Source organism: Nansenia antarctica (assembly GCF_963989245.1).
Source record: "Nansenia antarctica genome assembly, chromosome: 1".
NCBI classification, from domain to species: Eukaryota; Metazoa; Chordata; class Actinopteri; order Argentiniformes; family Microstomatidae; genus Nansenia; species Nansenia antarctica.
In genome coordinates this window covers 24,552,753-24,619,156 of record NC_137674.1, presented here as the reverse complement: position 1 = coordinate 24,619,156, position 66,404 = coordinate 24,552,753, and the positions used below count along the sequence as shown (strand labels likewise).

The 66,404-nt window shown below is 41.9% G+C and overlaps 4 protein-coding genes across 4 annotated transcripts; 2 read left to right on the top strand and 2 right to left on the bottom strand.

Moving 5' to 3' along the window:
• Window positions 1–3,112: 3,112 nt before the first annotated feature.
• On the top strand, window positions 3,113–9,288 carry marc1 (mitochondrial amidoxime reducing component 1). The gene is made up of 7 exons (XM_080539354.1): window positions 3,113–3,455; window positions 3,624–3,800; window positions 4,023–4,188; window positions 5,118–5,258; window positions 5,492–5,553; window positions 7,610–7,681; window positions 7,997–9,288. Exons 1-7 carry the CDS (start codon window positions 3,202–3,204, stop codon window positions 8,121–8,123), a joined length of 999 nt encoding a protein of 332 aa, XP_080395480.1. The 5' UTR covers window positions 3,113–3,201; the 3' UTR covers window positions 8,124–9,288.
• Window positions 9,289–18,097: 8,809 nt separating this feature from the next.
• Window positions 18,098–33,292, bottom strand: hhipl2 (HHIP-like 2; the record flags this gene model as incomplete). The annotated part of the gene is made up of 9 exons (XM_080542539.1): window positions 18,098–18,609; window positions 19,473–19,555; window positions 24,254–24,335; window positions 24,431–24,576; window positions 24,727–24,853; window positions 25,520–25,851; window positions 26,166–26,309; window positions 26,676–27,328; window positions 32,942–33,292. The coding sequence occupies 9 exons, from the start codon at window positions 33,290–33,292 to the stop codon at window positions 18,098–18,100; spliced, it is 2,430 nt and encodes an 809-aa protein (XP_080398665.1).
• A 1,268-nt stretch (window positions 33,293–34,560) lies between these two features.
• On the top strand, window positions 34,561–39,965 carry wdr32 (WD repeat domain 32; the record flags this gene model as incomplete). The annotated part of the gene is made up of 7 exons (XM_080542432.1): window positions 34,561–35,030; window positions 35,541–35,654; window positions 36,030–36,227; window positions 36,452–36,654; window positions 36,775–36,855; window positions 37,559–37,704; window positions 39,594–39,965. The coding sequence occupies 7 exons, from the start codon at window positions 34,561–34,563 to the stop codon at window positions 39,963–39,965; spliced, it is 1,584 nt and encodes a 527-aa protein (XP_080398558.1).
• A 3,146-nt stretch (window positions 39,966–43,111) lies between these two features.
• On the bottom strand, window positions 43,112–56,645 carry LOC308161014 (putative carboxypeptidase X1). Its single transcript, XM_080534947.1, has 12 exons — window positions 56,561–56,645; window positions 56,264–56,403; window positions 55,779–55,863; window positions 54,819–54,969; window positions 54,132–54,220; window positions 53,891–54,014; window positions 49,955–50,151; window positions 48,820–48,999; window positions 46,149–46,443; window positions 45,421–45,560; window positions 44,413–44,515; window positions 43,112–43,958 (listed from the first exon to the last, which is right to left on the bottom strand). The coding sequence occupies exons 3-12, from the start codon at window positions 55,797–55,799 to the stop codon at window positions 43,630–43,632; spliced, it is 1,629 nt and encodes a 542-aa protein (XP_080391073.1). The 5' UTR covers window positions 55,800–55,863; window positions 56,264–56,403; window positions 56,561–56,645; the 3' UTR covers window positions 43,112–43,629.
• Between the last annotated feature and the right edge of the window lie 9,759 nt (window positions 56,646–66,404).

The window sequence follows — 66,404 nt, the reverse complement described above, 5'->3', positions numbered from 1 at the left end:
TGTGTGTGTTTGTTTTACCCATTTTCTCTGTACATTAACTATTTATGGTGCCATAGGCTCATGATAATGCCAAGCACTAAATTATTACAACATTCAGACATTGTTTCTGTATTATCACTGTTTTAAATCTCAACGACTGCTTGAATAACGCTTTCATGGGCATTATGAGGATTCGTTTATGAGGGCAACTTGTAAAACTCACAGACACAGTGGTACCTGACATGCTATTCGCTGTCCATGCATGTAAATCCCTCCTATAACAGCCCTTATAAGCCCCACAGAACATTAACTCCTTTTAAAATATCTTCTTGTATCCATTCCATGTTCCTCAGGCATATATACCATCATGTGCAGCTGAGGTTTTGCCTAGTTATCAGATTTGCTTGCCATTGCAACATCAAGCCAAGCAGAATTGGCTTTGTGCCTATGAATCTCCTTTCAGCCAGTAGACCTGCACAGAACAGCAACAGAAGGAGGATCCATTTGACAAATCCCTGTATTGCCTCCCTATGGTGTTAGCATCTGCTGTTTTCTGCTTTGTCCATAGACCTCAGTATTTATGTCAGAGACAAGACAGAAATAGTTTGACTTGGAAGGTCAAATCTGTCATTGCTTCACTGGAATTCGTGTCACTGTCTCAGGAATATCAAACATTAACATGACTATATATTGATCAATGTAATATATCTATAGCCTATCTATACCTATATATCTATATCTATATATTTCATATGAACGAAAATGGCACAGATAGGCCATTTAGACGCCACCCGAATAGATTTTCACACCGAGTCGGATTTTTGCTGACACAAGTAGATCCCGACTATAAGACTACTGGCTATCCTTTTCGCGACTTCAAAATAAAAGCGCAAGGTAATGGATGACTGTAAAGTGATGGGATCACAAATATTTAATTGTATTTTTCATGAATTAGGGATATATTATGTAATGGAAAGTATCTACAATGATGTAGTAGTGTTGTTGGTCATTTACTGTGACCCAACAGTCCAAAGTGCCTCGAGGTGGATGCAAAATTCTACAGTGCTGTGAAAAAGCATTTGCCCCCTTCCCAATTTCGTCTGTTTTTGCATGTTTGTCACACTTAAATGTTTCAGATCATCAAACCAATTTTTATATTACACGAAGATAACCTGAGTAAATAGGAAATGCAGTTTTATAGGATCATTCCATTTATTGAAGTCAAATAGTTATTTAAAACATATATCTGATATAGATTTCTAGATTGAACAGGTCTGGCAGTGATCGGGCCTAGGTGTGGCTTGTGAAATTGAACTCAGCTTTCAAACAAATGTGTTTAATCGGTTGGTTGTTAAGGAGGGGCAATTACTTTTTCACATAGGGCCAGGTAGGGTTGGATAGCATTTTTCCCTTGATACATGAAATCATCATTTAAAAACTGCAAACTACTTTTCTATTTACTCAGGTTATCTTTGTGTAATATTAAAAATGGTTTGATGATCTGAAACATTTAAGTGTGACAAACATGCAAAAATTGACAAAATTGGGAAGGGGCCAAATACTTTCTTACAGCACTGTACATGTTCTACTGTTTCCTTTACCTGACAATACGTGACGTTAGAATTATAAGGTTGTTTTTGTCAAAATTTAGTTTTTTACATAATCTGATTCATTAGGTGTTTATTAATGCCTGTGTAGTGTTATTTTTAGTTAGTAATTCATAAAATACAAAGGTTCCATCTCACAAAACATAATGGAATGTAAAAACTTTGATGCTCAATATCTCTGAACTACCCTAAACGGAGATAGAACCTGACAATAGTCACATAGTCCAGTTGGATGCTTTCCTATAATGTGGAGAGTTTCGTTCAAGTTACTGTGCCTTATTCTTAGTATTGTCATCACCAACACCTCCTCTTTTCTATTTCTTCCCCTGTTTCTCTCACTACCCACTCTGTTTTGTACTGAGTGTTGTCTTCCTCTAGTCTCCTGATCCCTCTGCTGATGACACTCTGTATTGGCTTCCTTCTATACAATACTCTTTCCCTCTGATTTGGATATTTTAATTATGGCTATGTTTGCTTGCTTTAACAGCTTGTTTGGCTAGTTTGTCCACTCTCTCATTACCCATAATGCCTATATGAGCAGGGACCCAAATGAATGTGACCACAGTTCCTTGTTTTATTACTCGTGAATGTATTTCCATTATTTTAAAATATCAGGTCATGCGCTTACTAGATGTACCTAGCTTTAGGGAGGCGGCTGTGGTTCAGGAGGTAGAGCCGCCGGCATCTAATGATCGCAAGGTCGGCAGATCAGCGGCTCAAACCCCAGCTGGCCACATGTCGAGGTGTCCTTGGGCATGACACTGAATCCCAAATTGCTCCCAATGAGCGGGCTGGAGCCTTGCATGGTAGCTTGCCGCCATTGGTGTGTGAATGGATGAATGAGAGGTGCTTTGGAATAAGGCGCTATATAAGTCAGTCCATTTAGGCTGTACAGACCAGATGCTGAGCCACTACAGATCAAAGGTCTGTTGGGTTTGCCTTGTTCAATCCACCCTAAAGCCATCCAGATGGTGTACAACTCAAGCATATACTTAAGCAGTTTGGAGTCTTTTTAGACAATTCAACTCTGTGGCTTGGAGCTACCACTGCAGAACCAGTATAAATCTGTTATTGGCTCTTTTGATCCGTCCGTAAACACCTGTATATACTTTCTGTATACCTATAAAACTCTAAAACTAAATCCACACTTTCCTTCCATGCCTTTTTTTTCTTCTTCACAACTCTTTTTATTGGTGTTTTTCCACAATATAAACAGTATTTTCTGAAATTGTTTCAATATGTTTTTTGTAAACGAACATACAAAGAATAATAATAATAATAATAATAATAATAATAATAATAATAATAATAATAATGCATTTTATTTGTATTGCACTAAAATGAATTAATATTATTATTATTCTTTGTATGTTCAAATAACAATAGGTATATTTATAATATAAATAAAGGCTCAAACTTTCAGATCCCCCCCACCCATGACGCGAGGCAAAAATACCCGGATGCGTCGCTCTGATGAACACACTCCAGCTAAGTGGGCGGAGTTCCAATATTGCCTTTCCCAAAACACGAGAGTAGTCGAGAGTAGTTCAGCACACTCATAAACTGTTAAATGTCACATAAATGAGAGGTTCCTACAAGCTGTCGAGAAGTTAAAATGGACATAAAAGAACTATTAAAAAATGTGCTCACTCAGAACAGTAAAACGACACTGTTGATCGGAGGTGCGAGTGTCACGTTTCTCGCTCTTGGACTTGGGTACAAGTACGTCCTGAGGCGGCCGGCCAGAGTGACTCCAGTAGGAGTTGTCTCGGAACTTCTTGTTCATCCCCTGAAATCTGGAAAAGCGGTGTCTGTTGCGCTTGCAGAATGTCAACAGATGGGTTTAAAATACGGAGAACTTGAAGATAGGTCAGTAATATAAATATATATTCATAAATATGTATTCATTCAGCTGCAACATTTGCAGGAAAAGCGCTATAGAAATAAACAAGTTATTAGGCTATTATTATACCTATTTTACCTGCACGTAAAAAAACACCTCAGCACTTTATTAACAACAGTTTGAATGTGATCCAGGCACTGGCTGGTGACCACTGAGGATGGCGGGATGGTCACGGGCAGGCAAGAACCTCGCTTGGTTCTGGTGTCGTTGACCAGTAAGGGAGGTCCAGGACACGTGTGTCTCAACGGTCCAGACATGGACGAGCTGACGTTTCCCGTGCAGCAGCTGACCAACCCCATCATCGACTGCAGGTATGTTCATTAAGTTTGTCACCATCCTGTTAAGGTTGAATAATTGCTTACCAATTGAACTGTTGTGTCACCTGTTGCCATTCACAATATTGTCTGACCAGATTGTTTTGTTGTATTACTTGTGATGCATCATGCATGTAACCCTTTTTGATTCTATGTCATGTAGAATCTTTTGTGGTAGTGTTGCTTTGAGGTTTGTTCGTTCTTTGTCGTTTGTCCCAGGGTGTTTGGTAAAGACATTCAAGGCAGAGACTGTGGGGACGAGGCTTCGAGCTGGCTCACTCGATACCTGGCAGCTGATAAAACCTTTCGCCTGGTGCACTTTGAGCCCCATATGATGCCCAGGAGACCAGTGGACCAAGAACCTCTCTTTTCACAGATTGATAAGGTAAAATGTTGTTTAATTATGTAACGGGTTGTGTTAATAAGTCATCTTACTCCTGGATTGTTTTACAAAAAACAGCTATAGTGTCACCATCTTTTGAAACACTAGCTACTAGAATTTCGCATATTTAAGTGTTACAAGTTTAGTGACACAGTTATATGCACTCACTGGAATGGCATTTCAATTTGATGTTGCTGTTTGAAAATATACCCAGGGCTGCAAACTTGTCACCTTTCTGCTAAATTCGTCTGTTTTTACCTCAAAATAGGTGATCCATGTGAATCGTGTAGATCTTTTTTTTTTTTTGGGGGGGGGGGGGTCCTAAGCCTTAAGTCTCATCCAAGTCATATGATGACTAAACTAAACTCCGCTGCTGTTGAAATAACTTTTAGCTTCAGGCAGCTAGGTACAATTCCAGACAGCGTGGAGAGAACACAGTCACAGTAAACTGTTTTCGAAGTAATGCTGCAGGTGTTAAGGTCAGGGCTGCCGCTACTTACACACGCATCGTTGTTAGACCACCGTTAGTGCTAGCGATATCCATTTAGCACCATTAGTACTAGTGCTATCGCCCCCCCCCCCCGTAGAAAAATCTTCTCCTGTAAGGTTGGCCACGCATTGATAATGTTCTTCGTTTTCAGTCACCTTTTTGGACCATCACCAGTTCGTGACATTAGAATTATAAGGTTCTATCTCCATTTTTGTCAGAATTTAGTTTTTTACATAATCTGATCCATTAGGTGTTTATTAATGCCTGTGTGGTGTTATTTGTTATATGTTGAAATTTTTGAGTTAATAAAATACAAAGGTACCATCTCACAAATCATAATGGAATGTAAAAACGTTGGCGCTCAATATCTCTGAACTACCATAAACGGAGATAGAACCTTATCATTCTAAGCTCACCAGTTTGCACCCCTGTATACGTCTAGGTTGCGTACCCTGACGTTGGCCCTGTCATGTTGCTGTCTGAGGCCTCTGTGGCGGATCTGAGCAGCAGACTGGAGAATGATGTCACAGCGGCACGATTTCGACCCAATATCGTTGTTACTGGCTGTGAAGCCTTTGATGAGGTACGGTAGTGTCTTTAACACACAGGAAACATTTGACACTTCAACACAATTACATTGATGATCTACGTCAGATAGACTGTAAGCTTACAATTTAAGAAACAGGATGTACTTCCTTCTATTTGAGACTAAATGTATACTATTCTGATTTGTGAGTGATTTGCTCTTGTAGACTCAATGATAATTCTCATTTTGACCACTGTTAAAACACAATACTTTTTCCTGCTCTTGGTAAGGATTCTTGGGATGACATCCAGATTGGCAGTGTGAGGATGCAGCGTGTGATGAGCTGTGGAAGGTAATGCAGCAGGATCATTGTGACGTTACTTGCATGCTCTTGCATATAAGACAGCATGGTACGTGGGGCGGCTGGGGCGCAGGAGTCGCCGCCTAATGATCACAAGGTTGGCAGATCGGCGGTTCGAGCCCCGGATGGCCACATGTCGAAGTGTCCTTGGGCAAGACACTGAACCCCAAAATTGCTCCCAGTGATGCCATTGGTGTGTGAATGTGTGTGTGAATGGGTGAATGAGAGGCCGTTGTAAAGCGCTTTGGAGCAGCTTTGGAGCAGCAAAAAAGGCTCTATATAAGTGCAGTCCATTTACCATTTACCATTGTATTTGTGGTAGTTATGGTTACAGGGACGTGTGTTCATGCACTGTACTGTAATACTCTCCTGTGTCTGCTCAGTAGGGGTTGAGCAGTAACTGAGTAAGCTAGGTGGACTGACTTATATAGCGCCTTATTCCAAAGCGCTTTACATCGGCCTCTTATTCCCCCAGTCACACACACATTCACTCACCAAAGGCGAGGTAGGCAAGCTATCATGCAAGGCGCCGGCCCACTCATTAGGAGCAATTTGGGCTTCAGTGTCTTGCCCAAGGACACTTCGACATGTGGCCAGCCGGGGATCGAATCGCCAAACCTCAGACCTTGCGATTGTTAGACGCTGGCTCTACCTCCTGACCCACAGCTAGGTGAGGGTCGGCCTGGGTCAGCTTTAGGGGGTCAGCTTTAGGACTGACTTGGCTGTCCTCACCGCTCGCTCGGCCATGCCGTCGGCCTGTGAATAATGCGGACTTGACGTGACACGTTGTGTGAATTGTGGTCCGTTGTCCGTCAAAACAGTCGTATGAAGCGTCTCTCAGCGAAATACTCTTCAGCTTTGATATGACAGTCACATGGGTATGTGGAGTATTTCCAACCACTTGAGGCGCCGTAGCCTAGAGGCCGGCTAGCAATCTGAAGGTTGCTGGTTCGATCCCGATGTGTGCTGGTGACTTGAGGGTTGCTGGCAACATATCTAAGGTGCCTACCACTGCCGTTGTGCCCTTGTGCAAGGCAGGTAATCCCCTAAATGCTCCAGGGGTGCTGACTATGGCTGACCCTGTGCCTAGAGCAAAAAATATATATTTTGTTGTACTACTGTGCAATGACAAAAAGGTTGAATCTAATCTAGTAGTCAACGGCGATACGGTAGTTTTCTTACCTTTGTGTTCGCAGAGGTCGGCTGCGACCCTTGATGTCCCTGATGGACTTTGTTCTTTAGGTCAGCACTCTGGCTGGCTAGAACAATGATTTGGTTTCTGCGTCTTATATGTCCATTTTAGTTCACTGAGTGATCCTCAGTCTGGGAAGAATGGCTTTGCTATGGCTGTCATCCTCTTGACATACTCCGGCCATCCGTGTTTTATGTAGTTCAGTATAAATGGACTGTACTTATATAGTCGCCTTATTCCAAAGCGCTTTACAACGGCCTGTCATTCACCCATTCACACACACATTCACACACCAATGGCGGTTGACATAATTTGTTGTTATATTACCTGAGTGGATTGTGAGCACAGAGGCTATAAGGATAGCTAACTGACCATTTCCCTTGTACTGTAGGTTTCTCCTTCTCAACAGCACATAAGAACCCTAATTACAAGTCAGGGATATTTTTATGGTGGTCATTCCATACATTTAAGCAATATCACACGAGAGGGAGTATATAACAGCACGACCTCGAGTGTGATATTGCTTTTATACAACAGTTCTACAGCGCCATTTATTAGTTAACAGTAATAAGCGACAACAGATTATGATTTGTTTGTTTATTTAATCATAAAAATAAACAAAAAATAGTTCCGCAACTGAACTTCAAATGGACTGCTGCCTAGTAACCTGAACACAAACAATGTAGTCTAATTAACGGTCATTTAGTAGAACATCTGTGCAGGGGAGTGATACATATAGTTAAAGGTCCCAGTGCTGTTATACTGTATATCAGCACTCATGGAATGCCTCTTGTCCAATCAAATCCAATCAAATGACTTGGTCGGAACTAACTGTTGTATAATTGTCATTTTCAGGTGCATTTTCACCACTGTTGACCCTGAAACGGGAGTGATCAGTAGGAAAGAGCCACTGGACACACTCAAAAGGTAATTGACCTGACTATGATACCAGTACATCCCTCTGTCAAGGTGTTGGCCTGTGACTGCTGGTGTAAAACTAATTGTTGCACTGGTACTTACCCACTATTAATGATACCGTCAATCTAATGGTAGTGCCTATATTATCTCAATACTACTGCATTGTTTGATAAGTCACAATTGTTAAGTCAGGAATTCCTGAATTGTCAATTGTGACTTATCAAATAATGCGGTCATACAGACATTATGTTATGATTTGTCATGACACAACATGGATTTGATGTACAAACAAGTCTGCTATTATCCCTTCCCTTCGTTTTGCAGCTATCGCCAGTGTCAACCAGCCGAGAAGCATATTTATAAAACCTCCCCACTATTTGGACAGCTGTTCGTTGTCAAACAGACCGGCATCCTTCAGGTTGGAGATGTGGTGTACAAGGTCAGCCACTGAGATGGACAGAGAAGCACTGGAGTGACCTGGAGAATCTTCTGTCACAAAACCACAGAACAAGCACCTTGTGGTGAAGGGTTTATGGCTATTTTGGTTCATGTTGCATTGTAATTTGCCTGCAAAACATCTTACAATCTAACATGTTGATAAAGAAAATGTATTCTGAATGGAGTCGGGCCATTTTGATCCATAGACTTTCTATGATCCATAGAACTATTGTTGACAAAAAATAAACAGCAATGTTGTAGCTGTAGTTATAATAAATTCAAATCAATCATTAATTATTTTTTTATTTTTGCCATTTAGCAGACGCTTTTAATCCAAAGTGACTTACAATTACGAATTACAGGGACATTCCCCCTGGAGTAACTGAGGGCTAAGTGCCTTACTCAAGGGCACACTAGTGGTGTGGTTTCATATCTATTGTACCTGAGATGTTTTATAATTAAGTTGTTTGGATGACAATATTATCTGTGTTCATCTCAATAATTAAAATATGGTATGATGCTTAGAACTAAAAGTGTTTCATCAATGAACATTTTTTTGTGGTTGAAAATGAAATAAAGGGTTAATGGAACCAATGTCTGAATAATTTTCACCAGTACAAAATAGACTTAAACACAATATGGAAACATTTTGATCTGAAAAGAATATCTTAAAAGCTCAGAAATGGTTGGTAAATTATCCTTTCAGAGCAGAAACTTGCCAGATTTAATCACAGTGTTCATTATTACTGTTCTTGCACTACATAATCCTACTTTGGCAACAGTAAAATATGAAGAATTGTGGTTATGTTTGGGGTATGGCAATCTATGTAATCCTAGATTAGCAACTACATTGAGCAGCCATTTCAATTCAATATTCTGAAGCTTGGTTTGTTTAGTCTAAATCATTATTTTTCCAAACTAACCAATCCATACATGGCCATTTGTTGATGTGCACTTTCATTACTAGGCACACCACTAAGTTCACCATTGTTGACCCTAACACAGGGACGATAAACAGGGAATCACTAGAAACAATGGAAATGTTATCATACTGTATATCCTATTCCGAATAGGATGTGTAACGCTTTACCCAGTGTGAATTCTGAGTGACCTCAGTGCCTTGATTTAGTAATTGACTGATTTGAGATCAATCTTAGTTTGACCACTATCAACAGTGTGAACCAGGTGAGAAGCAGATCTATAAAACAAGACTGGCTCTCTTCATGTTGGATATACAGTATGTGGTCTACAGTATGTTGTAAGATGCTGTAAGCCACTGATATGGATAAAAAAACACACAGATAGAACCACCATGAAACAACAAACTTGAAGGGGCCTTTATGCATTTTCTTGCCTGGTGCATTTCTAACAGCTCTAAGAGAGATCGTTTTTAATTTTCAAGTACGATAGATGAAGTGTATAGGTACTGTTAGATTAGGTGAGTTAATGGTAAGATAAGTAGCTTGTGGGTAGAATTACTGCACTGTCAGATACTGGTCTGTCAAGATACTGGTGCAGGCTTTCCTCTACCCAGCAAGTAGTAACATATTATGGTAAATTGTGGTTTACCCTAAAACACAGTGTGTAGTTTACACAAAGCCGTCTCTGAATCACTTTTTTGCATAGCACTGCACTGCTACAGTATGTGTTTTCGTGAACTAACCTTTTCATGTTAAGTACAGGGCTTGCATAATACAGGGCTGTATAAACCGTTTTGGGGTTCTTACATCATGTGTTTATACTCTTTTATGTTATATTTGATGTGTGCAACTAAATAAAAATAACCAAACATCATGTTACAAACATTACAGAAATTTGAAGATGGCTGATGACGATATTCCTGAAAACTGTGTAGATTTGTAGCCTACCGTATAATAGTAGATTGGATCACTTACTATAACAATACAGTTAATTGTCACCATTCACCTTGCAGCAAAACTGGTATGATGTTGATATGTTTAGAATTTACTGATGGATTAACTCAACCTAGTAAAAAAAAATCCCATGAAAAGTGTTTAAAGTTAAGTTAAGTTACACACAGTAACTTGGGTTTTGCTGGCAGTATAGCTAATCGTTTTTAGACTGCATAAAAGTGGTGGAATGATGTTAAATTTCTCACAGAGTTGTGATAGGTCTGCGCCACTGTTGGAGTTATGCCAAATGTTTAACCCATCTCTCACTATTCACACCATATCGATGAGCCCACAGCTATCTACGGAGCCCCCCTGGGGTCACATGGTAGAAAAAAAATATTTGATGTGTGAATCCGTTCCCTCGGTTTTGAAATCCGTTCCCTCGGTTTAGTAATTCGTTAGGGTTAGGGTTATGGTTAGGGTTAGGGTTAGGCCCTACGAGCCAGAACGATCGCAAGGATTAGGGTTAGGGTTAGGGTTAGAATCCTTGCGAACGTTCCGGCTCGTAGGGCCTAACCCTAACCCTAACCCTAACCATAACCATAACCCTAACCCTAACCCTAACGAATTACAAAACCGAGGTAACGGATTCACACATCAAATATTTTTTTTCTACCATGTGACCCCAGGGGGGCTCCGTAACTATCACAACACAGGGAGAGGAGAAAAAACTATTATAGCACAGAGAAAAAATCACTTCTAATCCACATAATGTGAGTGGTTTCCCAGACAAAAGCATAAATAATAAAATGTGGCTCTACATTAGAGATCACTCTGATCTCTGAAGGGAGTGATGTAAGCAAAGTACCATCAGTAAGTTGTTAAAAGTTGTGACACCATCTACGTCAATACATACTGAAAACCTCTGATGTGAATGACTTGGATTCTTACAGTAAAGTAAATCAACTCATCATTGCATGAGAGCTTTAATTGTAGCATGTATTCCCTTAAAAGCTCTCCCAAGATCAAGTTTGATGTGTGCTAAGGTTCTGCCTGAATACACACACGCTTAGCCGATAACTATACTGAAAGAATTATCAGTCTCGGATTATTAGTTATTTTTCTGATGAGATTAATATTGTTTTTAGTTGAAACCTTGACAGATTTATGCAAACCTTGTCTCATGCACAGCAGTCAGCATCAGGGGCTGTTATCAGAGTACCGGTAGGTTCTACAGCAATCCTGGCAGCGTACCCAAAGTTAAACTTATATTAAGAAGGAATGAACACACAGTGGGGCATCATTATCGTTTTTGGAACACACTCTCCATCTCTCTGAAAACCAAAGGGGACAGAGCATTTGAGGTGACGGCCCCAAGACTCTGGAACGCCCTCCCCCCTGACCTGAGAGCCACTCCCTCAGAACCAATCTTTAAGCGGCAATTAAAGACTAATCTTTTTAGGCAGGCCGGCAGTCATTTTTAGCCTTCCTATTGTTCCTGTTTATGTTTTGTTTATGTTGTTCCCTTTGTGTTTTTAATCACTGATGTTTTGAAATGTGCACTTTTTCACCTGTTTAGATTTTACCACATTAATTGCCAATTAAGTACATTTACATTTACATTTTTGCCATTTAGCAGATGCCTCTATCCAAAGCAACTTACAACAAATACATTGTGAATAATCTATCCATCAGTCATCAGTTCCATTGTTTTCACTCAAATAGAGATTGTAAATTAAATGTTTGCAAAACTCCACAAATCGCATCATTTAGCACACTTTGTTCACCTGGAAAACACTGGCTTTCAAAATGCCACAACCTAATTACCTCAAATAACTCAAGTGGCACTACTCTGTTGGAGAGAAAAATTTAGCAGCATGGAGAAATGAGAGGAAGAGGAAGAGTGAGAGTAAGAGTGAGCGTGAGAGCAAGAGCAGTAGGAGGAGGAGGAGGAAGAAGAGAAAGATGAGCCAATAATATTTTATGTCTAATGAAATCCATATCCATATGTCTAATGAAATCCATGCAACTTTGGTTGACCGTGTACTCAACCATGGCCTAACAATGACCGAGTCCAGCTGAATTAAGTTTAAAAAGAAATACTCCACAATGGCTCTTTAATTCAATACCGTTACAGAATAAGGTCTTTGTGACTGAATCCAAAGGATAGATTAGTCAAATAAGGAATCTGTAGAAGATCATAATGCTAATATGGATGACAAGGCTTTATTAAAGCCTCATAATTAACATCCTCATTTTCATCTCACCATGAAGAGAATGAGCAATGAGAACAATGTCAATCTCTGGAACCGCACATACTTATTAGTCACTATTAGTAAGTACTTATCATAGAGAAGGCGGAATGCATCATGCATAGTCTGGCTTTAATATAGCTTTCACTTTAATGGAAGTCAAACTAAGCAGGCCTCAAGTCTCATTAAACGAGGAGGAGATTTGGGATTTATTTGGCATTCATGAACTTCAGTTAGCCCTGAAAGAAACAAAGAAAAAAAAATAAGGGGGAAAAAAAAGGGGGAAGGACCCCACGTTCTGTGCCAATCATCGCCTTGTGTCCTTAATCAACCCCTGACATTTTATTCATAAACAATTTGCGTTCACAAACCCATGGAATGAAATGAAGCAGCATCCACACACTCAAAACCGTTCAAAAATCAATGTTTTATTGCGAGCTTTCGGTCTCTCATAGACCTAAGGTTCACAACCCCCTGGAATGAAAAGAAACAGCATCCACACACACTCAAAACCGTTACAAAATCAACGTTTTATTGCAAGCTTTCGGTCTTTCATAGACCTATGGTTCACAACCCCATGGAATGAAAAGAAACAGCATCCACACACTCAAAACCATTCAAAAATCTATGTTTTATTGCAAGCTTTCTGTCTTTCATAGACCTAAGGTTCACAACCCCATGGAATGAAAAGAAACAGCATCCACACACTCAAAACAGTTCAAAAATCTATGTTTTATTGGGGAGCGTACCTATGTTCCCCGGGTCCTATGTTCCCCGGGTCCTATGTTCCCCGGTTCCCCGCTTCTGAAAAAGGGTCCTATGTTCCCCGCTTCCGAAAAAGGGTCCTATGTTCCCCGGGTCCTATGTTCCCCGCTCCCGAAAAAGGGTCCTATGTTCCCCGGGTCCTATGTTCCCCGCTCCCGAAAAAGGGTCCTATGTTCCCCGCTCCCGAAAAAGGGTCCTATGTTCCCCGGTCTTATGTTCTCCGGCTAATTAACTACTAAATCGAAGTAAATTTAAAGTTGTTTCCGTCCATGATTGGAAGATTGTATAGCCCATATCCAAATGAGAGAAATACCAGTGAAAGGCTATCTCCCAGCTAACACAGTTACGCAGTGCTTAATTTGTAAATCTGGAGGTGCCGGTGTAAGTACCGGAGTTTCCGACCCTGGAGGTTTTTCCGACCCTACCAGTTCCGGTCATAGGTTCTGCCCTTTCCGGCCATAGGTAGCGCTATGATTCGCTATGATTCACGATGCCAACGATGACAACGAAGACCCGTTAGTAGATCTGAAACTGTGTGATGTATGTGTGTTTCGCGCGCATCAGGCGTGCGCGCGTGTGTGCCCGCGCGTGTGACCAATGTGTCACAGTGTGTGTGTTCAAGTGGTATCTTTGTAATCATGACACGGTAGACATTTCTAAGAATGTATTTCACTATTTCTGAGTATTTCACTACTCAGTTATACATTTTCCATAGTTTGCTTCAAATATCTGTTATGTGATAATAAAGTAATAATAATAATAATAATAACATATATTTCAATCCTTTGTATACCGTATATACACATCTCTGCATTCTCTGTGCCATTATGCTTGTTAATCATTTTAATTCGTTAGAGTAAACTAATAGGTATGAAATGAAAAAAAGATTCATTACCTTTAGCTATGGTTAATGTAATAGGGTCAACCATTACATATCTTCTCCTATTATCTTTTATCACTTTCTCTTCAGAGAATGGTAGAGATGTATTAATTACTATGGCCACACCCCTCTTCTTACCATATGACGCATGAAATACTTGGTTTACCAAATCCTTTCTCAATGTTTTGTAGTCTTCCTCAATCAGATGTGTTTTTTGTAGTAAAGCAACACGATTTAATGAAATGCAATGGATTTATTGTAAATCAATACAGCATGAAACCATATTTACATAAAAATGGATTGACCATACACAAACAAAAACTTATTCATTCACAAATTAGCTGGAATCAAGTAAAAACATTGTGTAGGTTAACCGAAATATAGCATGTGTACATATATATATATATCTTATTTGGGAAAACCTCAAACAAGCAGAACCATCTAGACAGTGCACACACACTGGAGGGCGCGCGCAGGTGCGTGCGCAACATCCATGTATCTTAAGGTAGCTACAGAGATTAGATTTATAAACAGCCAAAATTACTGATGGGTAAAAATGGCGGTCATCATGTGATCGTAAGTCATCGTCGTCAGCGAATCATAGCGCTACCTATGGCCGGAAAGGGCAGAACCTATGACCGGATCTGGTAGGGTCGGAAAAACCTCCAGGGTCGGAAACTCTGGTACTTACACCGGAGCAAAAAGTGCTCCAGTGACAGAGGCAACCAAAGCCTCTGAGAGGCTTAGCTGTTTGTCAGCCTCTGGGTCGCGTTATGGTGTCGCGTTATGGTGGTAAATAACCCATTAGACCTAGGTTGCATCAACGCGTTGCCCATGCCCACAGGTTTACTGTTTGAAGTAAATTGAACCATATGCACAAACATAGTTTAATTAGTTGGTTGCAATAAAAGCCTATATTTTGGATTGATATCTCTACTGTATTTATTTGATTTCGTTTGACAAAAATATAGAACAAATATTTAATAATATGTATATATACACTGTCACTGGTGTTCTTTTAGGAATATAAGATTTTCAATTCCATCTCGAAAATGATCTATCTAGGGAGTTACACTCATCAACACGGAGCATTATGACGTCACGTTACCTCGCTGGAGCGGGGAACATAGGACCCTTTTTCGGGAGCGGGGAACATAGGACCCGGGGAACATAGGACCCTTTTCCTGGAGCGGGGAACATAGGACCCGGGGAACATAGGACCCTTTTTCGGAAGCGGGGAACATAGGACCCTTTTTCGGAAGCGGGGAACATAGAACGCTTGGGGAACATAGGACCCGGGGAACATAGGGATGACCCCTTTTATTGCGAGCTTTCGGTCTTTCATAGACCTAAGGTTCACAACCCTATCCAAAACCCATCCACATCCTCCTGCGACTGAAAACCAACACAGTACAAGTCCCCGCATGTCTGCTGCAATGTCAACACAGCAAATTAGCAGTTTGAGACCACCATCAAAGAAGGTGTCTTGCCTTACAAAAGAGTCATCTGTAATGATAAGCTGTGTGCTACATTTGACGAGTAGTTGGGCAAGAAGAGGAGAAAAACAGATGGATCCTGTGCTTAAGCTTTGTTCTGTCATCACCCTCTGGAAAGACCAGTTCTGTTCTGTACTGTTCCGTCAGGACACTCATCGTGAGCTTAGAATTATAAGGTTCTATCTCCATTTAGGGTAGTTCAGAGATATTGAGCGTCGAAGTTTTTACATTCCATTATGTTTTGTGAGATGGAACCTTTGTATTTTATTAATTACTAACTTAAAAATGTCTACATTAAAATATATATATAACACCACACAGGCATTAATAAACAACTAATGGTTCAGATTATGTAAAAAACTAAATTTTGACAAAAATGGAGATAGAACCTTATAATTCTAACGTCACGTCATGTCAGTTTAACATTGCATGGAAATTGTTCTACATTTAAGCTTGACATCAATGGGAGGCTCCGCTCTGTAGAACTCCCTGTCTGGAGTTAAATGACCACAACATACAATTATATAACAGCATGTTTGGATACTGGATTCTGATTGGCTAGCAACAGTGGTAAATATCTCAACAACCCACAGTTCAGACTGCATTTCCAGTATCAATGCGCCTCCCAATCAATCTGATTAAGAACACCTGTGCTGACCTACAATGCAATGGTTGATCTGGTCTATGGGACTATATTCTGTGGCGGAAGGATATATGTATTCTGAAACGATTAATGATTGTAAATACATTAATTTAATGTTACAACTGTGTATTTATTTTTTATATTATGTGGTGGCTGTTGTAGAAAAGCAATTGACCATTCGAGGGCGGTGGTTGTGGACTCATTTACCACTGTACAGGGTTTTCCTACTCGGCTTCGCCTCGTGCCACAACCCTGTACCAGTGGTAAATGAGTCCACAACCCTGTACCAGTGGTAAATGAGTCCACAACCCCCTTCCTCTCATGGTCAATTGCTTCCGTATACACCAGGGCAGTGAGCCCATAACTTATCTTAGGCTACTTATAGGGCGACCGAGCAGGTGGAGGAGGCGTGTGTGGGATGACTAAACAAATGTATTCTCATAGCCAGTACAAATTAACGATGAATTGAAAATCAAGGACCCCAATTGAAATAAGCCAGTGGCTTTCTTGGGTTTTTATCCTTTTAGTTGACCTTGTATGTAATATGTACTTTCAGGTACCTACTTCTGCAAACATTCTAATAAAGTTTTCAATCAATCAATCAAAACCATGTCACAACTGTTGAATGCTATGTAGGAGTGTAAACATGGCTGCTGTTACCTGACAGAACCAGCTGTCCTGTTACCTGATAGACAGTTGCACTGGTTGTCTGAGGGGGTGTTCTCACTAGAACATTTGCTTCACTTGAAACAGAGTTTAGGATAAAGTTCGCCTTGCTCTGCGTCGTTTGGAGCTGTGAGAACGCACATTCGAAGTAACTCCCGGAGCAAAGAACCCTCGGATGCTCCGCTTGAAAAGGGTGGTTTCGCTTCGGTTAGAAACGACGCATCCATCACTTTGCTTCGCTTCGCTTTTGGTGAGAACGCTGCTCGAGGCAGTCCATAGGAAAACAACAGCGCACGCGTGTTGATCTGGATAAGAGCGGGACGAACAGGCAATTTTCTCTTTTTCTGACCAATCAACTACCACGTCTGTTGCTTCGATTGCGTATGTTACTTCGTTTACATGAAGGGCTGTGAGAACACAAATCAGAGAAATAATTTATGCAACAATGTTGCGAACTCATCCACTTGCTCCGGGTCTCGATTCAGACTTTTATGTGAGAACATGACCTTAGATTTAGCAGATGCCTTTATCCAAAGCGACTTACAACAAATACAATTTGTTTCAGTGAATCATCTATCCATCAGTCATAGCAAGAAGCATTCATTTACGCTCGGGCCATTGTCATTTGTCATTGTCATCATACTTATTTAAGAGCGGAATTCATCATGCAATGAGTCTGGCTTTAATATAGCTTTGTGTCTATCCACACATGACGGCCATTGGCAGTCATAAAGCTGTAGTAAATACAGTTTTAGTTGTGGTGTGGTAGGTTGGGCTCAGAGGTCAACCATCTTCATGTGGATCCTTTTATCAGACGTTGTACTGTAACTATCTAACTGGAATTGTGTCTCTGGGACTGTTGGCTGTATCTTCTCAGAAAGAGGTCAAGGAACGTACAGTATGGTTGAATGGAGCACGCATAGCCCTGGAACTTGTTAAGTCAATCAAGAGTGGTTGTCCACGTGTCCTTAGTCCCAAAATGTCACATAAACCCTTTGCAGAGACCAATTAAATTGATAATGCAATTGGAAGCCAAAATATATTTTATTATGCCATAAGAACTTTCATTATGCCAGCCTTGGTTAAAGTGGCTTTTAAATATGGTCAGTGGTTGGGGAAATGACAGAGGGCTTCAAACAAAAACACAGCTTTTTAAAGTCCACAATGTTTATTTTTGAACACTTATGTGTTGTAAAATTAGAGCAATTTAACAACACCAATGTTGGTTACAAAGTTTCCTGTTCCTACGTTTCTAGTTTGTTTGTTGACCAAAAAGAAGAGGAATTACAATTTCATGCATACCATCAAAGATGTAACTGTTTCACTTATTCTGTGGTCATGAGTACATATTACGCCAAAAACCAAAACGTTCCATAAAAACTGGAAGATGAACATACACAGTAACCGAAAACTCATGCTAAGCAATTCAATTTCAATGGATTTTACCATCTTTTGATTTTTTGCTTTTGATATTTGCTGCTTTATTCTTTTGCACAGTTTTCTTCAGACTGATATCAGAGAGTTTCTTGACTTCTTTAGCAGGTTGTTTCTTGGTTCCTTTAGCAAGTTTCTTGACTCCTTTGGCGGTTACTTTTATCTTAGGGGATTTCTTTACCTCTTTATGTTTAGGTTGTTTCTTTACCGCTTTCTTAAAGAGGATCTTCCTCACCTTCTTCTTCTTCTTCTTCGCCAGTGTCCTGGCTGTCTGATTCTTGAGAGCTTTATTCAGTAAAGTATTTAATTTAAACTTTTTGGCTTTGGTCTTTGTCTTCATCACAGTCTTGTCGTTAGCTCTCCATTTGGGCAACTGGGTTGGGTTCATAGTCCTGACTCTGGGTGAGGTTGAGGTAGGTTTGGGATAGCTTGTGGCTGGTGGTTTGGTGGTTAATATTAGTTTTCTAGGTGGAGGTCTTGTAGGCTTTTCATCCATGTCCAGCACAGTCACTGAAATTGCAAACAACATTTAGAAAACAGCCATTTTAGTGATTCCCCTGTCTTGCCTGAATACAGCTCAAAACCCACAAGTTAAACGCCATGTTAAGTTTATGTGTTAGTTGCGATGATGCGATCAAATGTTTGGCTTTGAAAACTTGGTTTGCAGATCTGAAATGTTTTCCTCTTTTGTTTGTTTCTATTTATATTATGACAGATTTTGACAAACAAAAGAGAAAAACATTTCATATTGACTTTTATAGTTGTATATACAAGTTCAGTCCAATTAGATTTGTGCACTTTGGAATTATACATTTGCAGATGTATCAGTAGGCTACACTAACTTGGTGCAGTGACAGTCTCAAAAATGCAACTATCTCTCCACAACTATGGTAAACCTTTGGCCCTGCATGTACATGTAAATGGTAAATGGACTGACTTATATAGCACCTTATTCCAAAGTGCTTTACAACGGCCTCTCATTCACCTATTCACACACACTTTCACACACCAATGGCGGAAAGCTACCATGCAAGGCGCCGGCCCGCTCACTGGGAGCAATTTGGGGTTCAGTGTCTTGCCCAAGGACAGCCGGGGCTCGAACCGCCGATCTGCCAACCTTGCGATCATTAGACGGCGGCTCTACCTCCTGCGCCACAGCCGCCCCTCATTTTGTCACTAGCCCCTCATTTTTGTATACCCACATTATAAGCACTCGGACGGTAAAGCGAAAAATAACAGTTGAGAGAGACAGGATTTCCAAAGGTTTGCTTGGCGCTGTGCGTCTCAAATCGTAACAGTTCCTATTTGAACTGAAGTGTTAGACTTGGTGACTTGGTTTAAACTTTTTTTTTAAAGTTTAATTTGTGACTTACTTTCCCGGGGTATAAAAGGATGTTTTTTTCCTTTCACTTTCACAGGGAGAGGTTTTTGTTTGCATTTCTCAGGTGGTGCCCTCCTGTATGAAGTGCAAAGGACAATAAAAAGGTTAGAAAAACAACAATTACATTTACACAAGTCATCTCTGAAACCCATAGAATTTACAGAATAGGAAATGTGTGTGTGAGAGTGGGCTCACGACGAAGCCAAGAACACTCAGGGCCAGTTTCACAGGCAAGTACCGGTAAGTAAGTAAGTAAAGCTTTATTTATGTAGCGCCTTTCGTACATGAAATGCAACTCAAAGCACTTTAGGAGCTAAAGGAATGAACACACTTGACTGATGTTCCAGACTTAAGCCTAGTCCTGGACTAAATCACACTTTCAATGTAAAATATCATATATAAATATATTTTTTGGGTCTAGACAAGGTTTAAGCCTATTTCTAGACAAAGCATTTTCAATGGATATTTTACATTGAAAGTGTGATTTAGTCCAGGACTAGGCTTAAGTCTTGTCTGTGAAACTGGCCCTCATTGAACCACTGGAACATCAGTCAAGTGTGTTCATTCCTCCGTCAATTGTTTCCACATTGCTATCTCTGTCTGAACAAACTCCTGGACCTCCACCAATCCAGCTTTAAGGCTGGGAACTCCACTGAGACTGCTCTCCTTGCTGTCACGGAGGCCCTCCACTCTGCTCAAGCAGCTTCCTCCCTATCCTCTGTTCTCATGGTGGAGGCAGGGGAGCCTGGCCAGGAGCTTAAAACCCACCAAGTTAAAAGCCTGGTGGAACGAGCTTCCCACGGCTGTCAGAACTGCAGAATCACTCCCCATCTTCCGTCGGAGACTGAAGACCCATCTTTTCAGGTTACACCTTAATTGCTCCACCTGAGGCATCTACTACCCTCCTGCACTGTATCTCCAGAGACACCTGCTCCCCCCCTTCCCCATTGTTTCTCCTGGGATTTCTTTAACCCCTTGCACTTGTTATGTCTATCCAGTCTCTACTATTAAAACAAATAATAATAATAATAATAAATATAACCGCAAGCAGTAATGGGGCGTGTTCCTACAGATATGCCCCCATAACCATAAATGGGGTGAGACTGACAGACACAGGTTAGACGTACAGACAGGTTGTAGATTGACAGATAGGGGGTAGACCTACAGACAGGGGGGTAGACCACTCACCGAATATGGGACAAGTTGAACTCATGATATACTAAGCTATGATATTATGAAGTACCCTAGGACCACGGGCCTGTAAGGTACCAGTCACCTAATTATGGCCTGATATACATAGGCTACTATGCTATGATGATAATATACACTACGGTAAGCTTAAATACGAAAATGCATTGTGGATTAACCTTCCCCAGTTAATGACCATGTTGTATAGTTTTTGTCAAGCATTTCACTATTTAGAATGTGCTTACACTATATTATGCAAGCCTAGCATAGTATGCCACCCCCATCTGACTGAATAAGGTAAAGCGGTCATGAGAAGATGAGTTTTAAAGCGCTATATTAGCATTAGCCTTAGCTTTTAGCCCCCCCCCCCAAAAAAAAAATCAAACATTGAACATTTCAAACATCTGTAATGTCCTTGTTTTTTGAGATATCTTCAAATGCTTCAACATAGTAACACATTGTAGTGCCCTCTATCAGCCTGTCGACTGCCATAAATATTGACGTAGCAGGGCAAATTCTCCAAGCATTTGAAAATTCTGTGCCAATTTCTTTTCTTTTCATATCATTTTCTACGATATCTTTAAATGGATCTCTTATCCTTTAACACTCTATAGAGAGACGTGCACCACGCATTTTCATATACAATTTTGGACCAATCTGACTTTCCATTTGATTATGATGGATTTGATGGTGCTCCTGGGGATCATCAAAGATTTTGATATTTTTTTATAACCCAACCCTGACTTGTACTTCTCAACAACTTTGTCTCAGACTTGTTTGGAGAGTTCCTTGGTCTTCATGGCAGTGTTTGGTTGGTGGTGCCTCTTGCTTAGGTGTTGCAGCCTCTGGGGCCTTTCAGAAAAGGTGTGTATATACTGACAGATCATGTGACACTTAGATTGCATACAAGTGGACTTCATTTCACTAATTATGTGACTTCTGAAGGTAATTGGTTGCACCAGAAGTTTTTAGGGGCTTCATAACAAAGGGGGTGAATACATATGCACACGCCAATTTTCAGTTCTTTATTTTTTATATATATATTTCTAATTTCATTTAAAAACTAACACTATTTTGTGCAGATTCATCAAATAAAATTCTGATTTCTTTTTTTTTTAATTACAGGTTGTAATGTAATAAAATAGGTAAAAAGCCAAAGGGGTGAATACTTTTGCAAGGCACTGTATGTATTCTGAAACGATTACTGATTGTAAATACATGAATCTAATGTTACAACTGTGTATTTATTTTTTATATTATGTGGTGGCTGTTGTAGAAAAGCAATTTACCATTGGAGGGCGGGGGTTGTGGACTCATTTACCACTGTACAGGGTTTTCCTACTCGGCTTCGCCTCGTGCCACAACCCTGTACCAGTGGTAAATGAGTCCACAACCCCCTTCCTCTCATGGCCAATTGCTTCCTTTTAACCTCATCTTATCCACCTAATTTTTCTGGTTTTCTGCTCGAAATGACATGCCCACAGTGAATATAGAATATCTCCACAATCACAAGGGCCTTCATAATGATATTGTTATCAAATGAAAGCTAACACCTGTGGTGTGGCTGTAGAAGTGTCAGAATCAAAATCTATGTTACTGTGTCAGAGCAAATAGAGCTAGAACATTATAAAACATCTCAAATTCAGTCTCCGCCTAAAAAAACAACAGCTTTTACAGTGAATATCACCTTGGAAACCTGATGAATAAGCCCAAATCATCTAGGAATCAGTACTCCAGGGTCTTATTAGTACTTGTGCCAAAGTCGATGCTAGTAATGTGAGCAAATGCAACTTTGTACCTGTTTTAGTACAGGTATGTTTAGGCGGACACCTATATGTTTAGGCCATTTGGAGATATGTTGGCACCCTCTTTGACCTTTGACCTTTCTCATGTATCAGATTATTTTTTTATTTTATTTTGGGGGGGGGGATTTTTTGGGGTTAGACGACCAATGGTATGGAAATTCGGCGTTGAAACCGGACATGACACATTCTCCAGTTGTAGAAAACTGGATGTGACTTAGGCCGTGTTTACCGTCTTGGGAAAAAAATGGTGGCATCGTATAGCATGCAAAGTTGTGAAAAAAATGTGATATCGATGAAGAGAATTGATCGAGGTAAACTCTTTATATCACTTCGGATGCCCATGGGGGTCCGTTGGCTCCTATGAGGTTAAAAACTAATAAAACACCTGATCTGTCTCTCCACCCTCTCAGAACTATGCATCTCTGGCTCTGCACTCCTACTCCCTGGCAGACCGCTCTTCCCAGGTGATGTGGAGAGGATCCTTGTCCTCTCCGCGAGCCCTCACCTCTCCCCCCGGGCTACAGCGTCCTAGGATCTGTAATTTCCTCCCATGGTTTCTCCTACCCCTGCTATGCAGATGACACTCAACTCGTTCTCTCTTCCCCCCACCTCTGACTCACAGGTGGCAACAACACGTGTCTCTGCGCGTCTCGCAGGCATTTCTGGTAGGAGGTCAGCCCACGCCCACAAGCATCATTGGGGATGCTTGTGAATGAGAAATGTGAGACCAAGGTAAATGCAGATGTAGTGCTATGGCGCCAACAATATGGAAATTAGGCTGTTATGATCCTACAATGACTATACAGACAATTCAGATGTACTGTGTATGATGGTGTGAGGAAGGCACCTCGACCTAGGCTATGATAGTAATGTCAAATGCAAATAAATATACATTTACAGAGGTTACTATAAACACACATTCATTCATGATAGTTCTAACAATCAAATATTTTACTAGTTTAAAATGATTAATTTTAACACGTTTTACTAAATGTAAAATATTTGATCATCACCATACTGCTGTTGAATAATCTGGGCAGTGTAGGCATAATCTGGCATCGACCAGGGTGGTTATAAAAAACACATGGCTCAAGGGTCTCAAACCAGGATTCCAAGATACGAAGAGAAAGGAATGGAAAATATCTGATGCTCCATAATGATTATATCAGTCCTGTAGTCTATTAACTGCCTGCGTCAACTAACCTGAAGTTATTTTGACACGAGTACAGATATAGAGTTACATAAGAGAGTCAAGAAGGCCAATAATTCCTTTCTCTAATCTATAAAAGAGAGACTTGGTGGACTTCAGGGCTATCATGGATCAGTGAGGAGTGAGGTAGATATCCATGAAATAATAAATATATATCCATGCTTAGCATCTGGTAAAACTGTAGATAACCCCAGTAACAACATTGTATTAACAATTTATCATCATCAACATGTATTTATGACAATTAGTCAACAACTAGTTGCTCACAAACACAGCCTCAGCCTACCATGTTAATATTTTTACATTTACATTTTTGGCATTTAGCAGACGCCTTATTCCAAAGCGATTTACAGTCAATACATTTGAATACTAAGCAACCAGTCGTAGCAGGAAGAGTAATCCAGCTCAGGCCCGGGGCCATTGATAGAAGGAAAAACCTTCTTCTATCACCTTCTTCTAAACCTAGTTTTTTTTTTTGGGACACTGCAGAAACAGAGAAACAGTACAAGAGGGGGCAATAGAAGTTTTTAGGGACACAGTAGAGGGGAAATGCATGCATGCATACTATACCTGGATGGATCCATAAATTTGTAAACCGTTCCAAAGGGAGACATTGCACTAGGGTATGAGGTAGCAAGAAAATACAATTCCCCTAAAGACACAGGAAAAAACAGAGGGGTTACACGAGTCGGGTGCTAGTATTGGTGCACAATACTTAAGAATGTATATTACATTCTCAGACAATACCTGCTTCATCTTCAGCAAAGGAAATTATGAACTTGTGGTGGTGGTTAACCAGTCCAGGAAAAGAGCATGTTTTTGTTTCACCCATACAAACACTCCTCTCTTTCCATTTCCCGGTTGTCTTATCTTCTTGCAAGGCCATAATACGTCTGGTTGATAAACAAGAAAGAATTAAATTATCATGGATATATCATTTGGGTGTTTTTTTCCAACATCCATTGTAAACAGACTGTACCGGTGCTGTTATGTTATGTTCAGACTTTTCCCGCTTTCACCAGCTGCTGTCACATTTGGCTTACCCACTCATGAAGTCCCCAAAGATGTAGAGTCCGTTCAAATTGGGAGACTCGCATCCTCTGTATACATAACCCCCAGTCACTGACTTCCCAACATGGTGACCATAAGCAAAAATAGGAAGGATGTCATCTATTTAGAGGAGGAAAGAAATAACAATGTATTGGCTAAGGATGTTACATCAGGCTTCTATATCAACCTCTTAATATAAAAAAGCTGCAAAACTGCCAAATAATAACTGCTACATTTGGTTGTTATTGTCTGATACTATAGTTCTGCCAGATCATGCTAATTGTAATTTGTTCTATTTTTATGTAACTAGATATTTAAGTGTTTTATATTAGGCTATGCCAAATGTAGAATTGTATAATGTATGATATATTTTAATGTTTGATATTTGTAATTTAAAGTATGTTTTATATGTTAAATGTTACTTGTAATGTATGTTTTAAATGTAAACTCCAATTAGATATATAAGTGTTTTATATTATGCCAAATGTAAAATTGTATGATGTATGATATATTTTAATGTTTGATATTTGTAATTTAAGTATGTTTTACATGTTAAATTTTATTTGTAATGTATGTTTTAAATGTGGACCCCACTAAAAGTAGCTCATGCCTATGGGCAAATCATGATACAGGTGATGGTACTCCTGCTGGGCATTGCTGCCTGACGCACCTCCAACAGTGCCTTTAGAACAGGTGTGCTGTGACACCTCACTGAACACCTATGTGGGCCTAACTGGGTCATCAACCACCAATAAATAAACAAAAATAAAAAATAAACATGCTCACCCAGTAAAGAGTAATAGCATAACTTGAGATCATAGCATTCAAATCCCTCTTTGGCTCTCCATCCATAGTTTCCCCCGCTCACAATAATGTCTATCTCCTCAAACCGGTTCTGGCCGACGTCTCCACAGAATATCCTCCCCCTGCCGTAGCGGCTCAGTGGATCTCCGCGATCCACCGAGCAACGCCACATGTTCCTGACACCGTACGCGTACACCTCCGGCCGCGCATCTGGGTCCCCGACGAACGGGTTGTCTGGGGGGATTCTGTAGTGCGTTCCGTTTGTGTCGCTTCCATCGACGTCAATACGCAGGGCCTTCCCCAAAAGAGCACTCCTACATTTCAAAGAGATTGTCATTGCATGCAATTACATCTGATTGAACATTGATGAATTCATTAGCAACAAAAACCCCTTCTACTACATTTACATGTTTACATTTTTGGCATTTAGCAGACGCCTTATTCCAAAGCGACTTACACTCAATACATTTGACTAAGCAAGTGAATCATCAATCCACCACCAGTCATAGCAGGAAGAATAATCCAGCTCAGGCCCGGGGCCATTGGCAGTCTCTGTGATAGAAGGAAAAATCGACTTCTATCTATAAATCATCTTCTAAACCTACTACACATACAGTAACAGCCTTACCTATTTTGGGAATTCCCATACTTTCCAAAAGGATCACCTGCTTTGCCACCGTCCCCAGTGAAAATGTATAAATATTCATCAAGGCCAAACAGGATCTGACCGCCATTGTGATTGGCTGCTGGCTCTTCAATCTCAAGAATCACCCTGAGGGAAATGAGAGTGTTTGTTATATAAAGTCTCTTGCCTTTCTCATATCCCTGTCTTACTGTCAGACACACGTCACACCACATTTCAAGTGGTCTAAAATATAGAATGGCCGTCGACGGCATAATCAATCCCCAAACCCATGAGCTGCCTTTGAGTCTGATCTACTGATCCAATACGTTTTTTCTACTGTGTTGTTTATAGTACAAGTGAGAAGAAGAGAAAGAAGAAATGCACAGAACATGCTCATGCATGTTACCGGTAAGTGCAACAACAGCTAAGGAGTAATTATATGCTTCTATCTATTGTGTTGTAAAACTACTGTCAGTCAGACCACACCAGTGGTAAGAAACAAATCACTCCTACCTCTCAGAGTAAGGATCAGCAACGTTCATATCAGAGGCAGAGACCTTCATCTCACTGATTCTGACTTTCTCCAGTTTGCTGTTGACCAGGATGGAGTAGTAGATGAAGAAGCGGCCGTTGTCCCTGTACCGCGGGTGGAAGGCCATGCCCAGGAAGCCTCTCTCGTCCCCCAGCCAAGGGGTGGTCATCACCTCCCCACTCAGGTCCAGGAAGGGAACGTCCAGACGGCTACCGTCCCGCAGATACACCCACACGAAGCCCAGCTGCTCGGCTATGAACATGCGATGTGTGTCGTCACTACTGTGTAGCATGAGGACAGGGTTCCGGAGACCGTTAGCCACCTCGGTCAGGCAAAGCTGGAGACAACCCTTGGTGTCTTCAACCACTTTGCCCAGGTTGTTGTTGAGGTCAGTGCTCTTCAGGACTTTGGGGTAACAGTAATCCTGATCGGCGAGATTCACCAAGGTGCAGAAACGGCTCCTGTCGTTCTCAAGGGCCTCTAGCAGGACCTTGCTGTCTGTCAAGTATTTGACCACATGGTGGCATTTTTCGAGGAATTCTGTGCAGAAGCCGAAGCACAGGCCGGGCAGCTGTCTGACAGGGGTGTACGGGTCCTCTGCGTCGTAGAGGTGAGCCGCGTATGGAGAGCACTCCTAGATATCAGACGTAGGGAAATCGTTAGAATTATACGGTTCTATCTCCATTTTTGGTCAGAATTCTGATCCATTAGGTGTTTATTAATGCCTGTGTGGTGTTATTTTTAAAATGTTTATTTATTTTTGTTAGAAATTAATAAAATACAAAGGTTCCATCTCACAGAACATAATGGAATGAAAAAACTTTGACGCTCAATATCTCTGAACTACCCTAATCGGATGATTCTAAGCTCACGAAATGGTATAGTGAATAGTTTCAAGCAGTTACTAGAGTATGAACTATATACAGTTACTTCGGAAAGTATTCAGACCCCTTCACTTTCACAACAAATTTGCCATCAATCCACATGCAATACACACACAAAAAAAGTGAAAAACACGTTTTGGGGAAATTTCTGTAAATGTATTCAAATTTAAATACAGAAATAGCTCATGTCCTGTACATACAGTAAGTATTCAGACCCTTTGCTAGCGTATGACACTCTTAAAATGAGCTAAAATGCAGAAATGTCATCAACAAATCACTCAACAAGTTGAATTGAGTCTTGAATATCAATGCAAAGGGTAATAGCCTAGTTAATGTAATTTTGTATTATTATATGCAGGACCGGATTACATGGATAGATTACATTAGAAAGACTGTATTTACAAGGGGTGTGGATTTGTACATTGAGGAAGATGATGGGGGATGAAGGTTAAGGGGGAATCGACCCCCACTTTCTCCTAGAGACAGAAAGGTGAAAAAGGAACACAAAGGCCACAAACTGGTTTAGTCTGGTCCTAGAGTACTGGGTCTGGGGAAACACAAAGGTCCAAAACTGCTCTAGATGGCTTAGTCCATCTAGGTGCAGGTCAGGAGAAAAGAGAGCAATCAGGTCTTTGTAATCATTTAAATGTGTCTGTTGTCTAGCCAATGTCAAGCTTCAAGTAGAGAAACTGGTTTCATTGTCTACTAGGCTGAGGTCGTCAATGTTGGTTCTGTCCTTGTGAATTCCGTCAGGTGAAAGAATATTCTTATTAATGTATAAAATGTCTTAGGCAATATTATTCCATCACACTTTTGATGAAGTATGTCCTAATGATGCTATCAACATCCAGAGAGGTCAAACAATGGCTGCTGTCTTTCCTGGACATACTCTACATGGAACAATCTATAGCCAGAATACACGGAGCTAAGGAAAGGACAATTCAAACATGGACCTCTGCAATATCAGAGATAAAAGAGTTGGTGGAATTACTGTGTGCGTAAACTGTGTTGTAAGGGATGTAACCTGTAAATGTTGTACTGTTATGATTTTATGATATACCAAATATAGTGTAATGAAGAACTATGGGGGGGGGGGGGGGGGAGTTATCGCCATGGGGGGGGGTTACTTGTGTGTTTATAGTGGGGGGGGGGGGGGTAAGATAAAGAAAAAAAAGTCAGGACACACTTATTTTGTTTGGTGTTATAATTGTATAATTGTATAATTGTATAATTGAGTTTTTCATGTGTACTGTTTTGCAATAAGTAATTGATAAAAAAAATCCAGGGTGGTCGTAAAATCCATGTTCATCTGCCAACAGGGCAAAGGCGTTAAGTTTTTTATCTCTTACTGTTGATCTCAGGTATTTTCACACGTTTCAACAAAGAAAACTACCTTTCATCCAAACATCCCTCAGGCCTAGCTCTCTGAGCCTCGTGTCCATGTCCATGATGACTGATTGTTCATTTTTCACCATTGAGATGATCTCGTGAGCTTAGAATGATAAGGTTCTATCTCCGTTTAGGGTAGTTCAGAGATATTGAGCGTCAAAGTTTTTACATTCCATTATGTTCTGTGAGATGGAACCTTTGTATTTTATTAATTACTAACTAAAAAATGTCAACATTTTAAAAGTAACACCACACAGGCATTAATAAACACCTAATGGATCAGATTATGTAAGAAACTAAATGTTGACAACAATTTAGATAGAACCTTCTATTCTAACGTCACAAACTAGCAAAACTGTGCTGTTAAGTCCTCCTCCAGATCATGTGGGTAGGCCTATATTTCCTTCAGATTGTCTGTCGCTGCCTGAGTTTCTCCAATGTCCATTGATTTGGCTTTTGTAAGGAAACCAAATCCTCCACATTTTTGTATGTACCGACCATTGCGTCGTTGCAATTCTTATTCTTAATATTTTATTATTTTAAAATGTATGTTTAACATTATTTAGGCAGTTGATGTTCTTTACCCCTTTCTGTCTGGGCCCCATAGGCCTTAGGCAGTGTTGCCAGATGGGAGGTTTTCCAGCCCAATTGGGCTAGTTTAGGTTGCATTGTGCTGGTAAAATTGGGCTTGGGCTGGTGGACAGAATTTTAAAATATGTATTATGATATATCATATGCTATAATATTTGGGCAGTTGTGTTTTTTTGGTATCAATTTGGGCGGATTTTGAGCACTGATTGGGCTGGTAAACATCAGACCAATCTGGCAACACTGGCCTTAGGTATGTGCCTAGTATGCCTATGCCTAGATCCGGGCCTGATTATGCAATGCAGTTTCTGCTCCATCTCTCCTGTAATGAATAGTGGTACCTGCATCAAGTTATGTGTATGTTTGTCACTGGCAAGGACTGGGGAGTTTGTCAGGATCAAGAGACAATGATGATATTTCCTGAGTTGGTAGTGACATCCTAAAGTACACAGTGTGTAATTCACAGTGTGATTCCTATGTGAATCAGATACCCAATAAAAACAAAGATATTAATCCCAAAATTACCTGAACTCTTATCCTTTCATTAAGATCGACTCAATTCAACTTATTGAGTGATTTGTTGATGACATTTTAGCTAATTTTAAGAGTGTCATAGCAAAGGGTCTGAATACTTACAGTTACCTTTTACCAAAAAGCTCTATTTTGGTCTCATCTGTCCACAGGATGTTCTCCCAGAAGGATTTGGGCTTCCCCAGGTAAGTTTTGGCAAACTCCAGTCTGTCTTTTTGTATGTCTCTGTGTCAGCAGTGGGGTCCTCCTGGGTCTCCTACCATAGCGTCCCACTTCATTCAGATGGCGAAGGATAGTGCGAGCTGACACTGTTGTAGCCTGTGTCTGCAGTTCATCTTGATTTTGTTTGGAAGTTGATCATTTTTTATCCAACATTCGAAGAATCCTTTTGTTGCAATCTTTCATCAATGTTTCTTTTCAGTGACAGTGCCATGGGTTGTAAACCTCTTGATGCACAGTTGACACAGGAACATTAAGATCTCTGGAGATGGACTTGTAGCCTTGAGATTCTTCATGCTTTTCTACAATTTTGGTTATCAAATCCTCAGACAATTCTCTTCTTCTCTGTGGAACAGCCTTCCTAGCCAGTTAAGGGCAGTACAGAGCCTGTGGAACAACAGCCTTCCTAGCCAGCTAAGGGCAGTACAGAGCCTGTGGAACAACAGCCTTCCTAGCCAGCTAAGGGCAGTACAGAGCCTGTGGAACAGCCTTCCTAGCCAGTTAAGGGCAGTACAGAGCCTGTGGAACAACAGCCTTCCTAGCCAGCTAAGGGCAGTACAGAGCCTGTGGAACAGCCTTCCTAGCCAGTTAAGGGCAGTACAGAGCCTGTGGAACAACAGCCTTCCTAGCCAGCTAAGGGCAGTACAGAGCCTGTGGAACAGCCTTCCTAGCCAGCTAAGGGCAGTACAGAGCCTGTGGAACAGCCTTCCTAGCCAGTTAAGGGCAGTACAGAGCCTGTGGAACAACAGCCTTCCTAGCCAGCTAAGGGCAGTACAGAGCCTGTGGAACAGCCTTCCTAGCCAGTTAAGGGCAGTACAGAGCCTGGACTCTTTTAAGACAGGCCTAAAAACCTTTTTATTCAAAAAGGCCTTTGACTGCTGAACCTGTGTTCATTCTTGTGATTTTTTTTACTATGTTTTTTACTTAATATGTTTTTAGGTTGTTTTGTTTTTAACTTATTATGTTTTTACGGTTGTTGTTGTTGTTGTTGTTGTTGTTGTTGTTGTTGTTGTTGTTTTTGTCTCTCTGTAGCACTCTGAGATTCTTTTGAATGAATCTCCATGCTCAGTGTGGTACACACAGACACACCTAACCCTAACCCTAACACATGCTCAGTGTGGTACACACAGACACACCTAACCCTAACACATGCTCAGTGTGCTGAAGTGAAGTGAAACTTCACACACAGTGAAGTGAAGTGAAGTGAAACTTTATTTATATAGCGCCATTCGTACACGGATGCAACTCAAAGCGCTTTACAATGATTTACACAGACACACATCACACACGTCACCTTTTCTCCATTTTAAATGGCTGCATTGGGTTTATTACCATTTTGAAGTGCAGGGGTGCCAATATGTTTGTACATGACAATATGTACATGAGGTATTTGTATTTCAATTTTAATAAATGTACTGAAATATATTTATTTATTTATTTTTAATGTGTTTTCGCTTTGTCATTCTGGGGTATTGCGTGTGGATTGATAATAATAATAATAACTTTTATTTGTATAGCGCTTTTCCTGCAAACTTTGCAGCTCAAAGTGCTCCAATCTTTATATAATCATAATTTAATTTTTTTTTCATTTAAAGGCAATATTTAAAAGATGGGTTTTTAGTCTTGACTTGAACATATGTGCTGAGGTTGCATCCCTAATGTAAACTGGCAGTGTATTCCACAATCTGGGTGCATAAAATGAGAATGCAGCCTCACCAAATCTCTTCTTTTGTACATGGTGTGGTACACAGAGAAAACCAGCGTCAGAAGACCTGAGAGCTCTATTGGGCTGATATGCTAGCAAAAGACCTGAGAGCTCTATTGGGCTGATATGCTAGCACAAGGTCTTTCAGATATTCTGGTGCTGTGCCAGAGAGAGCTTTATAAACAAGCAGAAGGATCTTGAAATCTATTCTGAACTTAACATGATAGCATCTTAATTTGATGGCAAATTCTTTTCATTTAATCAATTTTAAATTCAGTCTATAACACAACAAAATGAGGAAAAAGTGAAGGTGTCTGAATACATCCCGAAGGCACTGTACATCCTCACCTGGGCTCTGCTAAACTAGGACCCTAGACATTATTCATATATCAAAGATAACAGGATGGAACATCCAGCAATATCTCTATTATGACCTCATCACTTACCTATCAAATCCATTCATGAGATGAGAATCCTAAAAAAGGTGTATTGAGACTGAAGTATATACACCCCTCTTTTGATCAACAAGTCATCTGATTTTAGAATAAATAATTATACACAGGACTGTCCCCTCAAAACAAAAAAGATTGATAAAAAACAGCCTGTATTGATGAATAGGCATATCAGATATACACCCTGTCCATTTTCCTAAACCATTCAGAAAATGGTTCTGAATACCAGGATAGACTGCTCAAAATAGGCTATGTATCAAAGCCTCAGCTATTTTTGAATTCTATGCCAGGATAACATTCATACTGTTCACCTGCCACAGAACGTACACAAAACCATAGCATAAATGTGCAGTGTGAAACAAAAAACGGACCTCAAAAAAGGATACAAACTGACAACATTAAACATTCATAAATTCTGGATGAGGAGGAACCATGCTATTCCATCATGCTATTAGAAATTAACATTTCATACACATTACCTGACATAAAATATCTTTCACATAGTCACCACAGAGCTCGTACCCCTGGACATCCAAGAAGTCAATGATGTCCCAATACCTCTCGGCAATGATATTATCCGTGTTCTGGTCGCAACAACCGAATTGCTCATAATGAGTGCAGAACTCCAAGTGATGCGGAGGTTTAAACGGAGGCTCAAAGTCCAGACACTGTGGATGAGACGAGGTGTTTTGAATTGAGATGAGCAACAATACAACTGACACTGCTAGGAGCTCAGAGAGGGGCAAAAGGCGCGACCCTGCTGCCCCGCGTCTGTGGAGGACCGTGCAACAGGCTTCTCCTTGGCAGAGAGCATCCCGCTGCCTTGTCATTTTTGCCGTCTCCTTCTGAAAGAGCTCAACTGTTTGCTCATGCTCTCATCTCTCATTTAACTGTGTGTGCGTGTGTGTGTGTGTGTGTGTGTGTGTGTGTGTGTGTGTGTGTGTGTGTGTGTCTGTGTGTGTGTGTGTGTGTGTTTGCGTGCGTGCGTGCGTGAGTGCCGTGTGTGTTTGTTTGTGTGTGTGTGTGTGTGTGTGTGTGCGTGCGTGCGTGCGTGCGTGTGTGTGTGTGTGTGTGTGTGAGTGTGTGTGTGTGTGTGCGTGCGTGCGTGTGACCGTGTGCGTAATCAGAACATTTATCGGAATCTATTGGCTCTTAAGCAAGCATCAATTAAGCAGGCATCAACTGTGTGAATTCACAAAATGATGTATAGATCTACACTTGCAAGGCAAACAAACACAAATGCCTGAACGGTCATGCACACGCACGCACACACACACACACACACACACACACACACACACACACACACACACACACACACACACACACACACACACACACACACCAAAAAAACTACGGTATATGCCAAAGGAATGCAAACATTAAACCCGCAATTATGGCTCAGTCTACCTCTGTACCTCTGTTGGGGACCCTCAGGCGGTGTAAATATCCCTCAAATACAGTCATCTGGCTTCACTGTAGCGGCATGTCTGTTTAGGAATATTTGCATACTATCAGTCAAAGGAAATGTATGTCATCTTGTTCAAAGGTGCCAAAGAATACTGCACTTTTTGTCCCTTTAAGATTATGGGCTACTAATCTGAGTAGGGGGGGTTACATATGGGAAGTAGCCTACCCTTTGATGACAGTTTAACGTCTAATGTAAATAATGATATAGTTGTTGTTTTTTCCCCTGATAATCATTTATTTGAAAACGTGTGTTTTATTAGGATGGTCGGTCACGTAGGCGGCCCTAATGATCTTCTGAAGAGGCGGTGAAGTGACAAAATCTGCAACCACCAACAGAATCCACTAGGGGGCAGTGTCCACGTTACGTCGGTCTCGACCTCCCGGAGAAGAAGGCAGCAAAGGAAAGGAAGCGGAATTCCGTCACGTCATTTATTTTGCTCTAGTTGTCTGTTCATGAGGAGCTGCTCGTCGAAGAAGTATCCATTGCGTGCGTCTGTATTTCAAAATCCCTATTTCCAACTTCTCAAAAGGGCTAGTGATTTGTTCCACCGTTGAATCGAGACACTTGCCACGCAGCGAGAGAACGGGTCATTTGTACCCCGGTGACAAACAACCCCCAGGCCCGACGATGAGCTCGGAGCGCCAGAGGAGTGACAGCGAAGACTCTCCAGACAGGCCCGGCAGCAGAGCGTCTGACAAGGTCCCCGAGATAGAGGACTCGGATGATGAAGATGAGACCCCTCGGACGTTTCCCCACCTCTCTTCTCCTCCTCCTCCTTCTCCTCCTCCTCCCTCCAGCCACGACCATGTTCCTACCCGAAGGAGCTCCACATCGGAGAGTCCCGACCCCCGGTGTCGGTCCCCGGGGGGGTCGAGGAACGCCAGTAGTGTTGCTGGCACGGTAGAAGGCAGCTGCTCGAGCCTGTTCTCCTGGATCCAGAACAGGACTATCAGAAGAGGTCTTTTCGTCGATCCGTCCAGGGATAACTTTAGGACAATGACCAACTTGTATTGCTCAATGAGTCCCGCAGCGGACTCAGTCAACTTGAGCACTCAGACCCACGGAGCGGTGTTCAATTTGGAATACTCTCCTGATGGGTAAGATTGTCTAGGGGAGGAAGATCATTGACAACATGTGCAGCAACAAACTGTTACTCTTTTTTTCATCACAGCACAGTGCATGTTTCAATGTGTAGCCACTAGCCACAATACCATCCAAATGAATGTGCATTGCACATGAAGTGCTGGACAGTTTCTTGTCAATAGTCTGTGTCAGTGGTTTTCCACCCTCTCCTCGGGGACCACCAGCCGTTCCACATATTTGATCTGTTCCACCACCAGCACACCTGATTCAACTAATCAAGTACAAACCATAATTGCTTTGCACTTGATTAGTTTAATCAGGTGTGCTGGTGGTTGGAACAGATCAAATATGTGGAACGGCTGGTGGTCCCCGAGGAGAGGGTTGAGAACCACTGGTCTAAATAGATAGCCAAACGTAAACAATGTGAGTTAATTCAAGGAAGATCTGAAAAATCCGGCAATATGTTTTCTAGGCCAGGGTGTAGAAGAGATGTGTTTGTTGTTGACCGTCTGTCCACTCCTCAGGTCTGTACTGACAGTGGCCTGTGAGCAGACAGAGGTCCTCCTGTTCGACCCCATCTCTTCACGGCACATCACAACACTGGTGGAGGCTCATGAAGACTGCGTCAACAACATCAGGCAAGCCAGTTGCTCTCTTCCTACTCAGTGTCACCTACCTAAATGCTGTGAAAGTCACCCAGTCAGTGGGGCGGCTGTGGCGCAGGAGGTAGAGCCGCCGTCTAATGATCGCAAGGTTGGCAGATCGGCGGTTCGAGCCCCGGCTGGCTACATGTCGAAGTGTCTGAACCCCAAGACACTGAACCCCAAATTGCTCCCAGTGAGCGGGCCGGCGCCTTGCATGGTAGCTTGCCGCCATTGGTGTGTGAATGTGTGTGTGAATGGGTGAATGAGAGGCTGTTGTAAAGTGCTTTGGATAAAGGTGCTATATAAGTCAGTCTGTTTACCATCCATTTATGTTTTTCATGATCATGTGATCACATTTGCACTTTGTAGGTTCCTGGACAATCGCCTGTTTGCCACCTGTTCTGATGACACCACAATTGCATTGTGGGACCTGCGGAAGCTGAACTCTAAAGTGTGCACCTTGCACGGTCACGCCAGCTGGGTAAAGAATATTGAGTATGACACCAACACGCGTCTCCTGGTCACCTCCGGCTTCGATGGCAATGTCATCACCTGGGACACCAACAGGTGTGTGTGTGTGTGTGTGTGTGTTTGGTGTATATAGTTTGCAAGGAAGCCTGTTTTGTGACTTCAATCGAGCGATATTAGCGATATTATTCTCCTTCAAGATGACTGTTGCTGTCTTCATATTAACACAGACCACAATGGTCTGATGATTCTCTCCTGTGAACTCAATGCTCTCAATGTGCCATTTATGTCAAAAAACACCTTGAATCTTCATCGCTCTGCAGGTTCACAGAGGACGGCTGCCCACACAAAAAGTTCTTCCACACTCGCTACCTGATGAGGATGCGACTGACACCCGACTGCTCCAAGATGCTCATCTCCACGTCCTCAGGCTACCTGCTCATCCTCCACGACCTGGACCTCACCCAGTCCCTGGAGGTGGGCAGCTACCGCATGCTCCGAGCCAGACGCACGCCTCTCAGCTCAGGTGAGCCAAAGTCCCTTGCTGTATGTATTACTACTTATATTACTTATTATAAGTCCAAGTTACCGTATCGTTTTTTACTGTTTGTTGAAAGTTGATTTGAAACCTTGGCTGCCTCTCTAGACGGCTCTGCATCCGCATCCAGATCCACAGGGACTCCTCGTCAGGGGAACGACTCCAGCAAGGTGCACCCACACAGGGAAGGTCAGTGAGTCTCTAGATTTATATGAGAATCTTTTGCAATTACTATTTTCAGTCTGGACATGCATACCACCTCCCCTACCCCTAACCATCTCCCCTAACCCTGCCACCCCTCCCCGTTCGTTAACTCTGTGTTCTATGTGTCCATGTTATCTGTTGCTTATTGTTTCTGTGTTTTCCGTTTCTCCCATATTGTCAGCGTCTTTGAGCCTTGGAAAAGCGCTATATAAATATAATGAATTATTATTATTATTATTGCAAAACAACCATGCAGAGACAAACTATTGTGTTGACTCGTAATCACACTGTTGTGAGTGGTCTTAGGAAGTTTAGACTGTTCTGTGCCAAGTGTTGACTTCAACATAACACAGGGTTCCCGTGCTGGTCTTAAAAAGCCTTAAAGTCTAAAATCCAGCTATCCGATTTACAAGGCCTAAAAAGGTCCCAAATTTAAATTTTTGGGTTATTCGGTCTAAAAATTAGGTGCTAGGTCATATAAAATTAGATCCTGCAAGGAAATCAGTATGGCAGTGAAATCCCTAATTTCATCACCTCGAGGATGACCGAAAGCTATCATATGGTGTCGCGAATAGGGCTAAAATTCTATCCAAAGAGGTCTAAAATAAGGTCTAAAAAGGTCTTAAATTTGACTTGTTGAAACTTGTAGGAACCCTGATAACAGACTCTTGCTGTGTTCTTCTCCCAGGTCTGTCGCCCAGGAACAGCCTGGAGGTCCTGACTCCAGAGATCCCAGGAGAGAGGGACCGAGGGAACTGCATCACCTCCCTGCAGCTGCACCCCAAAGGCTGGGCCACCCTCATCCGCTGCTCCAGCAACATGGACGACCAGGAGGTGAGTCACGTTTGACAGACATCTACTGCCCCCCAGCACTGCGTCTCCTGAAGAAACCCGCTTTTCCCCTCTACTGTGTCCCCTAAAAACTTCTACTGCCCCCCTTGTGTAAGTTTAGAAGAAGGTTTTTCCTTCTTTCAATGGCCCCGGGCCTGAGCTGGATTACTCTTCCTGCTACGACTGGTGGATTGATGATTCACTTGCTTAGTATTCAAATGTATTGATTGTAAGTCGCTTTGGAATAAGGCGTCTGCTAAATGCCAAAAATGTAAATGTAAAATGTAAATGACAGGGTTCCCACGGGTCCTTGAAATCCTTGAAAGTTTGTGAATTTGAGGGAAAAAAAGTCAAGGCCTTAAAAGTTTTTGAAAATAGACATGGGTCATTGAAAGTGCTTGAATTCCCCCCCCCCCCTCTCTCTCTCAAAAAAAAAATATATGTATTCAAAAATGTTTTACTTAGCTCGTCAACTAGTAAATAAGTCTCTGTATTGCTTAACTTGGTAGAGAAGTGTTGCTGTGGTAGAGAAGGCAAGAGACCATCTAGTGTTCACACATTCAACTCTCTTTTTAATTGTTGTCTGTGAGCGGATAGTTCCTATTATATCAATTCTCATCTAGATCTGTCTCAAACTATGCCGTGTTGGGTCCTTGAATTTGAGGGAATTGAGTCTTGAAAGTAGGGCTGTCCCAAACGACTATTTTTCTAACGATTAATCTAGCGATTATTTTTCCGATTAGTCTACCGACTAATTTAACGATATTTGTTTTTACTGTTCGGGAAAAAAAATGGGGAAAAAAATGTGTTGGCCCCTTAATTTCCACCTCACTGCTATGTTTAGCCAACTTGAATCCCAACATGGCCATTTAGAAGTCTGTCCATCACCACAACACATAGCTAGCTAGTAGCTACATAGCTAGCTAACGTTACTCTCGCTGCTATGTTATGATTAGCTAAATTGATGCTAACGTAGCATGCGAGCTACGAGCTAGATAACATACATTAGATGCGAGCACCACAATGACAATAGGCTACCGTAGCTAGCCAGCTACATAGCTAACGTTACTAACACCAGAAGACAAGACATACAAACTGTGGTGAGCTACATTGCTTGTGTAACATTAGCTAGTAGCTATCCATTTTTCACTCATACACGGCCGGAAAAGTGAACAGAAATACAACGGTGACTTACGGTGGTGCTATCTTGTGGCTGTCTTCACAAAGAGCTCCAGGATGCTTTCGCTTGAGGTGCTCGTTCATTGCAGACGTACTGCTGTGATAGGCCATTTCATTTTTGCTTATTTTTTTTGCTTATTTAAAAAATATATATATATATTTACGACTAACCGACGCATATTACGCAAACCGACGTATTGACGTAGTCGATGACGTCGATGACGTCGACTAATCGTAACAGCCTTACTTGAAAGTCCTTGAAAGGTGCTTGAATCTGATGTTTCAGGAGGTGTGGGAACCCTGTGAGTTACGTATGACCCCATGACCCCATGCGTCTGGCTCATGAACCCTTTTGACCACAACACCAACGACTCGGATGTCCTTAATTGTACCTGTTACAGCATGTAACATCTAGCCCCTAACCTTAACTGTCTCCTCTTCGGGGGCGGTTGTGGCGCAGGAGGTAGAGCCACCGTCTAATGATCGCAAGGTCGGCAGATCGGCGGTTCAAGGCCCCGGCTGGCCACATGTCGAAGTGTCCTTGGGCAAGACACTGAACCCCAAAATTGCTCCCAGTGAGCAGGCCGGCGCCTTCCATGGTCGCTTGCCGCCATTGCTGTGTGAATGTGTGTGTGAATGGGTGAATGAGAGGCCGTTTGGATAAAGCACTTTGGATACGGCGCTGTACCCATTTTACCATTCTCCCTCTGCAGTGGACGTGTGTGTACGAGTTCCAGGAGGGTGCCCCCACGCAGCCCCCCGTCTCCCCCCGCTGCTCCCTCCGCCTCACCCACTACATTGAGGAGGCCAACGTGGGGCGGGGCTACATCAAGGAGCTGTGCTTCAGCCCCGACGGACGCCTCATCTGCTCACCCTACGGGTACGGGGTGCGCCTGCTGGCCTTCGACGAGCACTGCGGGGAGCTAACTGACTGCATCCCCGTCCAGACCAGCTGCCTGAAGGAAGTGCGCTCCATATACTCCCACAGCGACGTGGTACTCACCACCAAGTTCTCCCCCACACACTGTCAGCTGGCCTCCGGCTGCCTGAGCGGCAGGGTGGCCCTCTACCAGCCCAAGTTCTAGCAGCACCCGCAACGAACTGCACTGCAACTGTGCGTCAGACTGTATTACGGTTTGAATGTTTGGCGTGGAAAACCGTTGAAACTATGAAAGGATGGAACACAGGGGAACGTCAAAGACACGTACAACACTAACAGACTGGCGACAGAGGTCTCTATCTTCTAGGGGCTGAGGAGGAGGGATATGTAAATCCAAACCCAAAGTTTGTAATCAGTTTTTGCCCAGCACTCGATGGGCGACAACTTGGTTGGTGTGATCCACAAGCAAAGAGATGACTTGGTTTGGTAGTTGTTGTTTTGTTTTGTTTTTTACTGAGAACTAACTTTTGACTTTTGTTCTTGTTTGTTCATGAGACTTGTTTTTTGGGGGGTAGTTCTCTTTGAAACATCTTTGTAAAACAGGTGCAGAAAAACGATTCTCCTCTCTATCACACCCTGCTGCCCCCGTGTGCAGGACAAGACAAAAACAGTATTATGACATTAGGGGGCCACACACATAAACGTACTACACAAACAGTCAAACTACGTACTACACAAACAAACTGGGCATTCTGGGGTGGTCCTGGTGGTCTCACAGGCCACGTCTGATCTACTCAACATCCTCTCCTTCCTTCAGGCTCTACCAATCTGATTGTGACTCTGGGAAGCTTCCTGCTCTCACGCCTTTCTCCGTACGTGCTGCTTAACGCTCATACAATCTGACCTTTGACCTCTGCTTAAAGGACCTCCCATAGCCTCACGATGGAGAACAGTGACCTCCTCGCTCACCCTCTACCTTGTACCCCTCCCCCCCACCCCACCCATTTTTCTAATGATTTTAATGTTGTTGTTTTTATTTATTTTTTTATCACTAACTACTCCAGTTCTGGTGGATGTTGTTGATACTGTTTGGAGCACGGTGCAGGATGATGTTTCTACTGACCCTGAGCATGTCTGGGGGTTGAGGCCACTCTTAGAATTAGGGATGCTCCGATTTATCGGCCACCGATTTAAATCGGCCGATTTCACTCCAAATGACTCGATCGGTGATCGGCAAAAATGGCCGATCGCAAAAACCGATCATTTTTTTTTTTTTCTGGGGAAGACAGATAACTGAACAGAAAACATAGGAGGACGTAACAGTATGTAAACCATGAAGGCCACGTTTATGATGTCTTTTATACAGCCATATCGACTGACTTGGGCTTCAGGCCCTAACTGGGTGATAGGCCAGACTTTTACTGTGCCATAAAAATGGGTCTGCGTTTGCTTGGTGCCTAATGGATCAAAACTTTTGTCTAAAAAGCAAAAAATATGTAGGCTATCCAGTCAGTAGGCCTACAGTTATGTATTTAAAAAAAAATCGGTATCGGTATCGGTTGATCTTGAGGAAAAAAATCGGTGATCGGTATCGGCCACAAAAATCCAGATCGGAGCATCCCTACTTAGAATACACTTGTCAGCCTGCCGTGTGTGTGTGTGCGTGTGTGCGTGCGTGCGTGCCTACATGCGTGCGTGTGTGTGTCTTAAAAACCCACAAAGAAAACCAAGTTGTCCTGTTATTAACCCAACACTTCATGGAGCTGGATGACCAACTGAGCTTGAGTTCCTTTCTTCTCAGGAGTGTGAATTCTGTTTGTAACTGTTCTGTTTGTAACTGTTATTGTTACTGTTATTTTTTACACCTGTATTACCACTGTGTTCATCACCATTGCTTCTGGGTTGGTATTGGATATAACCTGTATTTTAGCTAGGCTAATCGGCCTAGAGTCACACAGCACCTGGTAATAAGAAGGCCTTGTTATAATTCCTGCTAGTTTCAAAATAGATATACAGTAATGTGCCAGTGTGTATGAATATTTAAGTGATAGACAACAAGTCCATGCTACTATGCACATCAGCCTTTTCTGGATATTCTATACAGAGTACATTGCAGGAAGGTGATGCTCGATAGTGAGTTATCAATGCCAAAACATGTCTTAAGATTGTAAGACTCAGGTGTGGTTTGACCTTACCTGTATCTGCTGTGCAGTGAATCGCTTCATGATGACTTCTGTATGTCCCAGGTGAATGAAGGAGCGCAGCTTTTTATGTACCTCAGCTAAGCTGTCGAGTCGAAAAACAATCGGATCATCTTGAGGATTTTGAGTAGTTGAGTATATTCTTTGCTGCTTTTTATTTACTAATTGATGTGGTCTTGAAGAGCAACTACTAATTTGCCGTCGTCAATAGCAGATGTACGTTCACGTTCACGGCACTCTGACGTGTGGGTCGACTCGATGTGCTTCTTCTACACAGGATTCTGAGCAAGTAGCGTTTTATTAATATCTTGATTCACCAGTCAACTTGCCCTGGTTTTAACCGATATTTAGTTCTGGTTTGTTGAAGAAAATGTAGAATTGTTATCAGTCATAACGGGCACGTAGTTTTTTGCCACCTGGTATTATCACACTTGGTTCCTCTGGGAGCGGGAAAGGATGTAGCATAAGTTTGATGCTCATAAGTTTGATGCTCACGTTAGTGTTTAAGAAGTGACTCTCAATACTCCCAACGATGATACTAATGGTACTTATCACTGAAATAAAAAGGTGACATTTTGCACTGTTTGCTTTTGTTACTCCAGCATGTTGTGTTTAGGGTGCAATGCCCAGAATGTCTCACTAGGTGGCGCTTGATGTCAGAGGGACCTGCCTCAAATCAATATTGCATTTTCTTTACTTTTGTTCCTGAAAGGGGGACAAATTTAGTTTTGTAAAAAATACCCTTTTTTCATTTGCATCACACAATTCAAATATATTTACAGTTAGTAAAATGCCACCCTGCCCCATGGAACAATGTCAGACACCTTTGAGGCTACAGTGAAAAAAATAAACAGTTGTCAATATCTTCTCACGTGCATACTTCCATCTGTCTGTCTTTAATGACCTTAGTCAAACACAGGAACAGTACAGTAGATAGACAAATGATACAACATTTTGTCCCATATCAGGCCAGCTGACATGTAAAGTCCTCTTTTATAGACGTGGCTTCCATTAACTTACTCTAGAAAAAAAAACATTGTTAGCCATATCGTGAGTTTAGAATCATAAGGTTCTATCTCCGTTTAGGGTAGTTCAGAGATATTGAGCGTCAAAGTAATTTTTTTACATTCCATTATGTTTTGTGAGATGGAACCTTTGTATTTTATTAATTACTAACTAAAACATTTCAACATTTTAAAAATAACACCACACAGGCATTAATAAACACCTAATGGATCAGATTATGTAAAAAAAAACTACATTTTGACCAAAAATTTAGATAGAACCTTATAATTCTAACGTCACGATGTCTGTATTAACCAAAACTCTAGTGACAATGATAAATTGAAGTGGACATTTTGTGACGTTAGAATTATAAGATTCTATCTCCATTTTTGTCAAAATTGAGTTTTTTACATAATCTGATCCATTAGGTGTTTATTAATGCCTGTGTGGTGTTGTCTTTAAAATGTTGACATTTTTTAGTTAGTAATTAATAAAATACAAAGGTTCCATCTCACAAAACATAATGGAATGTAAAAACGTTGACGCTCGATATCTCTGAACTGCCCTAAACGGAGATAGAACCTTATCATTCTAAGCTCACGATTCGCTGGGGAAGCAGACTGAACAGGCCTGTCTCCTCCTCCTCTGCCCTCAGTCAGTGGCTCAGTTTACAGAGCGAGCTGCTTTCCGTCCCTGCTTCTGCTGCTTCTGTTGCCGTTCCCGCCTCTGGTTGAGGACCCGGGTGCTGGCACGGAGCTTGCGCACCCTCAGAGCACGCAGACGCAGCTGCACGTCCCCGGCCAGCTTCCTGCCCTTGGCCAGGATCTCCTTTATCCTCTCCTGAGGTATCTTGACCAGGGTGAAGTCACAGATGGTGGGGCTGGGCTCTGTCCCCACACGGCACCGCCGCATGAAGGGGAAGTATCCCTCCGCCCACACCGTCACCTTGTAGTCCCCCGGGTTCAGCAGACGCCAGTAGTCCCCCTGCCCAGCTGACAGAAACACAGAGAGAGTTAGAACGTGACGTTAGAAATTATAAGATTCTATCTCCATGTTTATCAAAAGTGAGTTTTTTTACATAATCTGATCCATTAGGTGTTTATTAATGCCTGTGTGGTGTTATTTTTAAAATGTTGACTTTTTTTAGTTAGTAATTAATAAAATACAAAGGTTCCATCTCACAAAACATAATGGAATGTAAAAACTTTGGCGCTCGATATCTCTGAACTACCCTAAACGGAGATAGAACCGTATGATTCTAAGCTCACAAATTCATTCAAGGATTGTAGTGTTTGTAAATAATGTTAGTTATTCACAATTTATATTAAAAAAAAATATTCTCAAGAGATTAATAAAGTATTAGGAGTTAGCTGTGGAGTGAGTGGGAGTGGGAGGTGTGAGGTACATACAGGAAATGGACATTATCCTGAGATACGATAAGCCCACCTGATCGGATGTCGTGGTCTACGCCGTCGACTTTGACGATTGCGTCGACAATGCCGGCCTTGGTGTCCTTGTCTCTCACCACCCCTTTGATGCCTCTGTGAACCTGGTTAAGAGACAGAGTGAATCTAGGCGTCCTTTCACAGGGTGTATACAGGAATCTTGAGGTTAATTTCAATACCTTTCTAAGACTTTTTAAAGACCTTGTCAATATTTTTCCAGACCTCACCGCCACTTCGAGCTGTAACCGTTTACATCAGTGACACCTCTAACTTAACAGTTTTAGTTTGCAATAGACTAGACCACTATCATACAACAGAATTTTCGGTTCATCTTTGTTTTTTAATAAAACTAATGAATTCACTAAAAGTTTTTAGGACTCAAACTCTTTGGACAGTCTAATTCAGAAAAATACCAACAAAATTCAAGACCTCATAAAATCTTTTTAAGGGTTTTTAATACGTATTGAGGGTCTTGATTTTCCCAAAATTGATTTATCAACTTTTAATACTTTTCAAGACACCGCGGATACCCTGCTGATTAAGAGAAAGAGTGAATGTAGGTGTCCTTTCAACTACATTGTAATTGTGTATATTGAGCATATATTACCTATTCCATATAAATTACTGTATATCTTACCTATTCCATATACATTACTGTGTATATTACCCATTCCAGTAGAGTACTCCTACAACAAATGTGCATCAGCTCTAAATGGTAAATGGACTGCACTTATATAGCGCCTTTATCCAAAGCGCTTTACAACGGCCTCTCATTCACCCATTCACACACACATTCACACACCAATGGCGAGGTAGGCAAGCTACCATGCAAGGCGCCAGCCCGCTCACTGGGAGCAATTTGGGGTTCAGTGTCTTGCCCAAGGACACTTCGACATGTGGCCAGCCAGGGCTCGAACCGCCGATCTGCCAACCTTGCGATCAGTAGACGCCGACTCTACCTCCCGCGCCACAGCCTCCCCCCCATAAAGAGACAGAGAGCAGCACTGACCTGCTCCATGTAAACCAACAGGGACTCTTTGTTGTTCTCCCACTCGATGGGAAGCTCGCTGGCATGGGGGTACTTGTCACAGGACAGCTCCACTGTCACCTCAAAGCAGTTTGTGTGCAGGTAGCTGAAATCATTCATACCTGGAGAACAGGACGAGGTTCACAAACACCTTTGACATACAGTAGTATGTATATTAACAAAGAGAGAACAGACACAGACGGTACATTGTAAAGAATATAGACTACCGTAGGTTTGATTGAAGCTGGCAAATAGTTACCGTAATTTTGGTTTAGATAATCAGTTTAGATCAGATAATCAGATAAAGAGTATTGTATGTAGATATAGAGTATTGTATGTGGATATAGAGTATAGTATGTAGATATAGAGTATTGTATGTAGATATAGAGTATTGTACATAGATATAGAGTATTGTATGTAGATATAGAGTATAGTACGTAGATATAGAGTATTGTACGTAGATACAGAGTATTGTATGTAGATATAGAGTATTGTACGTAGATATAGAGTATTGTATGTAGATATAGAGTATTGTATGTAGATATAGAGTATTGTACGTAGATATAGAGTATTGTATGTAGATATAGAGTATTGTACGTAGATATAGAGTATTGTATGTAGATATAGAGTATTGTACGTAGATACAGAGTATTGTATGCAGGGGGAGAAGTGTCTCATTGTCAAAGGGTCAGAGGTCAGAGGTCACTCACTGCCAGGTACAGTGTGCCAGGCGCCCCCGTTGATGATGTTGTTGTGCCTCTGGAAGTCTTCGTAGTGGCAGATGCGGCGGTCGGGGTTGGACATGACCAGGTTGGTGGAGGCGTAGACGGTGGCCAGCCAGCGGAAGAAACTATCGTCTGGGGTGGGGGTGTCCTCCTGGGGGATCCAGTCCCGGGTGCAGTCGTAAGGGTAGGTGACCACCAGCTCCCCCCCGTGGAGGTTAGCACTCAGCACGAATGGGATGTCCTGCATCCAGCTGATGACAGCACGCGTCTCAGGAGCCACCTGGGAGGACAGACAAGAGTACTGGATCACTGACCCTCATACAACCTGGGACAGCCAAGAGTACTATATTATATTTGTATAGCACTTTTCCGAGGCTCAAAGACGCTGACAATATGTGGAAAACGGGAAAGTGCTGTGTCCCTTGTTGTATGAATAGATCCCAGTCTAAAAAACGATTGAACTGTCATTCTACCGCTGTAGTACACTGGTACTCTGGTGCGGGGAATTTCTGGTTTGGACCCGGAAATTGCTAAACGTCACGCATGATGTCAGACTTAACAACCGAATAGCCTCCAGGGTTTGGGTTAGGGTTAGGGTATACTGTATCACTGACCCTAATAGCCTCCAGGGCCTCCTTTATTTATATTTATACAAAATATAGTTTTATCGAAAAGCAAAGCATGACTTACAAGAATATCATAAAAGCGATATGTTTTTTTACAGCACTGTATTAAGTATAATAATTTCCATGTCATAACACAATAGCTTTCCTATATCAATTAATGAAGATATATTTTGTGTTATCAAATCCTTTCATGGAGTTAATAATACACATTGTGACGTTAGAATTATAAGGTTCTATCTCCATTTTTGTCAAAATTTAGTTTTTTACATAATCTGATCCATTAATGCCTGTGTTCCATCTCACAAAACATAATGGAATGTAAAAACGTTGACGCTCGATATCTCTGAACTGCCCTAAACGGAGATAGAACCTTATAATTCTAAGCTCACGACATACAGTATGTTATGTATGACATTACAGGACCTTTACCAAACGTACAGTGACGCTGCTCCCCTGTCAGTAAAACCTCCACCCAGTATCCAGTTTCCTCCTCGCCTCTCATACTCTCTGAGGCCCACATGCCACAGGACGGAAGGAAGTGCACGCATTCTTAAGATATCATCCTTCCCATCCTCCAGTTGGGCATTGGAACTTTTCCAAACGCACTCAATGCACGTACAGAGGACTCAACGGCCACTCAGTATAACCTTATTTGATGTGTGTAAATGTCCTCTACTGTGTCCCCTAAAAACTTCTATTTGCCCCCCTTGTACTGTTTCTCTGTTTCTCCAGTCTAAATAAAAAAATAAAAAAAAATAAAAAAAATAGGTTTAGAAGAAGGTGATAGAAGAAGGTTTTCCTTCTATCTTTTTTTCAATTATTATTATTTATTTATTTTACCTTTATTTAACCAGATAAGTCAATTGAGAACCAATTCTCATTTACAATGATGATCTGGCCAATTGGCAGAACAGAGGCAAGTCTATACACAAAACACAACACAGTATATACGATATAGAACACAACCCAATATATACAATATAAAACATGAATGCCATACACAAGTATCAAAAACATCTATATATCAACACAATATGTAAAAGACAGCAGGGACCAGGGGGAAGTTAACTTAAAAGCAGGTGCAGTGATCCAAGACAACATCTAAAATGAATGAATGAATGAATGAATGGTCTTTATTGTCATTGCTACAGTACAGGTACCAAACAACGAAATTTAGGAGGGGTGGCTCCTAAAGTGAGTGTTTAAAAGTGGGTAACGCGATTAGATTTAGTTTTAGTGTTAACTGCAACACATTCCAGTCAGTCGGGGCAGCAAACTGAAAAGAATGACGGCCAAAGGAGGTGCGGACTTTGGGGGGGACCAGAGTGATATATTTGTTGGAGCGGAGATTGCGTGTGTTGGATGAGAAGTTCAGTGGTAAGCAGAGGTAGGGGGAGGATTTGCCGATGATGGATTTATAGATGAACTGATACCAGTGGGTCAGTCGCCTGGTGTGGAGTGATGGCCAGTTGACTTGGACTATCAATGGCCCCAGGCCTGAGCTGGATTACTCTTCCTGCTACGACTGGTGGATTGATGATTCACTTGCTTAGTCAAATGTATCGATTGTAAGTCGCTTTGGAATAAGGCGTCTGCTAAATGCCAAAAATTTAAAAATTTAAATGTAAATGTATCAATAATGAGAATAAATACAAAGGTATTTTGGTAGGATTTTTGGAGTTTGAAGATGATAGGGTCTCTATTTTAAAAGTGCACTATGAGGACGTCCCTGGGAGCAGTCCCCTGATCTACTGGAAGTGTGCGATGTTGAATGAACCTCTGAGGTGGTATTCGGTTGTTAAGTCGTGACGTGTTTCCGGGTCCAACGTTGCCGCAGTAATAATAATAATTCATTATATTTATATAGCTCTTTTCCGAGGCTGAAAGATGCTGACAATATGGGTAAAACGGGAAAGTGCTGTGTCCCTTGTTGTATGAACCGCTGTAGTACACTGGTACTCTGGTGCAGGGAATTGCTAAACGTCACGTTTGACGTCAGACTTAACAACCGAATACTGTAGTGTACTTACCATAGCGTCTTCTTGAGTGTAGTATTCGGGAAGGGGGATATAGTGGTTGCTGACTTTAGATTTGTCCGTCGCCATTTCCTGGGCGTCCCACATAATGTTGTTAAGGTCGGCAAAGTTGTGGTTCATGTCGATCCCCTCGTAGCTGTAGCGTCCTAGAGCCCATCCAGACAGTTCTGAACCCTAAAGAAGATTTGATTTGAGGTAATCATGAATGAATGAATGAATGAATGAATCGTTTAATGACCACACGACCTAGGTCGGTGGAATTTGTTGTCGGTACAGATGTTAATTACATCAAACATACACACATTACACACGACTATCACAATGGACAATGTACACACATAACCACAAGACAAAAACATAGTCAATATTTACAACTTATAAAGTGCAGTACATCTGGCAGGGTTAGTGCAGTGAGTCAGGTGTTGAGAGTCCTTATAGCAGAGGGGAAAAAACTGTTTTTGGAAACAGGATGTTTTGGTGGCCAGGGGTCGGTAGCGCCAGTTACCACCAACAGTTGAAACAGGTGGTAGTGCGTTTTAGATATAATGATTCAACTGATGAGAGAGGGGTGCCGATGATCTTAGATGATTTTTTTACTATTCATTGTAGTTTTTTCCGTGATTTACTGTCCGAGCTGCCGTACCAAACTGTGATGGATGAGGTGAGTATGCTCTCAACGATGGCGGTGTAGAACTGAAGGATCAGGTTTTGTTTCACTATGAATTTTTTGGAGCTGTCTGAGAAAGAACAGTCATACTTAAAGGTTTGTGACTAATGGGTGGAGGATAACAGTGAAGGTAAGTGTGTATGCCAGTTCTAGGTGAATACGGTATGTCCGGTATTGACCAAATCACAACATCATGTCGTGAGTTTAGAATGATAAGATTCTATCTCCGTTTAGGGTAGTTCAGAGATATACGTTTTTACATTCCATTATGTTTTATGAGATGGAACCGTTGTATTTTATGAATTACTAACTCAAAAATGTAAACATTTTAAAAATAACACCACACAGGCATTAATAAACACCTAATGGATCAGATTATGTAAAAAACAAAATTTTGACAAAAATGGAGATAGAATGGAGATAGAATCCATGTAGATTAAAAAGGTTAAACCAAACTCCTACCTTCTGATAGGCTCCCTCGTACCCGTCTGGGTTCATGGAGGGCAGGAGGTGGATACGTGTGTCGGTCACCAGGCGGATGATACGCTGGTTGCCCCTCTTATACTCCCGACACATGTACTGCATCAGGTTCAGCACCAGCTCCCGACCCAGCACCTCATTCCCGTGCATCCCGGCCACGTAGCGGAACTCTGGCTCACCTGCCAGCAGGGTTACAAACACTCATTTACATCCACAGACAGGTGGGCAGGCATCCACATAAACCCTTTCTCAATTGTGAGAAACTTGATTTATTTCATCCTCTCATCTCAGCCGTCCTCCATTTCCTTCTCAAAAAGCATCGGAGGTGAAGATCTAGGTTCCAGGGTTCCTACAAGTTTCAACAAGTCAAATTTAAGACCTTTCTAGACCTTTTTTTAGACCTCTTTGATATAATTTTTGCCCTATTCGCGACACCATATGATAGCTTTTTGTCATCCTCGAGGTGATGAAATTAGGGATTTCACTGCCATACAGACAAAAAAAGGAAGCGAATTGGCATTTTTTTTGTTCCAGCTTGATTAATTTCCGCATAAATAGATGTGGTCGGATTGATTTCCTTGCAGGATCTCATTTTTAAGACCTAGCACCGCATTTTTAGACCGAATAACTGAAATGTGAGACCTTTTTAGGCGTTGTAAATCGGATTGCTGGATTTTAGACTTTTTAAGACTTTTTTTAAGACCAGGGCGGGAACCCTGAGGTTCCTCCCCTTATATTCTCTCTCTCCAGCGCTTTTGAAGCCAGTGGAGGACGGAGGAGAGGATGCGAGGAATCGTATTTCTAACAGTTGAGAAAGGGCCAGCCATCTTTTAGACACATATGCTTTGTCTGTTGACAAGAAGTAACATCGGGCCAACATCTTTCCCTCGGGAAAAACTTCCAAGCTCTGTGTGTATTGTGTTGGGAGATGGTGCAAAGCGGTTACTAGATTCGAGCCAAAGAGCATAAATGGATGGCCCTGGCTTGACGGCGCACATTCCTGTGTCGAAGGGAAGAAGAAGAAGAGAAAGAATTGGAAGACACTAGAGGCCTGAAAATCATTAGCTCTTGTGAAAAGGGTTTTCTGATGACACCTTAATATGAAATGAATACTGACTGGTAGTGAGTGACCTATCTGTCTGTAGATTTGTAATTAAAAAATACTACATGAAACACATCTGACACATAGACAACAGGCTCCAGAATCTGATTACCCAGAAACCATCACAACTATCTCTGGGGAGAGACATACACACATCCTTCTCTCTCTGAGGAGAGACATACACACATCCTTCTCTCTCTGAGGAGAGACATACATACACCCTTCTCTCTCTGGGGAGAGACATACATACATCCTTCTTTCTCTGGGGAGAGACATACAGACACCCTTCTCTCTCTGGGGAGAGACATACAGACACCCTTCTCTCTCTGTAGAGAGACATACAGACATCCTTCTCTCTCTGAGGAGAGACATACATACACCCTTCTCTCTCTGGGGAGAGACATACATACATGCTTCTCTCTCTGGGGAGAGACATACATACATCCTTCTCTCTCTGGGGAGAGACATACAGACATGCTTCTCTCTCTGGGGAGAGACATACATACATCCTTCTCTCTGGGGAGAGACATACAGACATGCTTCTCTCTCTGGGGAGAGACATACAGACACCCTTCTCTCTGGGGAGAGACATACAGACACCCTTCTCTCTCTGGGGAGAGACATACAGACATGCTTCTCTCTCTGGGGAGAGACATACATACACCCTTCTCTCTCTGGGGAGAGACATACATACACCCTTCTCTCTCTGGGGAGAGACATACATACACCCATCTCTCTCTGGGGAGAGACATACACAGACACCCTTCTCTCTCTGAGGAGAGACATACATACATGCTTCTCTCTCTGAGGAGAGACATACAGACATGCTTCTCTCTCTGGGGAGAGACATACACCCCCCTCTCTCTCTGAGGAGAGACATACACACATCCTTCTCTCTCTGAGGAGAGACATACACACATCCTTCTCTCTCTGAGGAGAGACATACATACACCCTTCTCTCTCTGGGGAGAGACATACATACATCCTTCTCTCTCTGGGGAGAGACATACAGACACCCTTCTCTCTCTGAGGAGAGACATACAGACATGCTTCTCTCTCTGGGGAGAGACATGCACCCCTCTCTCTCTCTGAGGAGAGACATACACACATCCTTCTCTCTCTGAGGAGAGACATACACACATCCTTCTCTCTCTGAGGAGAGACATACATACACCCTTCTCTCTCTGGGGAGAGACATACAGACACCCTTCTCTCTCTGTAGAGAGACATACAGACATCCTTCTCTCTCTGGGGAGAGACATACAGACACCCTTCTCTCTCTGGGGAGAGACATACAGACACCCTTCTCTCTCTGGGGAGAGACATACAGACACCCTTCTCTCTCTGTAGAGAGACATACATACACCCTTCTCTCTCTGAGGAGAGACATACAGACATCCTTCTCTCTCTGGGGAGAGACATACAGACACCCTTCTCTCTCTGAGGAGAGACATACAGACATCCTTCTCTCTCTGGGGAGAGACATACAGACACCCTTCTCTCTCTGAGGAGAGACATACACACATCCTTCTCTCTCGGAGGAGAGACATACAGACACCCTTCTCTCTCTGGGGAGAGACATACAGACACCCTTCTCTCTCTGGGGAGAGACATACAGACACCCTTCTCTCTCTGTAGAGAGACATACATACATCCTTCTCTCTCTGGGGAGAGACATACAGACATGCTTCTCTCTCTGAGGAGCGACATACAGACATCCTTCTCTCTCTGGGGAGAGACATATACATCCTTCTCTCTCTGGGGAGAGACATACATACATCCTTCTCTCTCTGGGGAGAGACATACAGACATGCTTCTCTCTCTGAGGAGAGACATACAGACACCCTTCTCTCTCTGTAGAGAGACATACATACATGCTTCTCTCTCTGGGGAGAGACATACAGACACCCTTCTCTCTCTGGGGAGAGACATACATACATCCCTTCTCTCTCTGGGGAGAGACATACATTCATCCCTTCTCTCTCTGGGGAGAGACATACAGACTGTATTTAAACAATTGTTTATGTTACTTTTCCATGTTACAATGACTTGCCGTTTTTGATATTTACATATTGGCAGAAGTAAAAGGAGACCGTGAATTGCTTCTTGGTTAACCAGGATTGTCAAACATTAGTAGTACTGAAAGGGCTGGGTTTTGAGTTTCACTCATTATCAGTTTGTTTATATAAGGGAGGCCTTCCCTGACTGAAAACCATTGCAAGATGTCACCATTCGGTTGTTGCAGAATCCTGCCTGCCTAGTAAATAGTCACACACTTGAGGATTTTAAACAGGACCCCCAACAGACCTGCCAAGAGCCCTCATTTACATTTTTGTCATTTAGCAAAATGCCTTTTATCCAAAGCCAAAGTCAAAGTCTTACAACAAAAACATTTGTCTAAGTAAGTGAATCATCTATCCATCAAGAAAAGTAATCTCTTTTCGGGCCTGGGGCCATTGGCACTCGTGACGCTAGAAGAAGCATATATACAGTAGAGAAACTGAACAAGTGGGATGGAGAGGTTACAGGAGTGACAGTTAACCCCTAAAGTGTAGCCTGAAGAGATGGGTCTGAAGTCTACGGCTTCAGTAGTGAGCGGGTTTACCGAGTTTACCTGATTAAAGTATTTTTTTTATTGTTGTAAGTCACTTTGGACAAAGGCGTCTGCTAAATGCCATAAATGTAAATGTAAATGGAGTGACTCTGCAGTTCTGACAGCAGTGGGGAACTCGTTCCACCAGCGGGGAGCCAGGACGGTAAAAAGGTTTTCAAGGGGTTGTTGCCTTTTATTAAGGCTTTATTATGTTCTCCCTCACCTAATTCATGCTTGCCAGGGTTGTCTGAGATCTCCATGACATAAAGCTTGAGTCCTGTGTAGCTCCTGCCAATGGTGTAGATGCGGGTGATGTCAGGACACTCCTCGTTCACAGACTTCATTAGCTGCAGGGCAAAGACGCTGAATTAGCACACATCTCTCCAAAGAGTATGTGCTTGGTAATCTGTGTGTATTACGATTGGAGTTTGTGTATGGTGTGTTAGTGTGACTCATGATACAACCTTTCTCATCTCTTTGTAGTTGTGATGTCTGAAGTCTAAGTCATCCTTGGAGCCAGACACTGACTCAGAGGGGTAAATGTTGTCTGGATCTGTGAGGGAATAGAATTGATGACAGGACAAAACAGAGATAATTGTATTCGGTGCACCTGACAAAAGATCAAAAGTCAGTGCAAAACTTGATTCTCTCTCTCTTCAAACTAAAAAACAGGTCAGAAATCTTGGTGTAATTCTAGACTCCGATCTAAACTTCAACAGCCACATAAACTCGATAACTAAATCAGCCTATTATCACCTGAAAAACATAACAAGAATGAGAGGTTTCATGTCCAAGCAAGACCGTGAAAAAGTCATCCATGCATTTTGTTTCGAGTAGACTTGATTATTGTAATGGTCTACTAACAGGCCTATCTAAAGGAGCTGTTCGTAAACTGCAGCTCATCCATCACACAAACACTTCTATCAAAGTATTTTTTCCATTAACTATTGTCTTATTAAATGTTTTATCTATTTACTTCTTATATTTGCTTTTATTCATTGTAATTTTTATTTTCTTACTATGCTCCTCTTGCTGTATTTTTAAATAATGTATGTAAAGCACTTTGAATTGCCCCTGTTGTATGACATGTGCTATACAAATAAACTTGCCTTGCCTTGCCATGCCATAATAACATACCAGTCATACTGTACCTGGGATAGTGCAGCCCAGTACCTCTGCTCTCAGGCAGATAGTACCGTTGAAGTACCAGGTCTGAGGGTTGATGCGGATAAAGCGAGCCACTTTGGGCTCAGGGAGAAGGCCCAGTACTGGAGTCTCTTGGTCCTGGTTCCCCTGAAATATCTACAGAAACATACAAATTGTGACGTTAGAATTATAAGGTTTTGTCAAAATTGAGTTTTTTACATAATCTGATCCATTAGGTGTTTATTAATGCCTGTGTTTTTATTTTTATTTTTTATGTTTACATTTGGACCAAAAATGGAGATAGAACCTTATAATTCTAACGTCACGATATCTGTATTAGCCAAAACTCTAGTGACAATGATAAATTGAAGTGGACATTTTGTGACGTTAGAATTATAAGATTCTATCTCAATTTTTGTCAAAATTTATTTTTTTACATAATCTGATCCATTAGGTGTTTATTAATGCCTGTGTGGTGTTATTTTTAAAATGTTGAAATTTGTTACTTAGTAATTAATAAAAAAAAGAAAGGTTCCATCTCACAAAACATAATGGAATGTAAAAACGTTGACGCTCAATATCTCTGAACTGCCCTAAACGGAGATAGAACCTTATCATTCTAAGCTCACGAAATGTTACACTTTTGTTTTCCACAAATACAAGTTATTTTTTCTGAGTGGGGCAGTCCCACTCATATTTTTCATTTTATTAGACAGATGTAGTGAAGACAGACAGGAACGTAAGGGAGAGAGGGCATGTCAGCAGGGAATGGGCCGGATTCGAACCCATGCCGACATGGGTGTGCACTGTAGACCGCGGTGCTAGACCACTGGACCACCCCAGGCCACACAAATGTTACACTTTTGAAAAGTAAACCAAATTTCTATTCCTGGGATGAGAGTATATGGTGTCTTAACCCTATATAACACAAACACTTCACACAAGAATCCCAAAGTGCTCCTCACCGCCTCCCCTGTGCCGTTCATGCAGGTCTCCCACTCCACAGAGTCGTTACTGAGCTGCACTTTGTAGGTGTGGACCCAATCCCATCTATAAAGACATCAACAACGTACATACATCAATGTTTTACATGTCTAATTACTGTGTAATAACTGATTGATTAAATATAATGTAATAAAGCATTTCCAGATCATGGAAGTATACTTTGTTTATTTTCTTTAATCGTTTTCAATTCTAATCTGTGTCATATTATGTAACATGAAAGCTCCCCAAGTTCACTCGCTATTTCATTTTTTATTTCTTTGATTTATTTGTTTGTTTTTGTTTTACTTTACTTAATGTAAAAAAAGAAGAAAAAAAAGGCTTTGGTCATAGGAACTGAGTTGATTGTGATATGTTGAATGTAATGACGACTGTTGAAACCAATGACCATTGACAATAAAAAGAACATTTAAAAAAAAAAAGGAAATGTACTCTCTCACAGACTGACCTCCAGATGGAGTTCCGGCCTTGTAGGATGACCCCAGTGAACAGGGTGGGGTTGATGGCGTCCACCTCGAGCCACTGATGTTTATCCTCATACTGAGCACACCACGCCCCATCATACAGGTCTCCATCCCCAATGCCTGACTAGGAACATACATCCAAAACACACAATCACTCTACTTACTTACTCTACTTTAATTCGATTCAATGGTTGGTACGCTAAGCACCACATGTGCCACAGCAAACTTTTACATCATATTTGGTGGCCCTAGTGATAATAATAACGACACATAAAACCCACCTGTACGTTGAGTCTGCCCCTATGAGGGCCCAGTCCAGTCCGTTCGTAAGAGGAGGCCTGGATCTGGCTGTCGTCTACCCGAAGGGACTCCAAACCCAGTGGAGGACAGTCTAGGGGAGTCACAGAACACTGGATGCTATATCAAAACAATGTCTGTGTCTGTTTTTGCATGTTTATACTGGTTTGACAGAGGGGGGGTGGGGGTGGGGTGGTGGTAGTTCTGTACAGTGATAAGGAGGGTTGACCAACCGCACTACAGGCCATTTTGTTCCCTTCAAGACCTCAAATATGCGCAATCCTCCCGGGTCATTTCCATGGTAGATTAGAGGCACCCCCATATCCTTGTATGGGAGAGGGGGTCTGCGGACCAGCAAACTGGTGAAACGCTGGAGAGCTTGGCTGTAATTTGAGACATTCTGGGGGGTTTGACTAGACTATAGTCCGGTTAAACTCAGCAGAGTGGGAGGTCAGGATGCTACAGCTGCAGGGTGGTTAAGGAGTAGGACTAATAATACAACTATCTATCACAAAGCAACTGCCAAGAAAAACATGTCTTTACTCATCTAAAATATGTACACGTTGGCTTGTAATTGGAGCAGGAACAACAGAGGTAGCCAACTAGACTAACGATATATTCAATAATATAATGAATTAATTGCAGATTTAACAACACATGAAACTACATAGGTGGCAAAATCGCAGACCATTACAGGCTCTTGCCTCACTACTAGTGCTACCCCTTATAAATGACATTCATTACTCCCACTAAACACTCACTGCGCAAAGAGTCACACATAAAAAAACGTGTTTAGTGGTTATACCATCATAAGCAATTACAGTTGAAAACCAGAGAAAATACCAAGTCGTTGAGAACTGCTGACAAATGCATTTACAAACGAATTGAACAGTTACCCAAGACTTTCTTCGCATCTTTCCCTTCACTTCCAACTTTTCCATCCTGGTCTTGATGCTTGTTCTGGTCCAGAACATCTTTACTTGTGATGTTTTTCGTCTCCAGAGTGGTTTGGGCTGTGGTGAACAACTTGGGCGCAATTGTCGGTTTAAATCCAACGGTACTTTTATCTTGGTAGACAATAGTAGAGTTTATTGTCACTGTCATATCAGAAGTTGTAGCTGTACTAATATTCAAGGTATTGATGACCGTAGTAGTATTATTGTTAAATGCGCCGACGTGTCTAGATGATTTCAACACAAGGAATATTGCAGAAAGAATGCAGAATGATACCCTGGCCATTCTCTCTTCTTTGCGCGTAGCTTTTGGAGTCCACACAAACAGATCTGTCCAGCTCAGGTCCAACTCCAGACCCCAATCACTCCTCACTTATGAAACCCGTAATACATGTAAAAGATGGCGCCTCAGTTGCACACTTGGCCGTACATCCTAGAGTATGTAAAGTAGGTTTTTATTTTGTGGGAAAGACAGAGCCCAACAACAGTATCCTATGGAAAGAGGAAGCAGCACATACTTGATTGTTTGTCGCCTTGTTGTTGAGCAAAAAAAATTCTGCAATTAATGTGGCCAGATCAAGTCATATCACGACTAGTTAGTATCTGGCCCAGAATATCACCTTACAGGTGCAACTCAAAAAATTAGAATATCGTGCAAAAGTTCATTCATTTCAGTAATTGAACTTAAAGGGTTAAACTTAAATATTATATAGACTCATTGCATTGTACATATGCATGATTATACTTTTCAGAGGGCTGACATTTCTGTATTTAAAATCCTTTTATTATTGATTTCATATAATATTAACCATTTCTGAGATATTTAATTTGGGGTCACTAAATTCACTAAATTCTTAGTGAAAACGTTAATGAGAAAGTCTTTCAGGCAAAGTGTTTTTCACTAAGAATTGTTCAAATAGGGTGACATTCTGGGCCAGATCTGACTAGTCATGATATGACTTGATCTGGCCGCTTTTGGGGTCCATCCATGCTGCTCTTTTTCAAGCTGAAGAAATTATCAAAATGATTTTTGTTAACACATTTTCAAACAGCTTGTAGCAAATTATGTTTCCGATGTTACACAATAAGTGCTGGTCGGAAATGTTTTTATTTTAACCGTGATTACAAACATTTAGTTATTTCAGTGGCAAAGTATTTTTCTGTAAAAATGTATTTTAGTTGAAATAGGGTGATATTCTGGGCCAGATACTAACTAGTTGTGATATGACTTGATCTGGCCGTTATTGGGCTGGCCTGAATTCGTCTGTGCTGATCTCTCTCAAGGTGAACACATTATCAAAATGAGTTTTGTGACACTCGATGGTAAAGTCTTTTTCCCAAAGATTTTTCTTAGTTGAAATAGGGTGATATTATGGGTCAGATCGGACTAGTCATGATATGACTTAATCTGGCAACTATCAGGGTCTGTCCATGCTGCTCTCTTTCAAGCTGAAGAAATTATCCAAATGAGTTTTGTTAACACATTTTCAAACAGCTTGTAAATCAGCGCCAATTTCTGATGTTACACAATAAGTGCTGGTCGGAAAAATAGTTATTTTAAGCTTGATTACAACCATTTAGTTATTTCAGTGGCAACGTATTTTTCTGTAAAAAAATATTTTAGTTGAAATAGGGTGATATTCTGGGCCAGATACTAACTAGTTGTGATATTACGTGATCTGGCCGTTATCGGGCTGGTCCGAATTCGTCCAGGTCCGTCGGTGCTTGCTGGGATGGTAGGCTACTGCAGTTGTTTCTGTTTTCCAACAGGCATTGAATTAGTACAATAATCAATCACACCTGGAGAATACATGAATATTAGAATAATCTTTATTTGAAATAATAATTTCCTGTTTTAATGAACCCACTAAGAATATGGATCTGATAAAAACCTGACAGAGATGACAGATGTGTCACCCCCTCAGGAAATCAGTCTGTTCGTCGTCCTGACACTGTCACATCTGTTTGCAACAGAATTAGAGAAGTAAAAAATGATTAACCTACACACCAAGCAGGGAATAAATGACTATAAATGACTGACATAGATTTGAGTGACAATGAGAATAACTTAAGAATGTCATTCAAGGACTTTACCATTGACGAAGGCCCTCTTTAGTTTCTACCTCTTCTGTTTGGATTTGCACAGACGTTCCACCTCCCCAGACAGAGCCTCCATGTGTTTGGACAGTTCACTTTTTACTTGCGCTAGTTCACTGCCCCACTACAACAACAACAAAATACAGTCATATTAGGATGACGCTAATGGTGATCAATAAAAACAGGCTATGGTACAAAATGAAAACATTTCAAGACATTTCATCCATGAAGCGTAGGTGTAGGCATTAGATAAGGCGGTGGGGCCTCATGAGGCAATGGAGTTAACATGAAAGTGGTGATGATTGGTAAAAAAAAATGTTTCACTGACCTCCTCCTTCTTACTACTGTTTTGAGCGTCCCTAGTTCGTGACGAGTCCCTCCACGAGAGCTTCAGAAAGTCTCCTGCTGCATTCAACTTCTTCTGCAGAATGCCGATGTTTGATGACAGTGTAAGAGGTCTGCCTGGACCTAAGACAGCCATGATAAATCAGACACAAGTCCGACACTCAACAGACACACACACAACTGTCTGACTTGATCTATATAGGCAGGGATAGTGACATGATGAACTGGATTTTTTTTGCTCTGTTAAAATAAAAGATAACTCACATTGGTATGTGCCTCAGCATCCGGCAGCTGCAGGACCTTGCTGTAGGCTTGCAGGGACTCTTTTATATCTGTAGTCAGGAGTGTCGCGTCCTCTATCTGCCCACAGAGAGCGACGTGGTCCTGGGTCAGTCCCAGAGAATAGGGGCCAAACCTGTCTGCCCGTGGCTGATCCCCGGGGGCGGGCTGACTGTCAGGGGTGTCTCCGTTGCGTTTTGTGCTCACTCGGCTCGTGAGAACGTCTCATTTTTCATCAACGCCATTTGTAGCTTAGTAGATTCTAGCTTCTCTGTGGAGAGCTTCTCCTCTGCTTTGGACAGAGCCTTCTCAGCTCTGGTCAGCTGCCCTTTCAGCTTCTCTATCTTCCCAGCGTACTCAGAAAGGGTCTGATCGAAGAAAAGGTTAGAGTCCTAGAAAAAATAAGAATGACAAAAGACAATAAACGTCATATCATATAAAATAATCAGTTATGCAATCATCAGTTATACAATTAAAACACAAAAGCATAACTAAACGCAGAGTAATCTGTAAGTAAGTAAGTAAGTAAGTAAGTAAGTAAAGCTTTATTTATATAGCACCGGAAATGCAGCTCAAAGTGCTTTACAACAGGAATAAGAGCATAGAGTGAATATAAAAACATATATAAAAACATACTGTATATGAATGAATGAATGGTCTTTATTGTCATTGCTATAGTACAGGTACCAAACAACGACATTTGGGAGGGGTGGCTCCCCTGGTGCTAGGAAAGAAAAAAACCTAAAAAAACAAGAAGGGAAAGGAGCTGGTTTACATAAATAAAGGCTATGTACACTATCCACTATACTATACTGTACAGATAAAACACTGTGCTGTACTCTATGCTATGCTATACCTATTCTAACATTTCCTATTTCTCTGCAACCTTATGTACCCTAGGGTTGTCATATTGCACATAGTGTTATGCACATTCATTTAAAGTGTCGCAGTTTGCAGGCTTGAAATGTACACATTTGTGCCTCAGCACTACACCTGATTTTTCAATCCAGCAGCTGCCATCAATCCGTCCAGACTGTCCAGGGCCCAGAACCTAGGTCTTTGCTGTGTTCAGGGCCTGGATGGCCCTGGGGTAGAAGCTGAGCTTCAGTCTGTTTGTCCTTGCGGCCATGGTCCTGTACCGCCTGTTCGAGGGCAGCCGGGCAAAGTGTTTGTACCCAGGGTGGGATGGGTCTCTGGAGATCTTGGAGGCCTTCCTGAGGCAGCGTGTGTTGTACAGCTCTTCCAGAGAGGGGAGGGGGGCGCCGGTGAACTTCTGGGCTGTTCTCACGACTCTCTGTAGTGCATTTCTCTCTGCGGCTGTGCAGCTGGAGAACCAGTTGCAGATGCAGTAGGTGAGGATGCTCTCCACTGCGCAGCGGTAGAAGGCCACCAGTATCTCCTGCTTGTTGTGGTCCTTCCTGAGGACTCTCAGGAAGAAGAGCCGCTGTTGTGCCTTCTTGATGATGGCTGCTGTGTTGTTCTTCCAGGACAGGTCATCCTGTATGTGCACCCCCAGGAATCGGAGGGTTGAACTTGAGACTCTCTCCACGCTCTCTCCGTCGATGAGCAGGGGCTGGACCTCAGATTTTTTCCTCCTGAAGTCCACGATGATTTCCTGGGTCTTTGACTGGTTCAGCAGCAGGTTGTTAACCTTGCACAGCTTGCTCAGCTGCTCTACCTCACAAGCATAGAATGAATATAAAAGCAGGGGAAAACAGTAAAAAGAAAAGGTAAAGTAGCCCCGCGGTGGTGTAGCGGTCTAAGCACTGGCCACTAGTGCAAGCTGCCCACCGGGGACTGGGATCGTATCCCAGCTCGCCAGATCCGGATATGGCTGGGGCACACACGGGGAGCGGCATATTGGGCGGCCGCTCCCGAGGGCGGTATAGGAGTATTTCCGGACAAGGATCCGTCGCGCAACAGCGCCCCCGGGGTGCCGGAATAACAGGTGCTGGGCTCGAGGAGCCAGTCAGCTAGTCTGCCTGGCGGCCTCTTCTGGGACTTCCGGCCACGGGGTCGTGCGGCGGATCCTTCGCAATAGGCAGGGGATAATTGGATGCTAGGTTGGGTTCAATTGGCTACCAAATTGGGTGAAAAAGGGATAAAATCTGGAGAGAAAAAAAAAATAAAAAAAAATAAAGATAAAATACAATAAAGATCAATTTTAAAAAGGGAAACAATGTACAACCTCTGCTCGTTAATCTAACTTTCCTGTACTGTAACGATCTGGACATGACTACTGACTTGGATCAGCTGATCTTTAGTCTTGATGCATGCCAGCAGTCCCTCTGTGTGTGCTCTGTGGTCAGACAGGATATTGTTTCTCTGTCCATGAGCCTCCCTCAGCAGATCCTCAAGTGTTTTATTCAGCTTCATCTGCTCCTCTAACTCAAAGTCCCTGGCAGCCTTTGCAGAGGATGAACATTTAAAAATCTGTTCACAGAAAAAAAAAATCTATCTCATTAAATCACTGACATAACTCAGCTAGAAAACCCATTAATTTGGATGAAGACAGAGATAATACATTATAGTTAGACAACAAGAATAGAATATAATTACAGCAGGTGGCAGGTTATGATTGTGTTTGTGCTCCATGAGTGTCCTTATTGCACACTGGTGCTCGACAACCAGCCTCTTCTTGTCTTCATGTGCCTCAGCCAACATGGCCTCCATGGTTTTGTTCTGCTCCGTCATGGCCTCCAGCTCCTCCTGGTCGTTCTTTGACTGTTTAAGCATGAAGTCTGACAGTTCCTGAAAAACACAGTGTCTAACTTTTTAAAATTATTTATTTATGGGTTTACAAAAGGTCAGATAGGTAGTTAGGTCAAGGTCAGATAGGTAGTTAGGTAGTTAGGTCAAGGTTAGATAAGTAAGTAGGTCAAGGTCAGATATGTAGGTAAGTAGGTCAAAGGTCACTGCTAAGTCAAGAGAAGAGGACTCTCCTAGGACTCTAGACGGCGCAGCCTCAAATATTAGAATGTGTATTACTCAGGAAAGACTAGGTTTGTGTAGCACCACAGATCCGCCACCACAGAACATGACTATGAGCATGTTCACCATGATTAGTACGGAAACATTAGGTAAAATTGTGTCACAGCTTAAACCGTCTACGTGTCCTCTTGACCCTATTCCTACCACCTTTTTTAAGGACATTTTTGAATCTGTGTCTGATGACATACTAGGCATTGTAAATCACTCCCTACTTAAAGGGATATTTCCAGCGGCGCTTAAAACTGCCCTGGTTAGACCCACCCTGAAGAAAAGTAACCTAGATCCCTCTGATCCAAAAAACTGTAGACCAATATCCAATCTCACTTTTCTAAGCAAAATTTTAGAAAAGGCAGCGTATAGACAGCTTCATGAATTCTTAGTCCTAAATAATAGGTATGACCCACTTCAGTCAGGTTTCCGATCATAGCACAGCACAGAAACCGCTTTGCTTAAGGTAACTAATGACCTTAGGATAAATGCAGACTCGAAAAAACTCTCGATTCTTGTACTCTTAGACTTAAGTGCAGCCTTTGATACGGTAGACCACTCCATACTTATTGAGAGACTTGAAAACTGGGTTGGCCTCTCAGGTCCGGTCTTAAACTGGTTCAGGACTTACCTGGCTGACCGAGACTACTTTGTAGCCCTTGGTGACCATAAGTCAAAAAATTATAGCACAACCTGTGGAGTTCCCCAGGGGTCCATTTTAGGACCGTTGCTTTTTAGCCTATACATGCTACCCCTCAGTTCTGTTATCAAGAAGCATAGCGTTAACTACCACAGCTATGCTGACGACACTCAGCTTTATATCTCAGTAACTCCTAAAGATGATCGACCACCTGATAGACTGTATTGCCGATATTAATATTTGGATGACACAAAACTTTCTCCAACTCAATCAAGAAAAAACAGAGGTATTGATCATTGGCGAGAAAACTGGGAGAGAGAAATTATCTGCACACTTGAAAACACTAGCTCTTAACACTAAGTGTCAGGCCAGGAATCTTGGTGTCATAATTGACCCAGATCTAAATTTTGAAACTCATATTAATAACACTATTAAAACATCCTTCTACCATCTAAGAAACATCACTAAGGTACAATCATTTCTCTCCCAGGCAGACACTGAAAAATTAATGCATGCGTTTGTTACTAGTAGGCTAGATTACTGTAATGCTCTCCTGACAGGTCTCCCCAAAAAAATGATAAATAGGCTACAAATGGTTCAAAATGCTGCTGCTCGTGTCCTTACTAGGACCAAACGGAGAGCGCACATCACACCTGTCTTGAGATCACTACACTGGCTCCCTGTCAGTCATAGAATAGACTTTAAGATCCTTTTACTAGTTTATAAATCACTTCACTGTGATGCACCCAATTACATGGTGGACATGCTCATAAGATACACACCAGCTAGACCCCTACGGTCTAGTGGCACGGAACTTTTAATAGTGCCAGAGGCTAGGACAAAGAGATTTGGAGGATCAGCTTTTAGTATGCTCCTAGATTGTGGAACACCCTACCTGAGGGCCTGAGGTTGTCTAAAACTCAGGACATTTTTAAGCGTGACCTCAAAACCTACTTATTCAATGTCGCCTTTTGATACTAAGGGAGACATTGGACATTATAGAACTAGGATCACTAGGCCATTACACCATACTCGTGTTTTGAGATTTGTGTTGACAGGAAAATGGACCCGGGTGCTGATGAGGCACTGTCAGCTCCAAATAGCACCTAGAGCAGTACTGGAACCGGTACAAGGGTGTACCAGGACCACCATCAGGTTGTATTGCTGTCATCTTTATTGTCTCTATTGTGTTGTTGCATCATAACTGTGCTTAAGTTTCTCTTTTGGCAGGACCTGTGACCATACTGGATGCAGAACGATGCAAATACAACACAAAATTTATGGACAGTGTGTACGCCGATAATATGCAAGGAATTTTTCCTGGATACATGGTGTACAGATTTTTGCCCTTGCTTGCTTGCTTTGTGCCGGTGGTCCTGGCCTCCCCTGGGGGACCGCTGGGTACTGGTAAGCAAACTGGCTAGTAGTCGCTCTATTGGTAGAGGGCTGCAAGGGAATTTTTCCTGGCTACATAGTATACAGGTTTTTTACTTTTGCCTGCTCGCGGCTCTGTCAGTATTGATTGATTGATTGACTGATTGACTGAACATTTTCATTGTGTGAAGCGCATTGAGTTGCATCTTGTAAGAAATGCGCTATACAAATAACATTTGATTTGATTTGATTTGAAGAGGGAAAGAGGTTTTTCAGTTGGGAGGTGGCGGGGTAATTTTAATGGCAGAACTTGTTTTACTCCGGCCACTGTAGCTCACACTTCTTCACCCATCAACCAATCGTGAGCTTAGAATGATAAGGTTCTATCTCCGTTTAGGGTCGTTCAGAGATATCGAGCGTCAAAGTTTTTACATTCCATTATGTTTTGTGATATGGAACCTTTGTATTTTATGAATTACTAACTTAAAAATGTCAACATTTTAAAAATAACCCCACACAGGCATTAATAAACACCTAATGGATCAGATTATGTAAAAAAAACTACATTTTGACAAAAATGGAGATAGAACCTTATAATTCTAACGTCACTCAATGTCCTCCTAACTGCATTTTTATTTACCTGCACATTGTTCTCCTTCTCCAGTAGAGTCTGATGCATCAGCTTGATGAGGGAGTCTTTCTTCTGTGCGACCTCACTGTTTATATTGTCCATCCCCAACACCACCTTGCATTCGGAGCTCGGTGAGGATGTCTGACATTGCTTATCCTTCCTGACCAGCAGTGCTCTTCTTTGGCTCTGTGGAGACAGACAGGTCATTCAATCTGTGAAAATGTGCCTAAAAGTATAAACCTAAAAAAGACATAATCAATGCAGAGCCTTACTGTAGCCGCCTATGTGAAACCTGACTAGGAAGTATACCTTGGCAGGTGTGTGCAGGTTTGGCTCAGTTGCAGAAGCGCCACTCTTTAAGAGAGATGCGATTGTCTTCTCTGCAACACAGAGTCTCTCATACAGTTCACCTTTTGCCACAGAGCTCTGTGGAGACTGTCAAGCTGCTGCTCCAAGTTTGCTTGTCTGTTCTGAAGGATCTTGTCTCCAGCTCTCTCCTCGTTGATTGCTGACAGTGACACCAATGGTGA

Coding starts and splice junctions, on each gene's coding strand:
- marc1 (XM_080539354.1), top strand. CDS start 3,202: ATGGACATAAAAGAACTATTAAAAAATGTGCTCACTCAGAACAGTAAA. Junction 4,189..5,117: donor TCTTTTCACAGATTGATAAG/GTAAAATGTTGT, acceptor GTATACGTCTAG/GTTGCGTACCCTGACGTTGG. Junction 7,682..7,996: donor CCACTGGACACACTCAAAAG/GTAATTGACCTG, acceptor TTCGTTTTGCAG/CTATCGCCAGTGTCAACCAG.
- LOC308161014 (XM_080534947.1), bottom strand. CDS start 55,799: ATGAACGGCACAGGGGAGGCG. Junction 54,970..55,778: donor TGAACGGCACAGGGGAGGCG/GTGAGGAGCACT, acceptor ATGTTTCTGTAG/ATATTTCAGGGGAACCAGGA. Junction 50,152..53,890: donor CCCTGGCAAGCATGAATTAG/GTGAGGGAGAAC, acceptor CCCTGCTGGCAG/GTGAGCCAGAGTTCCGCTAC.